Source organism: Gigantopelta aegis, chromosome 4 (assembly GCF_016097555.1).
Source record: "Gigantopelta aegis isolate Gae_Host chromosome 4, Gae_host_genome, whole genome shotgun sequence".
NCBI classification, from domain to species: domain Eukaryota; kingdom Metazoa; phylum Mollusca; class Gastropoda; order Neomphalida; family Peltospiridae; genus Gigantopelta; species Gigantopelta aegis.
The window spans coordinates 22,040,696-22,112,784 of NC_054702.1; the positions used below are offsets into that span (position 1 = coordinate 22,040,696).

General features: G+C 37.6%; 3 protein-coding genes across 4 annotated transcripts in view; 2 read left to right on the top strand and 1 right to left on the bottom strand.

Annotated features, from left to right (window-relative positions):
• The window catches only part of LOC121369752 (small nuclear ribonucleoprotein E), an 18,469-nt gene extending 10,667 nt beyond the window's left edge, over positions 1–7,802 (top strand). Inside the window, exons 2-5 of the mRNA XM_041494809.1 lie at positions 5,689–5,715; positions 6,172–6,234; positions 6,674–6,752; positions 7,326–7,802. Of these exons, the coding sequence (XP_041350743.1) occupies positions 5,689–5,715; positions 6,172–6,234; positions 6,674–6,752; positions 7,326–7,414 (258 nt within the window). The 3' untranslated portion in view covers positions 7,415–7,802. The remainder of the gene's footprint in view (positions 1–5,688; positions 5,716–6,171; positions 6,235–6,673; positions 6,753–7,325) is intronic.
• A 19,565-nt stretch (positions 7,803–27,367) lies between these two features.
• On the bottom strand, positions 27,368–36,177 carry LOC121371973 (ADP-ribose glycohydrolase OARD1-like). 2 transcript variants are annotated; one of them, XM_041498205.1, is made up of 4 exons: positions 36,081–36,177; positions 34,001–34,062; positions 29,881–30,025; positions 27,368–28,691 (listed from the first exon to the last, which is right to left on the bottom strand). In XM_041498205.1, exons 2-4 carry the CDS (start codon positions 34,013–34,015, stop codon positions 28,417–28,419), a joined length of 435 nt encoding a protein of 144 aa, XP_041354139.1. In that variant the 5' UTR covers positions 34,016–34,062; positions 36,081–36,177; the 3' UTR covers positions 27,368–28,416. The 2 variants fall into 2 exon arrangements, with proteins under 2 accessions (XP_041354139.1, XP_041354138.1); XM_041498204.1 differs by having other exon boundaries at positions 27,369–28,691; positions 29,881–30,034.
• A 3,108-nt stretch (positions 36,178–39,285) lies between these two features.
• Positions 39,286–49,748, top strand: LOC121370355. Its single transcript, XM_041495518.1, has 5 exons — positions 39,286–39,420; positions 45,616–45,771; positions 46,455–46,551; positions 47,700–47,885; positions 49,222–49,748. The coding sequence occupies exons 1-5, from the start codon at positions 39,391–39,393 to the stop codon at positions 49,710–49,712; spliced, it is 960 nt and encodes a 319-aa protein (XP_041351452.1). The 5' UTR covers positions 39,286–39,390; the 3' UTR covers positions 49,713–49,748.
• Positions 49,749–72,089: the final 22,341 nt, after the last annotated feature.

Sequence of the window (72,089 nt, forward strand, 5' to 3'; positions counted from 1 at the left end):
ATAATCACCTAAACGCATTAAAAAAAGAAAAAAGAAAAAATGCGCTAATTCAATACCACAATTTTTTTTTTTAAATTTACAAAATATATAATCACATTTTATTTACAAAAATGTTCAAAATATATAAGTAAAAAGTGTGACATGTTAATGCAACAGATTTTTTTTTTACATGTATAGCCCTTCCTACAGGGAATGTGTTTTTTTGTTTTTTTTAAATACTATGAAATTTACTAAAAATCATTTATTTCACACAATTGCACACAGAAATAGGTTTTGTTGTGTTATTTCCAAAACACTTTTACTTTTCTTCTTAAACCAAACTGAATTTATTTACAAAATAGGAGGATGTGACGACGGACTAAGGCCTATGTTAAGTCAAATGTGCTACCGATAAGTAATCACCGATTCCTTACAAATCTGTTTTCATATTCACACCAACATGTTAAATGTCTGTCTGTTTTATTTACACTCCTACATCTTCACAGATATGAACTGTTGAGTACAGAGGTAGCAATGCCCAGGCTAAATGAAAATGACCGCCTTCGCGCAAATGGTATGATCCAGGCTGGTATGCTAAATCGCGCTGTTGCTACGCAATTTGGTGTCCACATAAACACTATTCAGGTTTTGTAGAGACGTTTTCAACAATGTGGTAATGTCAGAGACCGACCACGTGCAGGTCGTCCACGCGTGACGTCACGACAGCAGGACAATCATATCCGACTCGTGCACCTCAGGAATCTCTTCCAAACGGCAAGTCTGACAGCGCAGACCATTCCTGGATTGCGTGCCATCAGCCCCAGAATTGTACGAAATCGATTACGTGAACGGCGTGTCCGGATGTCCGTCCAGTTTTGCTAAGACGCCGTCGTGTAGCACGTCTGGCTTGGTGTAGAAGACACTTGCGCTTTAATCGCCGAGACTGGGCGGGTATCCTCTTTACGGACGAGTCCAGGTTTCACTTGGACAGCAGCGACGGCCGTTCAAGAGTCTATCGTCGTGTTGGAGAAAGTTTTAGTGACGCCTGTGTTGTGGAGCGACGTGCATTTGGCGGAGGCAGTGTCATGGTTTGGGGTGGCATCACGTCAACTGGACGAACACCTATTGTGGTCATCGATGGCAATTTAAACGCCGTACGCTACCGTGACGACATTATCCAGGCTCACGTCATCCCATTTGTGCAAGGACAGCAACGTCACATCACACTTCAGCAAGACAACGCTAGACCTCACATCGCCCGGGTGGTAGGGGATTTTCTAGCGCAGCTGAATACCAATGTGTTGCAGTGGCCTGCAGTCTTGCACCAATCGAGCACGTCTTTGATGAGGTACTATGTCGTGTACGTGCGCTGCCTAACGAGCCGGTGACGTTGGCAGCGCTGGGTCAGATGTTAGACCTGATCTGGAACGGCATTCCCCAGGCATTCTTCAACAATTTGGTAGGCTCTATGAGGCGACGGTACCAGGCCTGCTTCGACGCTAACGGTGGCCATACGCGCTATTAACTTTGTGAACTGGTTTTTGACCCCCGTGTCTTTCATCCCCAATACCTTTGCAAGCATTGGCCCACATACTGTTTTTTAACCTCGTCTACGGGAAATATTAAAACTTTTGACTTGCTGTCTATCATCATAATATGATGTGTATTGCCAAAGGCTGCTCAGGTTTTCGGCATTTTCGATATTTTCGATTTGCACGGACAGAAGTCCCGTAAGTAATGATATTCTCTAGTGCTCCCATTAACTCTCATACAAATAACGGTTTGTTTTCACCCAGTCCCGTAGTCGTCATGGTAGCCACCATGTGCATTATTATAATGTTGAACGATAGAATAAAAACTTATTCAAGTTGTCTTTACAATAAAGCTTACACTTTGTGGTACATTCATGAAACCGTGTTTGTGTGTTTCGGTGCGAGTGAACAAGTTTATGCAGGGACATGGGTTGGTTAAGACTTGTGCGATAATTTCAAGGGGAGTAAAGTCGTGCTGTATACACTCCTTGCTCACGATATCGCGGGTTCCACGATATGGCGGCATTTACATGTTTATTATTAGAAATGTGATGACAGACAACACATTGTTTTGCCCGTTAACAAATTTGAAGAAATGTCAAAATTGTGGGCATGTATTCATAGTTTTACTGTTTGAAGTTTGATTTTACTGACACCTCTCATGCTTATGAATAGCCCCAGTACTTACAATACACGCATACAGTTCTGCTCTGACATCCATCGGACTTTCGTCTTGTTGTTGACAATCAAAATGAGGCTATATGCGGTCACAGTTGTTTCACTCGATACATATTGATTATATAACTGTTGAATATTACTAATATGGCTTGGTAGTATTTTTAAATGGCCACACTCTTGCAGAAGAATAATACTTATTATTACTGACTTTTCCATTGGAAAATGTAAATGTTTTACTGCAATTGAAAAACGAAAAGTTTTAAGTTGACTTTTCATCGTTATTGTGTTGAAGTTTGTTTACTAGACGTATAGCAAAAATTGCAACCTAAGTATATTTACCTTCATATGTTTAAGTACATTTCTTTATTTCTTCCAAATAGTTAAATACCGCGATATTGTGGTACCCCAGTATACTACAAATAGCGTTATAGAACAAAACTTTAGAAGAATAGGCCTATACTTCATATAACTGGAATTAAAAATGTAATTACAGATAAATTACAAATAGAGAAATAGATACTCTATAAAAACTGTTCACATAAAGAGTTGATGAAAACCGGGCACCTTGGCAAAAATGTCTAGAAAATTAAACTTCGCCTTAATAGTTAAAAATAACTCCAATATAAGACACATACTTGTTTTTTTTGTTTTTTGTAACCTAAAAACCAATAACGTTTGTTTTCTATATTTGGAAATATGGATTTTTCTTTTCTTCTTTTCTCTCTATCTGTTTAAATTCTCTTTTATTATATATTTATTCTGTCATTAATTTTTTGCTCCAAATTTGACTTTCAATTAACTAGTAATTTTATTGAATGCACTTTATATTTATGTATCTATTGTAAGATAATGATTTCAGGGCCCCAACCTGACATTATCAATATATAAATACCTGGGGCAATAAATATATTTAAAATTTTTAAAAAATAGCATTGCCCCACCCCTTCGTTACATATCAGATATGTAGAACTTTATTCATACATTATTACAATCTTAATTTTGAGTTTAAGTTAATTAGGAATAAATTTATATTATGAAATAAATATTAACTTAATAATTTTTTATTATAGGGTTATTATTGCTACAGGGTTCTATTTCTAAAATTTGACTTGACAACCATGTCTTGGACATTGGGAATTTTAGCGTCGTTTTACCAAAGATTGGAAATTTTCAGTTTCACTTCAAAAACATCTTATTGAGCTAAGTTAGAATTTTAAAAGTAATGCTATATATGTACTTGTGTTTATTCAAATAAATGTATCTACTGTGCATTACAAAACTTTATTGTGGAGGGAAAGTTTGTCAAGTGAATGAGATTTACTTTAAATTCACATTGGGAATTTTTTTACTCCAAAATTGTGAATAAAAAACGACATGGCCTCTCAAGAATGGTGGGTAATGGTGCCCATTATCGGAGTCTAGAAATATAGGTGATAAAACGCTGTACGAATGAACATTTTATATTTTGAATATTTTAATGTATCACATATTTAATTATTTATTAATATCATAAAGTTAACAGTGGTTTAATTTTATTTGTTGTGTTTTTATTTCATTAGTGTTTAAAAATTGGGCAAGTGAAGTTTGATCTATGGCCAGTGAATTTTCAAATCCAAATTTTTTTTAATTCTGGAAGGCCTGAGAGTGTCAACATTACACAACAACATGTATTTAATCTCTTCACAACAGAAACTGGCATGAGTATTAACATTTGTTGGTTGATTTTGATAATAAATTGAACAAGGTAAAACATTATTTCATCAAATCAATGCGCATGTGCAGAAACCATTTCCCATTAATAGGCAGGTTCGCATGTACTCGAGGATACAGTCTGACTAAATAAGTCGAGATCTTGACGTCTGTTGTATGATTTCGTTTTTGAAATTGGATTAGGTCCAAAATATACGGTGACTTGGGACTTCTCACTACTGCCCATAACTCAGCAAAGAAAACGCTCTTTTCACTGGCAAGATTACGGTGTGCATTGATCAAAGTTAAACCCATCTTTAATTTTCATATTATTTTAGTTTATTCAGGGCTTGAAATAAGCAGAGGTGCAGAAATGGAAAATATTTAAGTAGCCGGCCAGACCAGAACCAACTAAACTTTATTAGCCCTCCAGAATTTCTACTAGTCCGCCAGTCTATAGAACAATATATTATTAAAGGGACATTCCTGAGTTTGCTGCAATGTTTAAGATGTTGTCGACTAATGGAGACATTTTAACGATTGTAATTACATATCAAATATATGTTTCTGCATAATATATTAGTGGCTGTATATTAAATGTGTTTCTGATCGTTCTAATATTTGTACTATGTTAAATTTTATTTTATTTTCTAAAATATATTTTTTCGTACGTACGAAATTATTTGAAGACAAAATCCAGTTTGGGCTTCTTACAAATATTTATTAAGACGACCAGAAACCCATTAAATATACATACACTGATATTCTAAACAAGAAAATATATTTAATATGTAAGTTTAATCGAAGAAATATTTTATTAGTCGGAAAAATCTTACAATGTAGCAAAGTCAGGAATGTCCCTTTAACAATATAATATACAGTGTCTTCACTTCAAATTTTATATATTAGAGAGATATATTGACAACATCACATGGCAAACCAAATTCTAATGTTTACTCTCATTTGGCGAGCGGGCGAGTACTTTGCTGCATAAGACATGAACAAGCGTTTGTTAATGTTACAGTGTTCAAACATGCCGAGGATGGGGGTCTATGTTTGTTGGGTAAAAATATATAATACTAATAATTTAGGCCTAAATAAATAAAAAAGAAAAGACGATTAGTCCTAATTCTATTTAGTTGCTGCTGTGTATCATGGTGTAGGGGTGGCAACTTGAACATTTACATTGGTTTCTCTCAGAATGGCATATGCAGCACATTTGTGGTATCTCTTGGGAATTTTAAAACAAGTTCTATAGACTGGCAGAGATCTGTGTTTTCAAAGATATTTTGTGCAATATTAGTTTGTTTACCATTGCTGTATATATACATGTTAGCCCAAGTACTTGACTGTAAGAGAACATTACAGACATTTGGACAGTTATACGCTCTTTTTACCGTTAGAGAATAATGTATATCAAAACTGCGGTCTATGCATACCAAACTAGTCAAAGATTCCCACACTAATACAACAAATGATGGTTTAAATATAAAATGGATTCTTCAGGTGGTGTGGCATATATATTTATGTTACTACCTAAAATGTAATTATGTATATTAACGTACACAAACATTATTTCGTCATATATTGTATTAAGTGCCGAAATGTCTGGGACTGATCATGCACTGGGGCTGAAACATTCTCTTACAATTTAAAATGCAAATAAAGCATATTATTTGCTAGTTACTCAACATCTTGAAAACATGCCATTTATGTGGAACTGGTACATCTTTTGTTATACTTTTATGCGTAAGTTACAATGTAAATCATCCAAATATATTTGGTTTTTTATCCTTAACATTTGTTTCAGAACTTGATTTTTAGATACTTGCAAAATGTAAGTAAAGTTTATATGCATGATATTTACATATTGATGATTTATCTTTTAATAAATGTACATAAAAAAAATCAAATATACATGAATTTACAGGAATCATGTATGCTTGGTTAAATGTTATTTTATCTTTATGAATATTTGTCATAAAATAAAAAATTTGTTAATTTATTTCTTATATTTATGTGTTAACTATTTCATTAATATAAAATTTTATATTAAATTTAATTATGAATTTAAGTTTTATGGATATTATTAATATACATGTGTACATATAATTACTTGTTATACAATCTATATAATTGAACCTTTGTAATTGTATATTGGATGTATTATTTTTTGCTAACAGGTTTATTTCTTGAACACCTCTAGTTACAATACAGGTACAAAATGTCATGTATACATGGGTGCACAGGGAACTTATTTTTAACATGGTGTATTTTTCCTATGTACTTTCAGAGATCCAGGATCTCTGTATGGCTTTATGAACAAGTTAATCTCAGGATAGAAGGATGCATTGTTGTGAGTTTGTTCAAGGATTATTATTTTTAATACTGTCATTTTGTTGATTTGATCTGCATCTTAGAGTTTTAAAACATCAACGACATCACAAGTCGGGGTGGGGGGGTATAATCTTCAGTGGATAGGGCCCAATCACTAGTGGTGGGGCACAAGCCAGATTTTTTTACTTTATTTATATAGCAGGCACTTGACAAATTTGCTAATTGTGAATTTTAAAGAAATTTTAAAGAAATTTTTATTTTTATTTGGTGAATAAATTTAATGTAATAATTGTTATTTTATTTCTGTAAATAACTGAGTTTTTAAAGTTTAAATAGATGATTATGTTGTGTATCTACACCAGCCATTTTAGTTTTATCAGTTACTGCCATGTTTGAGTGTATATCATGAGCATCTGTATATGCATATATTCTACATATATCGTAATTACATATTTCAGGGTTTTGACGAATACATGAATCTTGTTTTGGATGACGCAGAGGAAGTTCACATGAAAACAGGCAACAGGAAAACACTGAGTGAGTAAAACTTGCAGTCTTAAATAGTACATCATTTTACAGTAATACTGTACTGTATTTTGTACACATGTACTGCATCAGGTCTTGCCAACTATTATACAATAGAATAAGGAATCGTATTGGTTGCATTTAATAACATTGTGTGTTGCTTTTCACAAGAGATAGCCTGTGTGGCGGCAAGGGTTTTCTCTCATTTCTCTCTTACTCCCATTCCCCCCTCTCTCTCTCTCTCTCTCTCTCTCTCTCTCTCTCTCTCTCTCTCTCTCTCTCTCTCTCTCTCTCTCTCTCTCTCTCTCTCTCTCTCTCTCTCACTCACACACCATCCCTCCCCTCCCCACTCCCCACCAGTTCCACGACTGGTATATTAAAGATTGTTGTATGTGCTGTCCTGCCTTGAAGAAGTGACAAAATAATGCATGTTAGACAATCAAATGGTAATATTTTTCTTTCCTTCAATATCAAACTGGTTTCAAAAAAATTCAGATAATGCTAAAAGTTAACAACTGCTCTCTCTCTCTCTTTTTTCCCCCCTTTAATAACAAACTTGGATGTGTGTGGGTTTTTCTTTTTCAGATCGGATAATGCTAAAAGGAGACAACATCACTTTGATCCAGCAGGTACAAACCCCGGAGGAGCAGACAACCGGTACTACTACAACGTGATTACTGACTTAATTCTAGACAGGAAAACAAACTGAAAACAATCATCACTGTCACTGACACGAGTACAGCTCACTGTACGGACAACTTATTTTGTATCTGTTTCGTAGGACCTGGTGCTTAATAACATCCATTAAAATGTTAACCGTTTAATAAATCGTGTATTTGGTTGATCTACACGGCATTGAAGTAATTTTGTTTTAACCTGTGGAAATGATGAACATGTTTATTTGGGAATTGATATTCTACAGGATAAAAGCTTGAGTTTTATTTTGTCTTTAGGGTTTTTTTTAAATTCATCATCAAATGCATTACTCATCTTTCATGCTACAAATTTGTGTCATTTGTGTGTACTTGTTGAATAAAAACAAGACAAAATACATTTGTTAAAGCTTTTGTCTTGAGCCTAGTTTTGTTCTCGTTGCAAGTAGCTAGTTAATTATTCTTCAATGTGTATTGTTAAAGGGCCGTTATCAAAGTTTTATACTTCCAAAAAATATTTATTAAGTTTTTGTGTGAAATGTAAAGATTATACTATGAATTACATGCCCATAAAAATTACATTAGAATAATTTCATTTACATTAAAAAATATATATATATTATTGCAATTTACAATCAGGTTTACTAACAGATTAAAGGCATACTGTCACAGACCACTGACCTGTTTCATGGCCTAACAAAGTATTACTTAAAAATATATATATTTGATTTGTCCCTAAACGTACTTTATTCAACCATCTACGTAACTACCATACTCCACTTATTAATGATATTTTGTAAAAATAATTGAATTATGGCAATGGTCCATAATTCAAAAACTAATGTTGCTGAGAGGGTTGACATGTATTTTACTCCATCTTGATGTAGTTAAAGTGATGCAATAGTTAGATTTGGTCTGTAAAAATTAATGTAAGTTTTATTTATTATTCATTAAAACAGAAATAAGGTCCTTAAATCTGTGACAGTATGCCTTTAACAAGTGCAAGGGGTCAGTTGCGCACACACCCGCCCCCCCGAAAAAATCCGGAAAGCAGTATAGAAACTTAAAGAAAAATTCTCTTCTTAACTGTTTAAGGAGTTTTAGACTATTAACTACTCAGTTGTGGCCCCCCCCCCCCCCCCCCCCCCAAACAAAAAATCCTAGCTACGGCCCTGCTATATATATTTTTAATAAGGATTCTTGAGAAAACCAGTCAATGTACCCATTGGAAAAATGTCATGGAATGTACAATCCTGTTTTGGGATGCTGCATATAAAATAGGGGTCAGTTGCACACACACCCGCCCCCCGAAAAAATCCGGAAAGCAGTATAGAAACTTAAAGAAAATTCTCTTCTTAACTGTTTAAGGAGTTTTAGACTATTAACTACTCAGTTGGCCCCCTCCCCCCCCAAACAAAAAATCCTAGCTACGGCCCTGCTATATATATTTTTAATAAGGATTCTTGAGAAAACCAGTCAATGTACCCATTGGAAAAATGTCATGGAATGTACAATCCTGTTTTGGGATGCTGCATATAAAATATCCTTTGCTGCTAATTGGAAAAAGTAGCCCATTGCCTGGCGGCAGTGTTTCCTCTCAATATCTGTGTGGTCATTAACCATATGTCCGATGTCATATAACTAATTAAAATGTGTTGAGTGCATTGTTAAATAAAAAATTCCTTCCTTCACGAGGGAACCTCCATGGTAAAATTACAATTTTGATAGTTTGACTTATTTATGTGAAGATTATATGTATGAAAAATCTGTGTAAAAATAGGGGAAATGTGACACTAGCAACTTTGAGAATGCACCTTGGATAAACTGTTACACACGTCAGTCTTCATTTTCCATTACCTTTTTTTCTCCTTTGTCTTTATGTAGTATCAAACATTTCACATATTGAAGAAACTCATTTCAACATTTGGTAAATAAATATGTTTTATATGTAATTGTGTATATTGTTTTAACATTTATATACACCTTGATCCAGTGGTAGATATTGTGTATTTCAGAGAAAGTGCCCACACAATTAGGTTAGGTAGTCTTTCTTTTCTTTTTGTCCTATATATTTAGCTTTTTTTTCCCCTTTACTTTTCTAGGTTTTTTTTTTTTTAATCTAATACCCCTACGAGTCCAGATGACATGTTTTGTATGCACTCCTTTATTTTTTTTCACATACCATATTGATTTTAAAAAATACACTGAAAGAAAATTTTAGTACAAAGTTTTTTCTAGGTAGTGTTGGCTTCTTGGAAACATGCAATTTGTTTTAGGGCCTTTGGTGTGTTTTTTTGTTGTTGGTATCAGTAAATGTCGGGTCATCTGATGACCAATGATTTGTTTGCACATATAGTCGGTATGCAGTTACATATCTTTAGCTGTCATCAGCATACTAATAAAAAGCTTGATTCTCTTGCAATACATTTCCAAGTATTAACATATGTTAACGAGCATTCTGAAAGTACTGCTAAAGCAATCCATGTGCACTACATGATAAAGCTATATATAAAAATTTAATCACAATATCTCCAGGCTTTGCACACAAAAGGGGGCTGGACTTGGGCCCAGTGCTAAAGTGTTTGCTTTATGCACAGTTGGTCTGGGATCGATCCCCGTCGGTGAACCAATTGGGCTATTTCTCACTCCATCCAGTGCACCACGACATATACCAAAGGCCATGGTATGTGTTATCCTGTCTGGTATGGTGCATATAAAAGATCCCTTGCTACTAATGGAAAAAATGTAGAGGGTTTCCTTTCTAAGACTCAAAATTACCAAATGTTTGACATCCAATAGCCGATTAATAAATCAATGTGCTCTAGTGGTGTCGATAAACAGAACAACATTTTTGCACACTTAAAAAACAGTCCAGAAAATAAATGTTCATATCTCCTAAGTTCAAGGGCCATAACTGAAAAATGGGTAAATCACCACGAAAGTCAAAACTCTTTGGGCCGATTTCATATTTCTAGGTTATCAGTGAGTTTTGGAAACATATGGTTTAAACCTAGGTTAAACCCTGGGTCATGTTTACTGTGCATTTCATATATCTGGTTTAAGACTGGGTTACAATTGTATTGCATGTTTAAACCTGCCCTTGAGGTGGTTTTTCGCTGGGTTTGCTCAATGTAACTTTTCTTCATGGATAATTTCGGCAGCAAAATTGTGCTTTACGTCAGTATTGCAGAGCCATGAAATGTTAACGTATTTTAGATCTCATTTGAAGCCACTACAGAAGCGAATACAGGGTGGGGGTAGGGGGGTTCAAACCCCCCTCCCCCTTTAGACAAGATGCTCTTTTGCTCTTTTTTTGTTTTAGCACGACTGTATAATTAGATTCACCCCTTCACCATGTTCGAGGCGAACGAATAACAAAGCGCCTGAGATATATAGAGGATAATAAATAAGATGCCAGTTACTATCAAATTTATGTCCCGAGTCAAATATTTTGTTGTCGCGAGCTTTAGCGAGTGACAAATGAAAAGTATTTCACTCGGAACATACATTTGATAACAACTGGTACCGAGTTTGCTATTCTATTTATTACCCCAGCTATGTTTTCTCTAAACTCCTTTATTTTAGACGCATATGCACGTACATGTAGGCTACAGAAACAATGTAAACCACTTTACACACTCTTGTGGATTTTGCTATAACTTTGCATTTTAATCATGTTCACAGATAAGTTTCAAAAACAAAAGTTATTGTTATTCTGCTAAAAATATAAATAAATATATGCGTTAAAATGACATTTTGTTATAAATTTAACATTAAAACAGTCGTGAACACAAACTGATCAAAGTACATGACGTCATTTTGTGTGTTTGCCAAATCGTGATGATGTTATATTTAGTACCGACAAAGTCATTAGTTTATATAAGCGTCAAATCATCCAGTAATATTGTACTTAACACCACTGCAGAATATTTCTTATTGGGAAAATATTTTCCCTGTTATGAGTGGTCACTGGGGTAATAAATATAGTTATTTACTAAATTAGTAAAAATAAGCATTTTCTTCATGATGTATGAACTGCATGAAAACGGGAAGTACTAGCATTGGAAGTTGATTGGTTACCACCGGTATCAAAGCAATAAACGTCTATCATAGACTGCAGTCTTATAATGACATACTTTCGTGTTTGTCTCGTCTTAATAAAGGGGGAACAAGGCGGTATAGGCCCACAGTTTTGAAAATTTGACCATATGTTATCTCGGTTCCCTAATCCCCCATCTCGAACGCAAATGCTAATAATATACCGGTAACGAGTTTTAACTACAAAGAGATGAAGTGTAAGCTATTCATCGCTTATGTCCCTTTCCAAATCTGTGGGTAACCCACGCAAAAAGTGTGGTTTTGTAAACACGGGTAAAACACACACATGTGAAATGAACCACGGGTGTATGTCTTGGTCAAGTTTAACCGGCCTCGATGTCGTCGTGGTAGGCCATCGGTCTATAGGCTGGTAGGTACTGGGTTCGGATCCCAGTCGAGGCATGGGATTTTTAATTCAGATACCGATTCCAAACCTTGAGTGAGTGCTCCGCAAGGCTCAATGGGTAGGTGTAAACCACTTGCACCGACCGTGATCCATAACTGGGTCAACAAAGGCCATGGTTTGTGCTATCCTGCCTCTGGGAAGCGCAAATTAAAGATCCCTTGCTGCTAATCGGAAAGAGTAGCCCATGTAGTGGTGACAGCGGGTTTCCTCTCAAAATCTGTGTGGTCCTTAACCATATGCCTAACCGTAAATAAAATGTGTTGAGTGCGTCGTTAAATAAAATATTTCTTTCTTTCTTTGGTCAAATTTATCAGCGTTTTACGTAAACTAGTGTTAAACCTAGGTTTTGATATAACCCGGTGTTTCGAAACCCAGACATGAAATCGGCCCAACTGTAACTATATGATAAAACTACACAAAATGTCAGCTCGATATCTCAAGATATTGTTTTAAAAAAACAGGAAAACTTTGTGGGACAGACTGATGAACAAACGGAAGGACGGAGACGAAACCTATAGTCCTCTCCGGTTGAACAAAACGTAACTTAAATACAAAAGGAAAGGGAAAGAATTGTTAAAGAAACAACAAAAAAGATTATATTTTTATGTGTAAATAAAACAACAAAACGACCATTATGAAGATGATGGTCTACTTGACATGGAGTTTGAAATTATTCAGTAACAAAATAAGTTTTTAAAATGAAAAAAAGAAAAAAAAAAAGAAAGAAAGATAAATGGACCATGAATAAGCAATTTCAAGCTTCATGAACAGGCGACATTTTTTACTATAGGTAACTTTTATTTATACTCTGACCACTATTTTTGCAACAACAAAAAAAAGAATCTTTTTGTTGTTTACAAAATTTTGCTTTTCTTTTTATGTCAAGTCAAAACTGGACCTTTTTGGCATAACGAAAGTATAGAAAAGTTGCTTTGTTCAACGACACCACTTGACCACGTTCATTCATCACAGGAGGGCGGGAAGTAGCCCAGTGGTAAAGCGTTCGCTTGATGCGCAGTCGGTCTAGGGTCGATCCCCGTCGGTGGACCCACTGGGCTATTTCTCGTTCCAGCCAGTACTCCACAACTGGTGTAACAAAGGCCGTGGTATGTACCATCCTGACTATGGGATGGTGCATATAAAAAATCCCTTGCTGCTAATCGGAAAGAGTAGCCCATGAAGTGGCGACAGCGGGTTTCCTCTCTCAATATCTGTGTGATCCTTAACCGTAAATAAAATGTGTTGCGTGTGTCGTTAAATAAAACAGTTCTTTCATTATACTTATAGGCTACTAGATGTTAAATATTTGCTAATTGCGATACACAATTTTCAGTGGAAATCATCTACATATATTTGCAATGATACGATCAAAACCGTATTGCAATATGTATTGCGATATAGCTGATATTATTTAAATATAATATTTTAATGAACTTCATAAGTTTCAGTTTGTAGATTCAGTGCTGTTACAATATCCCCCAACTGTACTGAATATACGTTTAGACAGGCACGGCGGAAAGACGTAGACATGTGAGGGGGAGCTGACTGAGATCGAGGGCACAAAACAAAGTTTCTAGGGGGTTCGAGGGTATGCTCCCCCGTGAAATTTTAAAAACTAGATGTCCAGAAATGCCATTTCTTGCATCCTACAAGTAAAATTCATCTCTGCCTTACTATACCAATAATATGTTTTATTCATCTCCCCCTCCTGCTCCGCCGTTCCTGTTAGATGGTAACAGGGATAGGGGAAAATAAAATAGTCAAAGAGAAAGGAATAATAATAAAACATAAAATGTATGTATGTATAAACTAACATTTGAAAGGTGATATTTGCCAATAAGGGTAAAAACAAATCATGATGGCGTTTGTGTATATATATTTTTTTTATCTTGAATCATGACAGCGGAACAATAAACATTAAAACATAAAAGAAAACAAAAAGACGTTTGATCACATCGGCGAAAAAAAAAAAAAAATTGTGTACATTTAACATAATGGAATAAATAAAAAAGCAATTAAAGGTATGAATTTTAACTCTCATATATGTAGCCTATATAAGTACGAGTATTCAGCACCGACAGTGTGTACAGAAAATTAATAATAGATGACACCGTTGGGGAATTTGATGGCTTGAGCTATCACTTTGTCAGACAGACAGACAGGCAAATATTTTAATAAAGTCTCACCTTATGTACAAACTCGCTGATTGGGTGAATTTGACCTCTACTGACTCTAAAGTCTGAACCACATTGTTACTCTACTTTTTTCTTTCTTTTTTTTTGAAGGAAGGAAGGAAGGAAGGAAGGAAACAATTACTCTACTACCATTAATAATTAACGGTAAATTTCCCCCACGTTTTATCCAGAAAGAAATCGTGAAAACTCAATTACAATGACAAAGATTCTACATACCAGATGGCTTCGACTTATATCGACTTCGATAAGATCTCCTGGGACAAAAAGCATCGTTGCTGCCATGGCATGCCATAATTAATAAAATGCTAGGTTCTTTGTTTGTCTAACTATTTCCCGTCAAATAAGATACAAGGAAACAATAACGTGTAAATATCGAGATATGCAAAAACGCGGTTCTTATCGGTATACCGGTTTATCGTTGCAGTCCTAGTAGTAAGAGGCCTTTTATATATAATTATCTACAGACAGGACAGTACATTTCACAGTCTTTGAGTCTTTGTCTATGCTTCAAATGTGTGTGTGGGGCGGGGGGGGGGGGGGGGGGGGGGGGGTGCGTCCACAACATGATTTGATGCTACGACCCAAGCACATACACGTGCCCTCTACTGTGCTCAGCCAGTGTACAATTTTGATGTTGCTGCGTCATTGTTTGTTCACAAGGTCGCATGAAAAAAGGTAAAGTTTGTTTTATTTAACGACACCACTAGAGCACATTGATGTTTTATCTTATCATCGGCTATTGGACGTCAAACATATGGTCATTCTGTCACTGGTTTTTTTTAGAGGAAACCCGCTGTCGCCACATAGACTACTCTTTTACGACAGGCAGCAAGGGATCTTTTATTTGCGCTTCCCACAGGCATCCATAAAAAAAATAGATACAAATATTTTCATTTTAATTTAAAAGTTATATTACTGCACAATGCAATAAGTGCATGGCCGACGGGTTAACGCATGATTGAGAATGGACGTTTAATATAGGCCTACCGATGTTGCTGCCTTGTTGTTTCGCGTAGATACATTTATCCTGGTGATAATAAGACATCTCCAATCCAATAAATACAGATTTGGTTACATTTGGCCAAACGAAAGTTATTTTCGTGCTTATATCCAATTAAGGTTCAAGCATGCTGTCTTGGGCACACTTCAGCTATCTGGACTGTCTGTCAAAGACTGGAATTGTGGTTAGTTGTTGGCGTTTAGCAAAAAGAGAAGTTGCTGTAGAGGTCTTACACCTACCCACAGAGTCGTTAAACTCACTCTTGGTGGGAGCCGGTACCGAGAGGAGAACGCATTTACCTACCACTACACCACCGAGGCCGGTCTGTCCTCTTAGGTTTGCAAAAGGTCTTTAATAGCGTATTGAAACTATAGTGTAAAGTGAATGTCAAATACAATCCTTATTTATCAGAGACGTAGGAAGATGCCAGCTACGGTTGGTGGGGAGTAAATGAAGAGTCTAATGTACATAATATTTACTTGGAAAACATGTCCTCACCCCCCCCCCCACCTCCAGGGCCGTAGCTAGCGGATGGGGGGAGGTAAGGGGGCAATTGCCCCCACCCCCCCAAAAAACCCCCAAACAATCCGGAAAAAATTATAGAAACTTAAAGAAAATTCTCTTCTTAACCGTTTAAGGAGTTTTAGACTATTAACTACTCAGTTGCCCCCCCCCCCCCACCCCAACAAAAAAAAAAAAAAAAAAAAAAAAAAAAAAAATAAAAAAAAAAAAAAAACCTTTTGTTATCCCTAAAGCACTTGTCTTAGTATAACAGTAACTGTTATTCCTCGATAAAAGGTAAAAGATGTCTTATGACCCGGTCCGACACCTTTCGATATGAATGGCATATAGGCTTCCGCAGTTCACTGGAATTAATTTATGGCACACTCCTGTCGACCCTTTGAATAAATAACAAAGCCAATTATTAAGCAGTGATGGTCGATCTCTTCATTAAACAGCTTCGGCCAATTTACCCTGTCGTCTCCATGCCGATGCAGTTGTTTACAAAGCGGTTGTTATAGACGCTACTTTACTATCCACATGTGCCAGAGAAAATGGACTTCTTCGCGCACATGAAGGATAAAATCCACTTTTGGTATTTTCAGTGGACGTTAATAAGCTGTCTATATGTGATGGAGCCGACGGAAAAGGATGGTTATAAATATCCTTTTTATAAAATGTATTTTAATTTATTTTTAAAAATTTGATTGTGTTCATAAAACGCTTCGAGAACGGACGAGTCGTGGATCAGTTGTTCATGCCTGCAAAGGAATGCCTAATCGTGCGTATTCAGATATAAAATGTTTTTATATTTTATTATTACTGTGATATAGTTTAATATCAATTTAGAAACATGAAATATACAATTTTTAAAAAGTTTTTAATGAAAGTATCCCTAGCTATTATAAGCAGTGCAAAACCATATTATTTTTGGCAATAACAGCTTTTTACCGTTAGATTTCACATTACCTCAAATTTATTGCTTAAATATCGATTTTAGCAAATTCTAGTTTTGAAAGCATTTTATGCGAAACACAAAAACTACACATTTGCTAAGGTCAGCGACTTGAATGGTGTTATCTAACTTTAATTTATCGACTCTTTTTTAACTTATAAAAAGGTATCAAATGTTTGTGTGCGTATGTTATTATAATGGGGTTTTATTAACGAGAAAACATTAAACTAAGTATAGAAATTGAAGTATTCATTCAGTTTACCACTACAACAGTTCTAAAAATTATCACTTTGGGAATCCATTCATTAACACTCACCAGAGACAGAAGAAGGTACACAATTTTACTTTGTATGACATTAAATTTGAACGGGAAAAAAAAAACATTCAAAGTACAATATTAATTTATGTCAATAAGGTATACATGTATATAAGCATAAATTGGTATTCAAAGTCGGGGAATTCAACATCCATAAACTATTCAACTTTATTAGGCCCATTATAATTAATAACCAGCTTGTCACAAAACAAAAAAGTTCGAAAAACCATCGATGATCATACTTATGTAACTTGCCATCACAAAAAATAAATTTGGAGAGAAAGCGAGTTTGTCATCTGGTATCCATGTTTGCTTCTATCATGCCATCACAAAAAATACATTTGGAGGGAAAGCGAGTTTTTCATTTGGTATCCATGTTTGCTTCTATCATTTATGTTACCTTGTATACAATAGGAGCGTGGTTCTCACTTTGTAGCCTATGCTTATCGGGACCTTTCATTCAAGTTACTATAACTGGGAGGAAAGATTTTTCTTTTTTGCTTTCATTCTGTATCCTTGTTTGCATCTTGCATAATCATAATGTAGGTCGTCTAAACACTGACTTAGGCGCTTCATGTCTTCGCTCATCCGCTGCGTCTTGTAAATTAGTTTTAATTTATAGCCCACGCAAGTCTTTCTCCCCGTTTGTAAATAAATGATGACCGCTTGCAGCTAGGAAGCAGACTGTCGCTGGATTAGCATGGTTTCGTGCTCACGCTCTCAGAATATGGATTTTTATGTTGGTCATTTGGAAAATGTCGATCATCTATCTACCCAGCAACAATCACTTTGAAGCATTCACCAGACTTTTAGTTTTGTTGATGAAAACGTAGGTAATCACAATATTCGTAAAAGAAAACAAAATGCTATTTTTTTGTATCAACATTAGTTGTAATTTTTGTCCCCGCCCCAAACAAACACAACCTAAATCTATCCCAACCGCGCTCACCTTTTTACCGAGAAAAGTAGGCATAAAGGCAAAGTAACGTGTTAAAGCAATCAGTGACGTAACGAGATGGGGTGTGGCACGGGGACCATGCCCTCCCCCAATCAAACATTTTTTTACTGTATTAAATTTTATAAAATCATACATACATACGCACACGCACACGCACACGCACGCACACACACACACACACACACACACATATACATAGTGTGGGTTGTCCAACCCTCAGTGGGTTGCGCCTCCCCCCATATAAAATCCTGGCTACGCCAGTGAAAGCAATTAATCTTGGTCACTTTTCACGACATACCATTGATATTGTTACTAGAGATATCATACAGACCCGGACTAAATATTTAAGCATTAATATATCACCGCTAACTGGTAATATAGACGGGTATCCCATATTCGGAAATCAAAACTAAATATTAAAATATTGCATTCGCCGATCGATTGTTCATGAAGTAAATTAATAATTAAGACATATTACACTGATGTGGCAGAAATAGTCCAATGTACAGATTATGTGTAATAGGATCATGATTTGGGTTTAATGTGCTTATATTGAAACATAGTTCAAGCAAGCCAGTCGTGGGTTCTGGCTAAATGTTTAATCATTATTATTATTTAATTTACACATTCTATTTTGGCAGCTTGGCTTTTGAAAAAGGATATTTAGTCTGAATCATACATCATCATTTAATGTAAAGAAACATTTTGTGGATGTTAAGATGGGATTTTAACAGCCTATCGTGAAATAATTATTTCAGTAAAATATTTTGTTAAAAAAAAGAGATATATATTAGGGATATATCATGGGTTTGGTGAATTTTAAAAACAAAAACAGAAGCAGATATAGAACCTGCATTGCGACTCCTCTCCAACTACAGTGGCAAAGCGCTCACTTGATGCGCGGTCGGTTTGCGATCGATCCCCGTCAGTGGGCCAATTGGGCTATTTCTCGCTCCAGCCAGTACACCACGACTGGTACATCAAAGACCGTGGTATGTGCTATCCTGTCTATGGGATGGTGCATATAAAAGATCCCTTGCTGTTAATCGAAAAAAGAGTAGCCCATGAAGTGGCGACAGCGGGTTTCCTCCCTCAATATCTTAACAATATGTCAGACGCCATATAACCATAAATAAAATGTGTTGAGTGTTTCGTTAAATAAACCATTTCCTTACTTTCTCTCCAACTACACTAAGACATTTGTTTGTTTTTTGTAATTTGGCAAATGTGCTTAAATAAAATAAAACATGATCAGATACTGGATATAATTGTTGCATCATTTGTCAGTGTAAGTAATAGATTTTCAGTACAAAATAAAATGCGCAACTGTCACGTCATTTAATGTAGGTTAGGGTTAAGGTACAACGCAGAAGTACCCAACTGCTATACCTCTTTTGTTTTCGTATATATGGAAGCCTATGTGTGATGGTACGGGAAGACGCTCCGATTATATAATATATATAATTTTTATATATTATACCATGATATGAACATCTGAATTTGTTTTTGTTTTTCGTTTTGTTATAAAATGTACATTTTCCTTAACACTGTTACATGCAATATCTGTGGCAGTCTTCACGCTGTTGCTAATCGCAAGTCTGACGTACTTGCCTGGAACTCTGGTCATGGTAGCGACGTCCATAAAGTCTGGAATCTAGACCACCATCAGTATCGCGGACATCTCCACGTAGCACCAGCTCGTGGCTTTGTTTCCAGAAGATGTTAATTCAAGGGATACTCCAACGAATCTGCTCTATGATATCATTGCTCAGGTTTCTAGATTATTGGACCAGTCTTTGTCAAGGACAGACTAGAATATGTGAACAGAACGATAGTATTTCACAACAGATTGCTTGTAATTAACATGTGAATATAATATGTTGTCTTCACCATCACCTTTCCCCCAAATCGTCAGCCAACCAGATTATGTAATGGCAAGGCATATGCGTTAAAATCTGGAAGATCATGGGCAAAGCGTGGCCAAAAGGATTGACAGTTTAAACCTCTTCATAATCGACATTGCTTTAGTTATGATAAAATTGAGTAAATAATACTTATGTTAAAATACTATATAATTGTATTATTAAAAAAACTCTATTTTAGCTGTAAGGAGCAGACTATTGTCACAAAAAAACCCCCAACAAACTAAACGTTGTGTTAGCATCTCTGAAGCAAAATGAAGACTACCAATGCTTAAACGGTGAACTGTGCAATTCCTCATCGAATCATCGAAGGTAAAATTACAGCCAAACAGTTTCATAATAAAACAATCATTCTTATTTTAACAATAGTTGGAATTTTACTTCTTCTCATGTCCATCAATAAATACAGGACCAAGGACATGATCACTTTGTAGAATGATGCAAACACCTAAATAAATTCATACACGACGAATACATTAATCCATGGCTATGCTTGATCTCAATTTCGCCACATTGCATTTAACCAATATATGCAAACACGTACTGGAAATATTACAATTTCTAATCTTTCAGAAATATACTTTACAATGTCAGCATCGTTCTGTCCATGGGACCATCCATAAAATACGCATACACTGAGGGGGAGGGGGAGTACAGGTAGGGGAGGGGGTTCGCTGACAGAGTACATACGCCAAGCTCTTAACTGAATCCAAGAGTGAAAGAATTATGTACGCCCGTACATGGGGAAGAATGTAATGATCAAACGTACAAAATGTTTACTTGAGGGGAGGAGGGTTGAAAAACATATTTTATGGGTGGCCCAACCCATCACCCAAACGTAATACAAATTATCCTAGAACTTTAAACGCAAGACCTTCACGATTTTGTTTTATTTTGTAATCCTTTTTCAAATATATAAATTTACCAGAACCGAAAATAGAATGCTCCTCTAACGTAAAACGACTGAGTGGTGCTACTTACATATTTTGTATACATATATTTGTACAGACATGGGTTTGTAATAGATAAACATTGATATTGTTTCACAATATTTGTTTTGTTTTTTGTTTGTTTATATGTCACCAATTACAGTTCACATAAGCATTTCGGAGCCGACGTGGATGTGAGACAAACCCGTCACTATTCATGAGCTGATCTAAGAATTGGTGTGTGTGTGGGGGGGGGGGGGGGGCACTAAGGGTAAAAGGACATATGGACCAACTCGTGAAAATTTGTTTCTAAAAGAAAAAGAAAAAAAGAAAGAAAGAAAGAGCGAGCATTAGCGATTCAACATGCAGTATGCTATTCCCAATAACGCATTTCCGGTAACCGCAAAGGACGTTTATGTGTACTGGTCTCAGGTGCGTCCCATGGGGCCCGGCTTCCCCCACTTTTGGTAAAACAATATATATTACAGAATACACACAAAAAAATGCAAAATTATCCCGTCTACCTGTCAATAATCTTTAAATTCTATTTTCAAAAACAACAACGGGTTTTGGGTCCCCTCTATGAAAAAATCTGGGTTCCGCGCCTGTGTCCACAAACAAGATAGTGCATACCACCACTTTCGATATACAGGTGAGAACTCCTCGTTAGTATATATTCTGCTGTCAAGTATGTGTTGCAACTGTACTAGAATATGAACTAACCATGCACTTCACTTTCTTACACACCCATTGGTGAAAACATCATTCGTTATTTTTGATAACACATACTTGTTTACACATGTACGTGTTTTAACAATTTCAACACAAATGACTGGCTGCTTCTAGGTGATGACCAGGTCACCAATGCCATACATTCAATAAAAAAACCCCCAGCACGATCGAAATAGATTACACTGTAATGTATAGTTAACCTGACAATCATTTGTCTGCGACGCGTAAGTGCAAGGACTGCAAATAACGTTTAATTTTAAAATATGTTAAAATTTGCTTAAAACCTTGTTTTTGAGGATATGTAAGAAATAGAATAATATATTGGTGTCCGTTAGATACCATTTATCTTACAACTCGTTGTATAAAAACTTATCAAACTCGCTTTCGCTCGTTAGATACATTTTAAAACAACCCGTTGTAAGATAAATGGTATCTAACAGCCACTCATGTATTATTCTCGATTTCTCACACACCCGTTGGTAAGAACATCATTCGTTATGTTTGATAACACATATACAGAATTCTATTTCTTACATATCTTCAGAAGACAGTTTTAAAATAAATTTAATCCAAGTAAAACATGTAAAACCCTAGCGCTTACAGTTAAATTGTGCGTCAAAGACAAGTCAATTTCAGGTTAACATGTACGTCATAGAGTGGTCGATTCAACTGTGCTTTTATTTTCTATTGGATGGTATGGCATTGGTAACCTGGTCGTTACCTAGGAGTAGCCAGTCTATGTCTTTAAAATGTTATCGCACGTATGCGAGCCAACGATACATTCGACAATAGGCCGTCGATGGTGTTATGAAATAGGCATGCCGCTAACCTTATTGAACTGGAAAATGTGGCCTCTGCACATGTGTGTGTGTGTGTGTGTGTGTGTGTGTGTGTGCTAAGTATTACCTTTTATTATATAACATTTAGTGAAATATCTTAAAATATCAGTGAAATAAAAATGTTATCAGTCACTCAGTGACAATAACACATTTTATAGTGAAATTTTTCACCATTTCACTCTAAAATGTGTTATCGTCACTGTAGAAAGTGTTATCTTCACTGTAAGAATGCCGGAACTATTTCGCTGCTGGCATTTTAAAAATAAAGGTAAATTGCCAAAAGTTATATAATAAATAGAAAATGTCATGTTTTTTGTCAAGTATGATTTATATCTCATCGAGTGACGTTTGCAATCATATTTCACGAGTTGCGCTGTGATTGCAAACGTCACAAGATGAGGTATAAATCATATTTGACAAAAAACATGACATATCCTCTATTTATTACATACCTATTCAATCTTACTATAATGATAAAGACATATTGAAACCGTGTGATAAAATTATTTTGTATAAGCAACATATGTGCAATATGAACCGGAACTTTTAAATGGGGAATTCTATTTTTCTTTTTACTGCAGTTAGCGCCTTTTATTTACTGACATCATATCTGATTTACAAATGACGTCACATCGTATTTGAAACATTAGGCTACACAAGGCTGCCGCAGAGTAAGATTCTTAACGTTAAGTAAATCCATGAAAGGAGTTGTGATCATAGATTTAACAAACAAACATAAAAGAACGTATGTAATAAATACAGAACTTCACATACGTTGTTTTCGCTACTCATTTAGTGCACTCGTTTATTTTGCGCGGTATCGTGCTATATATTCTTGCGCAAAATAAACTCGTTAAAAAATTGTAAAAAACCCCCAACGTTTAAAGTATGCACGGTAATTAATGTAACCAATCTGAATTGCAACAAAAATTACATGAAAACCCCCAACCAATTGAATCTGAAAGATAAACATTAATCCTGCAATAAAACAAAAATCATATCTCGGCACAAGGCAGTGCCAAAGGGTTGGGTGCTTTGACAATATTCTGACTGCTACTACAAATCAGTGTCATGCTTTTGGTCTTTATGTAGATTGCCACTCCCCAGGAAGATACATTTTTCTTTATCTGCCTTCAGGAGGACTGCCAGTCACAACACTTAAACGATAGCATTTCGTTCATCTTGGAGGTCACCATGGATTAGTTGGCCTGGCATCGCCAAAGCCAGCGTGTGTCCTAATGACCTATTTTGAATACTTCAGGTTACTATCCCTTAATAGTATCAGAATTATACCAGGTCATGTGGGATAACGTTTGCTTTGATTCGATCTACTAACGAAGATAAGGATCATTAGCCAGGAAGATCCCAGTCAATTGGAAACAAACCATCACTTGATGGCCACAAACCAAAGGTGATCCTAATAACTGTTTACACCAATATGCCCGTGATTATACAACTTTTATATTCTAGATTCAAAACTTTAATAACATCTTAAGACTTTAACAACATCTTATAGTCTAGTGGTTTAGCTGTCAAAAAGGCCATGTTTGTGCACTTTTGGAAACAAGCAGCAAATTTGGCACACTGACGGATATCATTATAATCATTCATTTCTGCTATAGAAACACTTTGTCAACATCCCGTTTTCTGATGGCGCCACCTGTTGGTTCACCAGACACATATCTTCATCTAAACAGCCATAACTATAGATCTAATTTAAAATTTTACATTCTTATTTCAGATTTACATTCTTAGAACCATCCCAGTTATAGAAAACATCTGTGGGAATGATTTTGTAACTCAAATGTTATGCGTTTTGACATTTATTTTGATTATAGGCATGGACTTAGCACTCTGGCTAAGGATCAACATCTACCGATAATAAATAGACATGATGTGCACTATGTACAGCAGAGGTTAGAGAAAGGAACGAGGCCTATCACAGATCCCTTGGTGAAACAAAAACTGCCGCTTTTCAGCAGACCTCAGATTAAGATGGCCTCTAAGGCTAAACTGCAAGCATCAGCTTTATAAGTTGACCATGTTCTTTTGTCGCGTTTGTATGTATCATGTCAAACTAGAGCGGTCAACCGTGATGACTTTTTCATGTACGAAAATCATCCGTATCCACCAAATCTGTCCAACCATGGGAAGCTACGTTCATGCACCAAGTCCGATCTGGTTCCTTGCCTAGAACTTAGACGGAGCTGCAGTAGTTCATTCCCTTGAACCAAGGACAGCCAAAACATTTGATGCATATGCTTCTAGTCTTTTTGCTACATATCGACAGACAGCTACAGACTGCATCACGCGTTGATTTGGTTTGGGACAAGTACATATCAGAGAGCCTGAAAGCATTGACCAGAAAAAAGAGAGGGAACGGAATCAGAAGAGTTAGCGGAACATCGAACATCCCAACAGATTGGAAGAAGTTCCTTTGTGTAGAAGACAACAAAGTGGAACTATTCAACTTTTTAACACATGCTGTGATAGACAGATTCCCGGCAGAAAAGTTAATGTACACCACTGATGGAGAAAATGTTCTGTGTTCACAACCAGATTATGATTGTGAATATATCAGCCCATGCAATCATGAGGAGGCCGACACAAGGGCGTTCATTCATGCATCCGATGCTGTGAAGAAGGGAAGCCAAAAAAACCTCATTAGAACAGCGGATACTGACATCCTCGTTTTAGCTGTCGCATACACGGAACAACTTCATGTCAATGAATTACAGGTGACATTTGGTACAGGGAAATCCTTTCGTCATCTTCCTGCTCATGAAATGGCGAAAGCACTAGGATCACCTAGAGCAGCAGCACTACCGGCATTTCATGCAATTACAGGATGTGACACTGTATCTGCCTTTGCAGGGAGAGGAAAGAAAACTGCATGGGCTGTTTGGAACGTGTATCCTGACGCAACCGAGTCATTTAGGGAGAAATCAGTGTGTGCAACTGCTCTTAGTGAGCAAGGACTTAATCTGATCGAGAGATTTGCCATTCTTCTGTATGATCGCACAAGTGAACTGACAGACATCAATGCAGTCAGACAAGAACTTTAAAAAACCCAAGAAGGTAGATTCAAGCATGAGAACCTGCCTCCCACATGGGCAGCGCTGAGTGAGCATATTAGAAGAGCAACATACCAAAGTGGACACGTTTGGGGACAAGTGTTGGCTCCACAAATGAAACAACCCAATCCTGCAGAGTGGGGATGGATGAAATGTGACGATGAGCGGCAGCCTAACTGGACAGTTCTACCTGAAGCTTCTAAAAGGTGCCGAGAGTTGATCAAATGTGGCTGCAAGAAAGTATGTACCCCTACCAGTCGTTGTGGTTGCTCTCGTGTCAAGTTATCGTGTACCACATTGTGTTCATGTATGTGCATGGAAACGCCATAGACAATTCTTGGCATAGTATGTGACGTTAAGTGGTGGAAGCAGTGAATGTGTTTGAATATATTCAACTGTATTTTCAACAGAGATATTAGGCAACCAAAGTCATCGGAAGTGGCATAATTGACGATTTCGGCAACTAACTCATAAAGCGGTTGCACCACAATTCTTGGCGGGAAAAAGTTCAAATTTCGAATTTGTTCAAAATCATTCTCTTTAAAATACTGACAGATAAGCAGCTTTCTGGAAGAAAATCATTTGAAATAGTCACCTCATACATTTACGGTGATTTTAAAAAGCATAATATAAAAAGGCAACACCCCCCCCCCCCCCCGCCCAATTTAACTGACTTACATGGGAAACAGGTGGCGCCACCTATTCCCAGGGGTCCTGTCGAAGTGTTTCTATAGCTACAATTAATCACACCAATGATATATATGTGTGTGAGTGTAAATTTTCATGCTTGTTTCCAAAAATGCACAAACACTGACCTAAGCCATTAGACTATTAAGACTGTTTAACATCATAGCAACAACTACAAAATACAAATGTCTGATGTCATTAAAGATTTAAGCACGGGCCTAGAAAATGTGTTTGAAGTTGCTTGTAACATTTAGTAACAATATGTGCCTAACACACTATGCAGACTTTCAATCAACACGATTATCAAAGATATACTACAAGAAGGAAATGCTGATCCACTACCAGAGGCGAATCTAAAGGGGGGGGGGGGGGGGTAGTGGCCCGCCCCCTAAATTTTGCGACAGTTATAATTTTATTATATATTAATTTTCATTTTTTTACGATCCCCTCCAGACCTCCCCCGAAGTTCCATTGGCATTCCACCTCATGTCATTGCCCCCCCCCCCCCACAAACGAATTTTCTGGATCCGCCACTGACTACCCTAGTTCCACACAAAAATTGTTACTGTAAATTTAGAAGCACCCCACAATTTGATACACAGATACTCAGTGCTAGCTGTGGCACTTGCCAAATTCAACACAATTGGTGAATTTCATTTTACTTTGGTGAAATATTTTAATGCAATAAATTAATATTTTGTAAGAAATAACTGAGTTTCTGACAACTTTCTGCAATTTTTGAAGTTTAATAGATAATTTAGAGACATTTTCTGCTCACCCAGAGCTAGCCCTGATACTAATTGAAATAAAATTATATGAATAAATTATAAACCATTACATAAACAAACTTTATGACAAGTCCTGTCACACATCTCTGTAACTGGTGTCATGATATCATTCAGTTATCTACTTAAAGTGAACGAACTTCGAAGAGATGCCATTTGGTTTAGTTCTACCTCTATGAGGAACAGTGTACTACTACCGTATATGTACCCCCTATCCCACCACCAATGTTAATTTGGATTTGATAAATGGTACTTCTTTCATTGAGTTTTAACACAACAGGATGTGGAGGAATGGGGTCCAGGAGATATAGATTCAAATTACCAATTGGATTTTTAGTTTTCACTGATCAATTTTAAAATTTTGCATGTTTTACAAATGGTAAAAAGTTAAAGTCTGTTTTGTTAATGACACCACTAGAGGTCATTGAATTATTAATCATCAGCTACTGGATGTCAAGCATTTAGTAATTGTGACATATACTTTTAGAGGAAACCTACTACATTTTTCAATTTGTAGCAAGGGATCTTTTACATGCACCATCCCACTGACAGGATAGCATATACCACAGCTTTTGATATATCAGTCGTGATGCACTTTTACCAATGTTAAAAAACAAGCAGTATCATATTACAAAATGAAAACCCCCCAAAACCAGATCAACCCCAAACAAAACAAACAAAAACACTCAATGAAAAAAGTACTTTGTACATTAAACAGTTAATATCGTGTTATATCAAACAATGTTTTACTTTTGACAAATATGTAAAAAAAAAAAAAAAAAAATAATGTGTTTGTAACTGATCCCCAAATAACGAAAATAATGTGAATCAATCCTTGATCACAGTCCTGTGTAGTTATGGTTACACATACATTATGACCATCACATACAAACTGTAAACTGTACATGCACTGGCTACACATAGGACGAATAATGAAGTAGGTTGTTAGAACATACCAATGTTAAAAATATGCAGTATTAATACAAAATGAAATACAGAAACCCCACTCAAAAATCCAACAAAAATACAAAAAGGTACATGTACTTTGTACATTAGTTATTTTCACGTTCCATCAAACAAGGAATTTTACTTGTGTAAAGAAATGTAAAAAACCGAAGAAAAGATAAATATGTCTAAAACTGGTCCCTAAATAATATAAGGAATGTGAACTGGTCCTTCTTCAGTCCTGTGTAGCAATGGTCATGCAAACCACCATCATTTACAAACTGTACACTGTTACATGCACAATGATGTCTATATGTGAAAGCCTGAGGAATGTAAATCGGTTCTTCACAGTCCTGCATAATCATGGTTCCATAAACACCCATCATTTATAACTGTCCAGAGTTACATCGATGTCTGTATCTGAGAAAGCCTAAGGAATGTAAATCAGATCTTCACCAAAGTCCTACAGGTGTCATAAACTTTACATAAACGATCATCATTTACAAACAAAGTTCTTCTTCACAGTCCTGCATAATCACGGTTATCTACATTCTCAATAACCATCACTTACAAACTGTATAGTTACATTGACGTCTGCATTTGAGAAAACCTAAGGAATGTGAATCATGCAACTCTTCATCAAAAGTCCTGTGTCATAAAGGTTACACAAACGACCATCATTTACAAACTGTACACAGATACACTGACATCTGTATCTGAGAAGACCTCACAAATGATCTCCGCCACCTTGGCCCACTGTAGTCTGTCAAGTCCGCAGCCAATAAGTGGCATACACACTGACTTCACGTCGTGGGCCACGCAGTGTTCTTTCATGGCCACAAGACTCGATCTCATTGTGTCGTATGTGGGCTTGTCCGAGTATTTCTTCTTGGTGATCAGATAGTACACGTACCGCTGTCCACGCTTCAGAACCGCCACACTGCCTACTGATTTACCTACAAAACAAATCTTAATACAGTCGAATCCACTTAATTGCATATCAGTTTATAGTATAAATAGGTTATTTGCATAGCATATAGGTTTATAGAATAAATCATTTATTTGCATAGCAGAGCTTCACTGCATTCGCCATTCTAACCTTCGCAGGATAAAGCCGATATCTTAAGACAGCAACCAGTTATTCCCTATATATCGGTTATCTACAAGATTACTGTCTGCATATATAAGGAAGGATGGAAATGTTTTATTTAGTGATGCACTCAAAACATTTTATTTATGGTTATATGGTTAAGGACCACACAGATACTGAGAGAGAAAACCCGCTGTCGCCACTTCATGGGCTACTCTTTGTGATTAGCAGCAAGGGATCTTTTATATAGACCATCCCACAGACAGGATAGTACATACCATGGTCTTTGTTTCACCAGTTGTGGAGCACTGGCTGGAACACCCTGCTATAAAGACCAATATTTAAAAGACCAAAATATTTCCTTACTATTTTACAGTAAAATTACTCCAGTATTAAGACCACTCCACTATTATAGAATGTGACAAGTAAAGTCAGACTCAATGGTCGTTTTCAGTGCATTTAGACACCACAAATGTGACCACAGCATTTACCTGTCATGTCACACAAGCAACAAGCAATAGATAACGTGGTGATATCTTGCCTAGTTGTCTTCCCTGTGATGTTAAAATTAACTGCATGTGTTGCTCATGCAAGTAATTAAATCGAATCTAGGGGAAAAAGTCACAGGTTAAAAAAAAATCATGGAAAAATAAACTCAGGGAAAAATAAATTCAGGAAAAAATATCACAACTTTTAAAATATATTAAGCAATAGCCGATGTGTATTTTTGTGCTGTGGTGTCGTTAAACATTCATTCGTATTAAGCAGATGCTATTCTTAAACCATCAACACTGACAAACACTCCAGTGATGAAATGTTTGATCAGTGTTTGATTTGTTTGTGACTTTTCCCACCCTGTCTTCTTTTCCCATGAAATTTCACCAGTGACTTTTTTCCTAGATTCATTTTATTATAGCTTTAGCTGGCAATATCAATTATTGTTATTATAATTGAGCTATGTATGATCCATCACAAACCTATCTCCTATGACGAGCTTACTGTGGAAAAGACACTTTATAAAGGTTTGTATGTCTAGATAAAAACTAATGACAAACCTTGGTTTTTGAGTTCCTGTATTCCTCCGAACTTGTTTTTAAAGATGACAGCGATACCTTTCCCCATTCTAATGTCCTCACTGATACAGTGAGCCAGGGCTGATGTTTCTGGACATTTAAACAGATCTCCTTTCACCTCATGAAGCTGAAAACCCTGAACAAGAAGAAATATTTAATGGCTTTCAAGATGTTGATGTGTATAAAGTTGTCTTTAAAAACAGTTAAAACAAGAACAGGCATTGGATTTGGAGGCGTGTGTGTGTAGGATTCTGCCAGTCTTAAATTTTTAAAAATACAGATAGTTTTTAATTTCATCTCATAATCTTATGCTTTCAACCCAAAATCTGGGATTCATTGAAGCACAAAATCGTCCTAAATTTGCAGCCTAAGAAGAATTATTCAGTGGATATTACATGGCACAAACAGACTGCAATTTCAAAACATTTTTGCTACTGCAAAATTAAATGCTCACCCATGGCAATTTTGTGTCTGCCAACAGCAACAAACTACCATTGGTAAAGCCACTGACCAATGGCAATTTATACTGCAGCTACGGTTATTGCCATCAGTACCTTCACTGTTTGAGCCCTGTATTAATGAGCTGATATTATTGGTACAGTTATAACTGAAGATAGATCTTCAACAAATATTTAAATATTGGCCTCAGTGCCCATAAATTTTTTTTATTGCATGGGGGGTGGGGAGGGGAGGATGGATACTTTTCACCCTCTGCCATGGGATCTTCTATAACTGTCTGATTAGAAATGGTTAGTTGATCTGGAATTGTGTTTAACATCAGGGCCATACCTAAAGTGGGGCAGGACAACCAATAAAAATATCAACAAGTTCTCTTTGTAAGCCTCTAAGAATTGAAAATTGGTGAAACACATATATGGATTAAGTAAAAATAAATTCAGGTAACCTAATTCCATTCTGCATAACCTGTTTAACAGACCTCACTATTTAAGAGGATGGAAGGAAGGAAATGTTTTATTTAACGACACACTCAACACATTTTATTTACGGTTATATGGCATCAGACATATGGTTAAGGACCACACAGATATTGAGAGAGGAAACCCGCTGTCGCCACTTCATGAGCTACTCTTTTTCGATTAGCAGCAAGGGATCTTTTATATGCACCATCCCAAAGATAGCAGGGCTTCTAGATTATGGTAGCCCCACTCCCATGACTAGTGATATTCAATGTTGGGCTAGTAAATGTTGCAGTTAAGTTTATTTTATAAATATGAATATCTTGACCCCACCCCAAACACCAATGTTAGTGTTTTTAAGCTCTATCTCCCTCATTAGGTGACATATCTGATTATTACTATTATTTAGTAAAATTGTATTAACTTATTTAGTAGGGCTAGTGAATTTTTAATTGTGGCTAGTACATTTTTAAAATCACTGATCCCGTTGCTAGTGGATTACAAATTTTTTGTAGAAGCCCTGCACAGGATAGTACATACCATGGCCTTTGTTACACCAGTTGTGGAGCACTGGCTGGAACGAGAAATAGCCCAATGGGCCAACTGATGGGAATCGATTGTTTATAGGGAATTATCACTCTCACTTCCCATAACTGTCCTGAGATTGGTTCAAGGAGAGTAAATTGTAGCTCCCCTTACCATGTGTATTTATATGGTATCAATATACAGTGGACTCTGTCTAAACCGGATTTTGTGTAATCCGGATCTCTGCATAAACCGGTCCATTTCTAAAGTCCCATCCAGCTACTGTTTATCTCTTAGATATAAATCTCTGCCTAATCCGTACTCTGTCTACTCCGGACTCTGGATCAAAAATCAAGAACGAAAGAACCGTTCATGCATTAATTACCTCTGTCTACACCGGATTGGATTTGACTGAACGACGGGCTGCTTAATTATTTGAACAAATGATCGTCAATTGCCAAGTAATCAGGACGCCAAATACAAAATGTAATCGCACACGTGTGAAGTTTACTCTTATTGCGGTAGGTCGTTAGATTAATCGGATTAATATTAGTGTGTGTGTTGATACCTAACTGATTACACAGTTATGAATTCGGCGAGTTATACTTGTCAACCTAACGCATGTATAAATAGGTGCGAATCGCTTGTATATTTTGTGTAAATTGATATAAGCACGTTAATTCCCGACATCTGACCTGACAGTCATTTGTGGGCATACATACATACATACATACTGTATATTTTGTGTTATCTTATTTCATTTATAATGGCGGAACGACCCCAAAAACGGCAACGTATCGAAATTTCGTTAGAAACTAAAGTCAAATTAATACAAGAATTTGATTCAAATTCGCAGTCAAAACATGGGATCAAATGTCATTATCGATCATTCAAGAACCATAACTCTGGGTGAAACTCTGTCTAAACCGGTCCTCTATGTAAACCGGACTATTTCGACGGTACGAAGTGAGTCCGGTTTAGACAGAGTCCACTGTACAATAAAGAACACTTATAACGAACATGCTTAGAATTAACTACTGAATAGAATGAACTGATTGTAAAGTCCCAATTTATCTCCCTTTACATTAATAACCAACTTATGAAAATGTGTACAACGATCTACTACTATAACGAACTAACTATCATGGTCCCTTCCGGTTCGTTGTAAGTGTTTTATTGTATCTTAAATGGCTCCCCATAAAATAAGTTAGGGAACCAATTAATCAGTCCACTCAGTGCTTTTAATATCAGGTTCTGATTTCATAATGTCCATGGAAATGATGTCCTTAATGTAATGTTTTCAAGAATGAAAAATAGGTTATGCATAATAATATTTGCATGAGTAATGCACTAACGAAACAATCATTATTTTTATTATTTATTTCTTGTTCCAGCCAGTGCACCATGACTGGTATATCAAAGGCAGTGGTATGTGCTATTCTGTCTGTGGGATGGTATATATAAAAGATCCCTTGCTACTAGTTGAAAACTGTAGTGGGTTTCCTCTCTATGACTGTCAAAATGACCATATGTTTGCAGGGCTCGAACTTAACGACGGCACTGACGGCAATTGCTGTCATTGAGATATACATTGCCGTAGGTAGAGAGCATCACCGACGGCACTTTTGTGCCATCAGTAAAACTCCCCAACAGTGGCAAAGTGTATACACCTGGTGTACATTAACTGCCAATATTCAACACTTACTCGTTTGAATGTCTATATACAACAAAATAACCTTTCAATTTGCTGCAAATGCCACTTTAAAAAATATATTGCCGTCGGGTGGCCGTTTCAGGCATGGCAATTATTTAAAAAATTGCCATGGGAGACAAATTCTTAAGTTCGAGCCCTGTGTTTGACATCCAATAGCTGATGATTAATAAAAAAAATCAATGTGCTCTAGTGGTATCGTTAAACAAAACAAACTATTTTTTTCTTTTTTCAGAGGCCTGCTTTGTAGTGTAAATGTGTCCATTTTGTGTAACTGGAGATGACCCTATTATAATACTGTAACCCAATTTATTTTACTACTAATGTTATTTCAGACTAGATATGCCCTGAAGATACTGGACTTACATCCTGGTTATAGAGGGGTAGGACATAGCTCAGTGGTATAGTGCTCACCTGATCTAGGATCGATTCCCGTTGATGGACCCATTGGGCTATTTCTCGTTCCAGCCACTGCTCCACAACTGGTGTAACAAAGGCTGTGGTATGTATTATCCTATCTGTGGAATGGTGCATATAGAAGATCCCTTGCTGCTAATTGAAAAGAATAGCCCATGATGTGGCAACAGCAGGTTTCCTCTCTCAATGTCTGTGTGGTTCTTAACCATATGTCCGATGCCATATAACCGTAAATAAAATGTGTTGAGTGCATCGTTAAATAAAACATTTCCTTCCTTCCATCATGGTTATAGAAGATGGAATGAATAAATGAATTAATAATTGAATGAATGAATGAATGAATGAATGAATAAATGAATGAATGAATGAATGCATGAATGAATAAATGAATGAATGATTGAATGAATGAATGCATGAATGAATGAATGAATGAATGCATGAATGAATGCATGCATGAATGAATGCATAAATGAATGAATGCATGAATGAATGAATGAAATGAATGAATAATTAGGAGATGGAATATACAAACCCCAGCTTCTGCCATCCTGATATCTTCCGACAGACCTCTATAATACTTGACTGTATGTGATTCTGTTAAAAATAATAACGTGATATATTAAACACTCATTTATTATATAGGCCCTAATCTTTTATATTCACATATCTATTTTCTTTCTCCCCAATTCTCATCATTAAAATTTCTCCAATTTGAAATGGTATGTGAGAAAAAAAGAGAGAATCAACTGATAGTTTCAACTTTGTAATAAATAACATTATATAACCAGGATTGTTTGTTGTTTTTTGTGTGAATTTATCATTGTATAATGGTCACAAATTGATAAATTCACAAAAATAATAAATATTTTTTATAATTACAAACAACACTTCTATTTACAATAGTTAAAAATAAACAAAAATAAGGTTTTAACATCCTTTCACTGACCTGTTTTTATGCAATGACATCCCGTCTGACGTAATGACGTCATCTTCTGAGGTTTATCGAAGGATAACATTAAGTTTTTATGTGATATCGTCCAATCAGAATAAAGTAAATATTAAAACAGCGGGAAGTTTGTAATTATATTTATCCTATAACTTACCCACACATTTCGATAATAATGTTTTGCTGTCAATCATGGGTTATTTGTTTACAGCGAACAAGACTTGTATACCTGAGCGTAACGTTTGGATGATATTTAGTTAAGTACATGACATCAAACTACATTTGTGCTAATTGCAATGACGTCATATTACCAGTGAGGCGACTTCAGAACTTTGATCATTCATTGAATATTGAATTAAAATGTTATTTTAGAAGTGTTATAGGATAAATAAAATTCGCTACTCATGTTTTTTAATATGTAAAATATCAACCTCGTCTTTTTAATCGGTATTTGTTGAGGCAGCTAGAGCCTCTGTATATTAAACCTACAATCTCACCTACTCATGTTACGCTATTTATACCTTGCCCTCGTCTCACATTTATGGGAATAGGAATGTGCACCTTCAAGACTATCATTTTGTGAAACGGCAAATTGACAGCTTTTAAAGGAACATTCCTGAATTTGCTGCAATTTTTAAGACGTTATCGACTAACAGAGACGTTTTAACAAGTGTAATTATATATCAAATATATATTTCTGCATAAAATATTAGTGGCTGTATATTAAACATGTTTCTGATCGTTCTAATATTTGTACCAGGTTAAATATAATTTTATTTCTAAAAATATGTCTTTTTCGTACGTACGAAATTATTTGAAGACAAAATCCCGTTTGGGCTTCTTACAAATATTAAAATGACCAGAAACACATTGAATATACAGACACTGATATTCTAAACAAGAAAATATATTTAATATGTAAGTTTAATCGCAGAAATATTGTATTAGTCGGAAACATCTTACAATGTAGCAAACTCAGGAATATCCCTTTAACACTAAGTACGCTCTAGCTCTATCATCACATGAAATAAACAGGAACGACTACAGGACAATCAAGCTACAAATTATGGTATAATATTATAATTTAAAATGTTTTATTATTACCCCACACACATATATACAAACACACATGTGACGGGACGTAGCCCAGTGGTAAAGTGCTCGCTTTATGCGTGGGGTCGATACCAGTCATTGGGCCCATTGGGCTATTTCAGCCAGTACACCACGTCTGGTATATCAAAGGCTGTGGTATGTGCTGTCTTGTCTGTGAGATGGCGCATATTAAAGATCCCTTGCTACTAATGGAAAAAATGTAGCGGGTTTTCTTTCTAAGCCTGTATGTCAAAATTACGAAATGTTTGACCTCCAACAGCCGATGATTAATATATCAATGTGCACACACGCACGCACACACACACACACACACACACACACATACACACACACCGTTAGTACAAAGTAACAGCTACCAGGTATGTATGTATGGGCTTGATCATTTGCAACAATTATCTTTGAAGGTTCCTTTCACAGTCGGTGCACAAAACCATTGCAACATGAGTCCAAAGTTTTAGAACTCCAGTTCAAATGGAGCCGGGAACGATTATTAAAATAAAATTAATTATGACAGTCATACAGAGACCTATATTTGAACCATTTTAACACTTACAACAAATGTTGATAAAAACTGCGTTTCTTGATTGTTAGTCTATCGCACACGTCTTGTTTCACAAGATGTTGACAATCTCAACCTGACCACAGAAAACTAGAGTTACCTCTCTTGGGTCAGTTTGTACATGACGTTTGTCTTGTCCGTTTACACAGATAAAGTTTTTGTTTAACGACACCACTAGAGCACATTGATTTATTTAAAAAATCGGCTATTGGATGTCAGACATTTCGTAATTTTTGACACGCAGTCTTCAGAGGAAACCCGCTGCATTTTCTCATTAGCAAGGGATCTTGTATATGCATTTCCCCACAGAAGGGAAAGAAAGAAATGTTTTATTTAACGACGCACTCAACACATTTTATTTACGGTTATATGGCGTCAGACATATGGTTAAGGATCACACAGATATTGAAATAGGAAACCTGTTGTCGCCACTTCATGGGCTACTCTTTTCGATTAGCAGCAAGGGATCTTTTATATGCACCATCCCACAGACAGGGTAGTACATACCACGACCTTTGCTATACCATTCGTCGTGCACTGGCTAGAACGAGAAATAGCCCAATGGGCCCACAGACGGGAATCGATCCTAAACCGACCGCGCATCAAGCGAACACTTTACCACTGGGCTACGCCATCCCCCCCCCCCCCCCCCACCCCTAGACACGACTGCACATACCTACAGCTACAACGGCCTTTGATATACCAGTTGTAGGGCACTGATTGGGACGCGATAAATACATTCATTTTATTATAGGATTGCTATTTTTGTTCTCCATTCAGAACTTGCTGCAGTTAATCCTAAAGTTCAGTAACATTTTCCCGTGACATAAATATTGTTAAATCATCTACATAATCCCTGTTTTACAATGTTCAACGAATAAAAGGGCATCTTTTGTGTATATTAGAAAAGCAGTAGCGGATCCAGAAAATCCATTGGGGGGGGGGGGCCCAATGACATGAGGTGGAAGGTCAGGGGACCTTTGGGGGAGGTTTGGAGGGGGATCGTAAAAAAAACAAAAAACAAATTATAACTATCGCAAAATTTGGGGGGGGGGGCAGGCCCATGGAGCTCCCCTAGTTCCGTCTCTGAAAAGGCTAGATATTCTAGTATTGATCCCCATGAAACACCATGAATAATGGGATGAAGCATTTATGTTGCGATTCCAATAGTGGTGTGTTGCATTCTGTTACTTAAATATGACTAGAACAAATCAAGATAATGTCCTTTGCAGTCTAAAATTTTGAGTCAGAATTGCATGGTCAAAACCACCAAAAGCTTTTTTAAAATCAAGAAATATAACTCTCTTTAGATTTAATTCGTTCATTTTATATAGCCATTTATCAGTTATATAAAGTATTGCAGTTTGGTATGAGTGCATTGGTCTAAACTCTCATTGGGAAGAATGCAAGAAGTCAAATGTTGTTAAGTAATAACATAGTTGTTTGGAGATATATTTTAATAAGTTTACACAGTGTTCAAAATACAGATATTGGCCTATAATATTTAGCTTCATATCTGTTCCATCAGAATTGAATACTGGGGTAACTTTGGCAATTTTAAAACATTGTGGATATAATAATTATGCCACTGTATAAAAGAAGTGTCTTTCTATTCAAAAGTGTTTAACTTAGCCTAAAATAAAGAGCAAGAAGTATAAATAAATAAATAAATAAATAAACAACAAACAAAATAAAATACTACAAAACAAAACATTTTAAACAAACATGAATTAATAAATGAATGGATGAATGAATGAACTGATTAATTTATGAATGAATGAATGAATGAATGAATGAATGAATGAATGAATAAATAAATAAATAAATAAATAAATGTCAATGTAGTGTCTTCTCTAGCTAGACGAACAGGGCACGTCCTAATACTGTCTGGGGTCAACGGACCCTTTCACCTCACAGCTAGCTGTGTACGGCTCTGAAACCAACCCAACTGTTTAGTTTGCACGCATATTATATATTGTTAGTTGCACATTTATGCATTGAGCAAAGATTACCTATATAAACAAGCAACTAGATATAACTGTCACTTGTGCATTCTAAATGAGTGTGACCAAAAGAAGCCTAACAAAACTGCTTACATGCATTCAAATAAAGCCTATTCCCCCTCCCATCCAATGTACCGCGACTGGTATATCAAAGGCCGTGGCATGTGCTATTTTGTCTGTGGGATGGTGCATATAAAAGATCCCTTGCTACTAATGAAAATATGTAGCGGGTTTCATTTCTACGAAATTACCAAATGTTTGACATCCAATAGCCGACGATTAATAAATCAATGTGCTCTAGTGGTGTCGTTAAACAAAATGAACTTTAAGAAACGTTTTTTTCTTTCAAATAAAGCTTACATGAAAATATCATTTCATTTCCAGCTGATTTTCGTGCTTATATCCAAATAATGTTCAAGCAAGCTGTCTTGGACAGTGTGGGCACACACCTCAGCTATTTGGGCTGTTTTTCCGAGACAAAAAGTAGGTATTTAGTTGTTAGTGGTTAGTGAGAGAAAAGTCGGTGTAGTGGTATACCCACTGAGTCATTAAAACTCGCTCTGGGTGGCAGCCGGCGCACCGAGTACCCAGTACCTGTCAACCTTATGCCCGATGCTTCAACCACGACACCACAGAGGCCAATCGTGGACATATATAACAAAGACTCACACACGCTCAATTGAAACCGGAAATGGATTAGCAATGTTGTTAACATAATTTATTTACATTTATGATAATTTGTTGTGTTAATCATTACTGACACTGGGTCTATACGTTAATTCGACGTGGATACATAAGGAAGTTCATTTTATTACACTAAAATATCACACATTATAAATACACAGAACGTTACAATAGTTAGTATGATCTTATGATGAAGTGGATGTCTACTTTTTTTTAAATATGGCATTCTTCTACTGTTTCTACGCAATAACATTTTGTTTCTGTAACAATCTATTTCAAAATAATTTATTGTGATTAATGCATTACAAGCGACTTTTGACGTCAGCGAATTAATTTCAAATCCTTCGCAGAACTAGCTATGACTTCCTTCGTGCACCCAACGCAGTTTCACTGATTTTATTGTCGTCTGCGAAAGAAGTCGAATGGCTGTCACAGATACCAAGTAATAAACTCCACTGGGGGCCTCGAGATGTGTGAAATTTCCTGTTTGTTTGGCCAATACCAGAAGCAAATAGGGTTTATTGCCTTTACCTGCCGTCACGACTGAATAGAAGATACAGATTTTACTTCAGTCCCAAGAAGAACTATATATTTTTTGTCCATCAGCGATCGAGACAATGAAACCGAGTGTCATTCTAGTGTACCTGGTACGTTAACACTTTATCTTCTATTATTCCGTTTTAACTATTTAAAATCTGTGAATGTAAAAATATATAATAGTTGAAAATGTTATTTTATGTTCGTCTTATATATTCCCTTTCCTCCCTTTCTCCATCCATTCATCCATTCATTTATATTCCCATCAATCCATCAATATATCTGTCTGTCTGTCTGTCTGTGTGTCTGTGTGTGTGTGTGTCTGTCTGTCTATGTATCTCTCTATCTGTCGGGGCGGGACGTGGTCCAGTGGTAAAGCGCTCGCTTGATGCGCGCTCGGTTTGGGATCGATCCCCGTCGGTGGGCCCATTGGGCTATTTCTCGTTCCAGCTAGGGCACCACGACTGGTATATCAAAGACCGTAGTATGTGCTATCCTGTCTGTGGGATGGTGCATATAAAAGAACCCTTGCTGTATTAGGAAAAATGTAACGGGTTTCCTTTGATGACTTCATGTCTGAACGACCAAATGTTTGACATCCAATAGCTAATGCTTAATTAATCAATGTGCTCCAGTGGTGCCGTTAAACAAAACAAACAATCCATCTGTCTGTCTGTTTACCTATCTGAATCAGTCTATTTTTTAACTTGTAACAGCTTCATATCCATATCATTTTATTTATGAAATGTATATGTATACACTTTCTTTGATGCTCCTACAAGATAACATTAAAAATATAACTAGATATACTCAAATAATAAAAATATAACTAGATATACTCAAATAATAAAAAATATAACTAGATATACTCAAATAATAAAAAATATAACTAGATATACTCAAATAATAAAAATATAACTAGATATACTCAAATAATAAAAATATAACTAGATATACTCAAATAATAAAAAATATAACTAGATATACTCAAATAATAAAAAATATAACTAGATATACTCAAATAATAAAAAATATAACTAGATATACTCAAATAATAAAAATATAACTAGATATACTCAAATAATAAAAGGAAGGAAGGAAAATGTTTTATTTATCGACGCACTCAACACATTTTCCTCTCGGGTTTCCTCTCAAAATCTGTGTGGTCCTTAACCACATGTCTGACGTCATATAAACGTAAATAAAATGTGTTGAGTGCGTCGTTAAATAAAACATTTCTTTCTTTCTTTCTTCTTTATGATGATATTCGAGTACAACATTTTTTAAAAGCAAAAGCTACAGTAATAAACTTTAATAACATTTTAGATAAAGAAACAAAATTTGTGTTACTTTTATAGTTTTAGGCCATCCGGATATTCTTAACATTACAGCCAAAAGTTGTCATCTTAGTTTTCAAAGATTGTTTTAAATATTTATAGGCACGTACATAATTTATGTTTTAAAAATATTTTCTTGTAAATCATTTTTGCTGTTGTTGAATATTTCAAATAATATTTTGTTGGCTTGTATACTTTTATTGCTGTATTATTGTATTATTATTGTTGAACTCTTAATTTTAATCTTTACACAAGGTAAGAATGTGTCTGTCTGTCTACATAATTATTCTAAATTAACTTGATCTGCGAAGTGAAAAGAGCATTCAGAAAGGAAACGGAGAGACAGTTGAACGTGTAGCTAATTAAAATATGACATTTCAAGATAAATATAGCTATACACCTCAATTTTCGAACACAGTGAAATTAAAGGTCGTGGTAGGTGATTTCCTGCCTGTTGGGAAAATGCATATAAAAGATATCTTGTTGCTAATGGAAACAACTATAGCGAGTTTTTTTTTTATGAAGGCTATGTGTCACTATTACCATATGTTTGACATCCAATAGTTGATGATTAATCAATGTGCTCCAGTGGTGTCGTTAAATAAAGAAACTTTATTTTACTTTCTATTTGAAATTAGTTTTACTATGTACTTTTTGCCTTAATAACCAATATCAGTGTAGTCGGATTAAATCCATCAATGCTCAAAATTCATTGTGTGGAGTAAAAAGCAAGCTTTGCTTCTCAAAGATTAATCTAGATGCAATTCCTAGACACTGAAAACCAGTCTAAGAAATTAGTCTCGAAACTCAACTCTTTATTAGACTTAAAATGAAACTTTGTTTCAACTAAAATTTATATTTATATTATCACTCCTGTTCAGTTCTGAATTTATTTAGAATACTGTCAAAAGTAAGATGGAAAACAAAAGCTTCTTGTGATAATGATTATCATCGAGCATATTGAGGCATTTTGAGTGCTATTTTCTGTCAACACCCTATCAATTCTGAGCCTTGTCCGGTTAGAAACTATTTGTTATAAATACATTTTACTGCATGTATTGCATAATTTATCACGTTCTACGCTCTCTAAAAGCAGCGAAATGTGGTAACTTACAAATTTTAGTGCATTTTGAGGGGCATTAGCTGCCTGACCCTATCAATTCTGAGCCTTGTCCGGTTAGAAAATATTTATTATAAATACATTTTATAGCAGGTATTGCATAAGTTCTACACTCTAAAAACAGCGAAACGAGAAAAGTAATAAAATTAGTGTAGGCTAGCGTTGCTCACCGAAGCTAAGTTAACGAGAAAGAAGACAAATTTAGACCCGGGCTTACATTCCTTGACGTCTGGTTTTATTCATGTTTCCCGGCAATTTGGACTTAACTCGCACCGACACAGTGCGACACCAGATCGGAGTAAATCCTCCCAGATGACTCCAGCGGATCGCCACTGGGTTATAGACCCGACGAAAGGCTGTATCTGTTTAGGTCTCACGAGCCCCCAACTCAGTAATGCTGAGAACCATGCATAAATATACATTAATATCATACTGGAGTCCATTGAAAACGAACCAGCCAATTTGCAGCTGTTGTTGTTATTGCGTGTGTGAGGTTACTACGTGTATTAAACACACAATAACCCTAACTCTTGTATATAATATTTGGGTTATTTATAACCAGAATTCATCCAGGTGTATAAAATCAGTTAAATGTATGAATTTGTTTTTCTCATATCATTTTTACAAAAGCAAATCTAACTGGTGCGTTTTTTTTGAAGTTCAGTTTATTTTAACGAAATACAAATTACAAAGTACACGTTTTGGGTTATTTATTGCCTACCAGAATACATTCAGTTATATTAAGTCAGTTAAACGTTTCTTATCACATTTTTTCACAACTTGTAATCTCACTTGTGCGTTTTTAAAGGAGTTTAGTATACTAATGTTCATCACTTGCAGCTTTCAATAAAGTTAAAACAGAACGAGAAGCAACATATAACAAATATAGTTTAATATCAGTTGACAGACGTCGCACCCGTCACTTAACATTACCGTATTACTTGTGATAAAACAGCTTCTTGTATAGAATTCACATTTGATAAATGTAGAGCCTGCTTTTCAGAAACGAAGATGTTTAAGCGTTTAAAATATACTCGCGGGAAAACGTTCTTGTACGTGTATTGCACAAAAGAACATGTCAAACGATAATGGACAAAAAATCTAATCGTTTTGAAGGAATTATTTACTGGTCATTCGTAAAAATTCTGAAACAATTTGCACAATTATAATTTGTGTCAAATCTCAAAGATTTAGAAACTTTGCAGTTGGTTTTATACCATTTTATTTGGTGCACATGAACTTTTTTCCGAGAGTATATAATTATGTAGTTGCATGCGTGTAAGACAAAAACAGACTTTGAATATACAGCCCTGAATATTCAATTCCTGTTCCTGCTAATTTTAGTGATAAAGGGCCGAAAGTTTAGGATACTGTCCGTATTCTGAAGTTGGTCTGTTTCATGAGGCCCAACTCGATACACATTTCAGCTGTACTGTAGGCACTGATATATTTAAGGGGCGGGACGTAGCCCAGTGGTAAAGCGCTCGCTGGTGCGCGGTCGGTTTGGGATCGATCCCCATCGGTGGGCACATTGGGTTATTTCTAGTTCCAGCCAGTGCACCACGACTGGTATGTGCTATCCTGTCTGTGTGATGGTGCATATAAAAGATCCCTTGCTACCAATGGAAAAATTTAGAGGGTTTCATTTCTAAGACTATATGTTAAAATGACAAAATGTCTGACATCCAATAGCCGATGATTAATAAATCAATGTACTCTAGTAGCGCCGCCCCTTAAAAAAATATATTACGATGACAGCAAACTAAGTACACTCTCTTTATTTAAATATACATTTCTTCAGCAGAAGTTCTAGCATAAAATATAGCTGTCATTATGTTAATAAAAGTTACACCCACTATTTTCTATATCTATAGATCCAGAACCGATTTGACGTTAACAGAAAATCTTTAATTTTGGCGACAAGTTCAAAGGAAATGTCAAATTTAGACACTTGTTAATTATCTGTTATAAATATGTGTTTAAAACAATATTCGTCACAGTTTCACACTGGGATAGGCTACTAAAACCAGTAATATATTTAGTTTTCTTAGGCTATTACTTTAATTTTGTGAACTTAAAAAAGAAGAAGCAAATTTGGTTACTTCCAAAGCCAAAACAATGGCTTTTTTGTTATAAAACACAGAAATTTTATGTGGTTTATATAGATCAATTAAAAATAGTACAGCAATTTCTATTAAATGACCATGCATATCATTATATTTTAATTATAAGGTATAATTTTTATGAAGGGGTCTACAATGTTTTCCGGCGAAAAGATCCCATACCAGACATCTGTTCTTATTGTACTTGAATATGTTGTATCCCTAACAATGATGAATGAAATACTTAGCAAGTACGTGTGTGTCAAAGATACATATGTAAAGTTTAAAATTGTCAATAAATAATTGTCGATAGATATACATATGTATTTTAATAATAAAACTATTATAAGCCTCTTTTGAACTGGCATGCGAATTGTAAAATATATTTGTTTATTATTTTGTTTAGTATGCATCTTCACTGACCATAAACCAGTAATAACACATTCAATACGGAAAATCATAAAACACTTGACGTCAGGTTAATAACCTATTTATGATGCTATAAAATTGAAATATTCACCATCAAAATGCACAAGAAGTCATTTGCCAGTGAAATTTATCAGGCTTTTTTCTTGTTTTTTTCTGCTATTTTTGATTTATCTAGCCGCGACAAATGTCTATGACGTGTGGTCTTCAAGGCCACACTATGTTTATTTCTAACAACACCGTATGCAATCCACTCCAGTTTCATGTGGATTTGTACAATTTAATAAATAGATTGTAGATTGCAGTGAGGTTGTACTTCCGGTAGCTAAGACCGATATCACGATAAGTCACCTTGTGTGCATTTCATGACTTATTTCTGATATCTATAATAATCTATCTACTCCAGCCAGTGCACCACGACTGGTATATCAAAGGCCGTGGTATGTGCTATCCTGTCTGTGGGAAAATGCATATAAAAGATTCCTTGCTGCATTAAAAACAGAAAATTAGCGGGTTTCCTCTGATGACTATATGTCAAAATTATCATATGTTTGACATCCAATAGCCGATGATTAATCAATCAATGTGCTCTAGTGGTGTCGTTAAACAAACTATAATAATCTAACAATAAGAAGTAAAGAAAAGTGTGTTTCTACCCATTCCTACAAAGAAACAAATGGCTGACCCTAATTTGTTTGTTAAATGTTTCTGTGGTTTTTTTTATTTAGAAAACAAAATACGTCATTGAAATTAGTAAAAATGAAGTAAAAACAAAAGCCGACCTAATTGGTTTCAGCATGTTTGATAAAGTTACAATAGAGTGAAAATGAAACACCAGCATTACCAGGATTACCAAAAAACCACTTCAGGTGAATGGAAATGTATATTCTAAATAATAAAATGTAAGTAAAGTGCACTTTTATTTGTGACAAAATGGGTTTAATAGCGAAAAACAACGGCGTAATGGTTAACAACTAGAGCGTGTCCCTTTAAAACACGAAATATCCTTAAACAGACTAGAACTCGAATTAATAAACCGCTACTTCTAAGACGCACGTGCGATTTTAAAAATATAAAAAATGCCATTTTTAGTACTACAAACACCAGGATGACCAGAACCACCCCGGTTCTAAACAATAAAATATAAATAATGTTTGATTTCAGTTATCATAAACGGTTCTAATAGTGAAACATATGCCGTAGTGTTTAAAAACTAGGGTCAGTCCCTTTAAATGATTAACGTACATGAAGACTTTCGCTAATCAGAATTGTCGAATATTTAATGTATCAACATATTCAATGCATGCCACTGTTTTGCAGACGATCCTTGTTTGTCATGCTGACAGTTTTGGCGTACTGCGAGGCTTTCCAGGCTTTTCTATTGGCATGAGACAACGAGGATTTGGATTTCAATTTCGTCCGTTCCTTTTCCAACGACCACACCAGAACAGAGGACGCTGCGAGGATCCGTGCAAGGTAACTTCATTACAAGAACTGTTGAAATACTCATGGGTGGAAACAGAGGAGGTGTAGGGAGTGTGCACCCCCGTTTTGACAGGCTATATATCACTATTGTCAAAATGTAGACGTGCAATGCTTAGCTCATTAAAAAATTCGCGCTTCTCTTCTTATTTTCTTCAAATTCCTTCATTCATCCCTGACAATAATTCTACAAATAATGTCAGGGATTTGGAGTCTAAATCAGTAATCTGTGGCAGTTTTGTAGTGCAGTGAAAAAATGATTTGCAAGAACGATGCGAGGGCGATCCGATCTCTTCTCTTGACTTTACGATTGTCCAGTTGCTAATCTGAGCTCACTTACAACTCGGTTCTCGTCGTATACAACTCCCACGACTGATTAGTTGTTAATCTGAGCGCACCCATCATAAGTCAGAAGTTGGGAAAATTACAACGCAACCGTCGAGTTGGCCAACTTCATCGTGACAGTTGATAGTCGGACTCTAGCATTAGAGATCTTAAGACAACGTAGATTGCGGGGTTGCTTGGTTGAAGTCGAGGTCCATAAATCTGCAGTATGAAGAAGTGTTATTTTCAGTTTAAATGTGTCATTGTTTGTCTAACTGGAGAAGACCTTACTAGTATGCTACTAGGCTCTAGTTCCTTGTTTCTACTGCAGCTTATTGTTTGTTTTACTTCAGAACATGGAAGCAGCGTGTGAAAGCCAAGGCAAGATCTGTCGAATAGTTCAAGTGAACTGCTTCATACCGCCATGTGTTCCTGTGGCACAATGTGTGCGTAAGTAGATTAGTCAGATCAGATCAGATCAGTTCAGATCAGTCAGTCAGTCAGTCAGTCAGTCACCGAATACCACCCACCCACTCATTTGTTCACTCACTCGCTCACTCACTCAATCAATCAATTAATGACTCGCTAACACACTCACTCACTTCCTCACTCCTTCACTCACACACCCACCCAATTACTCACTCAGTGACTGAGTTAGTCAGTCAGCCCGGCCAGATAGTTTAATCTTTAAGAGTAGCTAATATGGCAGCAATGGGGTTCGTATCTCAACTGAAGGTAGGAAGGAAATGTTTTATTTAACGACGCACTCAACACATTGTATTTACGGTTATATGGCGTCGGACATATGGTTAAGGACCACACAGATAGTAAGGGAGAAAACCCGCTGTCGCCACTTCACGGGCTACTCTTTTTGATTAGCAGCAAGGGATCTTTTATATGCACCATCCCATAGACAGGATAGCACATACCACGGCCTTTTATGTACCTGTCGTGGTGCACTGGCTGGAGCGAGAAATAGCCCAATGAACCCACCGACGGGGATCGATCCCAAACCGACATCGCATCAACCGAGCGCTTTACCACTGGGCTTATCTCAACTGACCTCCTAACCATATATTAGATACCCAACAGTTAATGCGTGGCTTAAAATGTGTAGATTTAAAACAGTCTTTACCTTCATTTTGCCCTTATATTCCTTTATAGTTTTCGTTTTACTTTCTCTCATGACAACTCATGACAACTCATGACACTCATCCGACAAACATCCTGTACAAAAAGAAATATGAAAAAGTTCCACCCACAACAAAACTAATGATAAAATTAAACAAACAATCAAGAATCAAAACAAAAACAAAAACAAAACAAAGCAAAACCACCACTACCCCCCCCCCCCCCCAACAAATAAAATAACCACCACCACCATCACCACCAACACCACCACCACCAACACAAACATAACATAAAAGTAACAAATACATTTGAGAAATCCCAAATCCCAATTCCTAAACAAATACATAATTCCTAAAATTATTTTAAAAATAATTTAATGAAATTTTTACTGTCTACAGTATAACGCAGCATGATTTCATAGTTTATTTATCGATATCCAAATAAAACTTGGTCTCTTACTATTTCAGGTAACCCAGTTCGGGTGGATTCGTTCAACCCTTGTCGATACAATGGGCCTGTTCTGAGCACGTCATATCGCGAGTATGCCAGTTGTCATTTCCTGGGGTTGAGCTGCCCGACTGGTACTCGGTGTGTACCCTACAACGGAGGATCAAAATGTTGTTACGCACCAGCGGGATGCAAAGCCGCTGCAGGTACTAAACTGCAGATCAGTATATTTATTGCCATTTATCCTGTCGGTGAACTTGGCAAATAGAGAACAAAAGAGGAGGATACAGAAATAATATTAAAAAACCCGATAAAATATAAACAACTTCGTTTCCATTACTGCTAATGGTAAAATGAAGCGGGTCAGAATTACTAAATGTTTGAGATCCAATAGCCGATGATTAATAAATCAATGTTCTCTAGTGGTGTCAATAAATATTTTACTTTTTGGACTTTATATGTCAAAAGGGCGAGACATAGCCCAGTGGTAAAGCGTTCGCTTGATGCGCGGTCGGTTTGGGATCGATCCCCGTCAGTGGGCCCATTGGGCTATTTCTCGCTCCAGCCAGTGCACCACGACTGGTACATCAAAGGCCGTGGTATGTGCTATCCTGTCTATGGGATAGTGCATATAAAAGATCCCTTGCTGCTAATCGAAAAGAGTAGCCCATGAAGTGGCGACAGCGGGGTTCCTCCCTCAATATCTGTGTGGTCCTTAACCATGTTCGATGCCATATAACCGTAAATAAAATGTGTTGAGTGCGCCGTTAAATAAACCATTTCCTTTTCTTATATGTCAGAATTATGAAATATACGACATCCAATGGCCGATGATAGTTGTGTCGTTAACCAACACAAATGTTTTCCTTTATATGTCACAATTATCAAATGTTTGACATCCAATATCCGTGATAAATAAATCAAAATGCTCTAGTGGTGTCGTTAAACAAAACAAACGTTTAATTTTATATACTAGAATGATCAATGTTTGACATCCAATAGCCGTGATAAATAAATCAAAATGCTCTAGTGGTGTCGTTAAACATCAAATAGCCGATGACTATTCAGTCAATATTCTCAAGTATTGTAGTTAAATGTTTCACTTTTTTTACTTTTGGCCGATGACTAATAAATAAATGCGCTCTAGTTGTGTCGTTAACCAATACAAATGTTTTCCTTTATATATCAGAATTATCAAATGTTTGACATCCAATAGTCGTTGACTAATTAATCAATGTGCTCTAGTGGTATTGTTAAGCAAAACAGACTTTTTAACTCTATATGTCAGAATTATCAACCGTTTGACATCCGATAACCGATTACTAACATATCGATGTGCTCTAGTGGTATTGTTAAACAAACCAAACTTTTAACTTTATATGTCAGAATTATCAAATGTTTGACATCCAATAGCCGATGACTAATACATCAATGTGCTCTAGTGGTGTCGTTAAAGAAAACAAAATTTTAACTTTCTTGTGCTGGAGTGTCGTTAAACATTCATTCATTCATTCATTCATTCATTCATTTAACTTGTTTCAGAAGCGGCTCCAGCTAAACCAGTCGTCCTTCCTCCAACATCCAATCGCTTCTGCCCGGCGCCAAACCTGCTGACCTGCAGACGACAAAACTGTCAGCGTGAACAGGACTGTCCTGTCGGCTACTTCTGCTGCACCACAAGCTGTGGCACAAGGTCCTGTTCTCTTTCCCCTAGACTCCGCCGTCCCAGCAATGATTTGGCCGCAATGTTCAGAGAAAAGCCTCGAGGAATCCCGGCAGGTCCTCCCGTATCCGTGGGATCCCGCTTTGGCTTAAAGTCTTCACTGTTCGCAGGACCACGAGGAGGAGGGTTTAGTCTTCCAGGATTGCACTCCATTGACAGAGGGACGTGTCCTCCCATGATGTCCATCAAGACCTGTCGTTCAGATATGTGCCAGACGGACGCGGACTGTTATCTGGGGAAGTGCTGCATTTCAAGATGCGGAAAACGCGTGTGCACGGCTGGGAAAGGACGGATTTCTTTCTTTGGCTGAGTGGATGATCGATAGTAAATAATGTATATATTTGTACTGCTGATGTTTGTGTTTTGTATTTTAATGTTCCCCCCTCTCCCACATAAATGGTTTACCGATTTTTATTATTAATCTAGTTTCTGATCCCAGAGATGGTGATGTTGCTCAGTATGAGCAATGCAATCAAATCCAATCAAATGTTCCAGTTATTGTTTCTAAACTATACTGACGTCCAACAGAAAACTTTACAAGGCTTGACATTGTATTACAGAAAAGCAACAGACGGTACGGTATGGTGGAATATGAAAGTATTATGAAATTCAACATTTAGTCTGGACTGGACTGGACTGATTATTTAACGTACACATTCAGAACAAGCTGTTGTAGCGTACGCCTGTCTTGGGCACAGGTACCGGCCACTGCTGGTTTCTCTGCCCAGGACAGGAAAGGTTGGGGGGGGGGGGGGGGGGGGGGTGAGGAGGGATCGCCTGCAAGGGAGCACCAGCAGCCCGACCGTGGTCGGTAACAGGCGGGGGGGGGGGGGGTTGGGGGGGGGGGTGTGTTATGGAATTTAGGATTTAAGCTAAAGAGAAATGGTGCGAATTTTTGATGAAGGAAATTAGGCGCAATTTGGAACGGTCGATCTGACAAAAAGAGGTTTGGGAGCTACGAATATCTTTGGATATTAGTAGGCCGAGAGTAGCTCAGTAATTAGACCTATCAACATTTAAACGTGACAATGCACTTTATGATACATGCAAAGTGTGTGCAAGGTGGTTTCTAAAATTGTTGTTTTCGAGTGTGCAAATGCGAATAATTTGTACATGCTCATATACCACTAGAGTTTCGAGCATGTCCGTCCCGGGGCCTGTCTCTGGATAGCCAGGGGGTTGTCCCGGGACAGAAAAAAATTAAGCGGACAATTTTTTAATTTACATCCAAAAATTAAATAGACGGCCTTGGTATACCACGTGACCGTTATCATTTTGGTTCGGTTTGTTTTCTCGTGCACGGTTCGCGCAATCAACATCCGATTTGTTGTCGTTTGCTTGTTGTTCATTTGTGAGGTTTTCTTCACAGTTCGTGAACATTTTTATTAACAATAAAGTTCAGACAAGTAAGTATCTCAATACAAAACATTACAAACCATTAAAACCATTAAGTCTTACGATATCTGGAGAGGACAGAACAGTTAGAACATGCCCAGGAGAGGTGAAAGGAACGCACCCCAAGTCTGTGTGCACTCTGGAAAATTTGTCATGACATAGGCATTTCTGTGCTTCGAGCGATATCTACCGGTGACATCAGAATACTAACTTTCAAAATTATTTCCAGTTATTGGGTCACGGAGATTCCAATGGTATTTATCGATATAAAACCTACCTTTTCACTCTATTTTATAAAAACGTGATCTAAGTGTGTTACAGTTTTGTAGATTAACCAAAATTATAATTAATTTTCGTGGGCTGAAATTAGGGCGTGCGACTTTAAGGCCGTTAGGGTGCACAGCTTGTAGGGACAAGATGGGTTGCATCCCGTCATGAAAACCCCCAGATTGACAGTCAATAGACGTTGAAGGTGTAGTGCTGTACTGAAATACAGATCTTGAGAAGCCGGATCCGTCTGAACGAGAGAGAGAATCAGACTATGGTATAGTCCAGTCGTCGTGGGTTGGTATAGTGGTGCGGACGGGCCCAACTCCGGGGGATACGAGATGGTATCACAATAAAACAAAGTAAAGTCTAGAAAAGAGTAGTAGGGGCCGACCCCGCTTCCTATTTCTTCTTAGAGTGGGGAGGTCAATCTTCCAGTGCTGCTAGGACAGGCTCGGACATGTAGAGACTAAACGCGAACAACCGTGGCGTTCTGCAGAATGGCCGTCATACGAGTCACGAAAAGAAACAAGACAACATAGTCAGACGGAGAAATGATGTGGAGGCAAGGAATCTCGCTAAAAAAGAATCCAACCTGGTGTTGCAGACTGTCGAAACGAGAAGCGTTCCAGCGTCAGTCAGTTCCAATTGCCGCATACATCCCAGTAGAAGACTTCACTTCGCTGACAAAAACAACGAAGTCAAGGATCCTCAAGTCGAGCCGCGAAAGCACGTGTAGTGTACACAAGCGAAACAAACACGTCTTACCGCGTCGAGCTCCAGACTGGGAATGCTGTTTTCGAGTAGCAAAATTTCTGCCCGAATTAAACAAAAGTGCTCGAATCTGGATTACAACATTTATTCATATAGCATTACTGCCAGACAGCTATATAGGAGTTGTAAACGAATCGCCACGCATTTTTTATTTTTTTTTACATGGATTACAACTAGAGCTGGGCGGTATTGAAATTTGAAGTTCGGTGTTGATATCGGTACTTTTGGGTTGATTTACCTCGGTATCGGTACGGCAGGCCCGTACGCAGAAATGTATTTGGGGGAGGTGGGGGGGGGGGGTGCGTAACTGCGAAAACTTCATACAGTTCACATCGCCGGACTATTTTTATTTTTTTAACACATCCACGGACGGACCTCGGCAGACTATGGGTGGTGCGTACGCACCCCTCGCATCCCCACCTGCGTACAGGCCTGTACGGTATTCGGTATTGACACAATACCGATCGCTATTTTCGGTATACTCGGCTTTAAAAACATGCCTGTGTTATGGCTCACCCGCTAATTTCATCTAAATACAATTAATTTCTATACACAAGGCTCTCGTCTGATTTATACCAACCCATTTTGCGTTCGTCAGATATATTATTTGTGTTTTCCGGTATTTTGAAATTTGCTCGGTACGGTAAATCGCCCAGCTCTAATTACAACTAATATTGTGGGTAGAATGATGGAAATACATGTACATTGTAAAAAAGTGTTCAGGCCAGCTCATTTTGCCCGAATTGTTCGTTTTTGCCCGAATTTGAGGATTATCTCCAGGACTGGGGGTGGGTGGGTGCTTTTGCTCCCCTCCTTGACCCCCCCCCCCCCCCCCCCCCCCCGTACGCTTATGAACATATGTCCTGTACAGACAATCCAGATAGCTGAAGTGTGTTTCCTGGACACCGTTCTGAAAAGAACAAAAGTCACATTAAACTGAGTCATGAGAAAAAGACCATGTACAATATTAAGGGAACACATGGTATTTGAGGCCAAATTAATTCACTATTAACCTAGTTATTTAGAATACTGAGATGTAATGTGAGAGTTAATGTTCGTAGTATTGGATTGACTGCCAGTAGGGGCGGGTTGTAGCCCAGTGGTAAAGCGCTCGCCTGATGCGCGGCCGGTCCAGGATCGATCCCCGTCGGTGGACCCATTGGGCTATTTCTCGTTCCAGCCAATGCTCCACGACTAGTATATCAAAGGCCATAATATGTGCTGTCCTGTCTGTGGGAAAATGCATATAAAAGATCCCTTGCTGCATAAAGAAAAAAATGTAGCGGGTTTTCTCTCATAACTACGTGTCAGAATTACCAAATGTTTGACATCCAATAGCCGATGATTAATTAGTCAGTGTGCTCCAGTGGTATCGTTAAACAAAACAAACTTCTTTTTTTACTGCCAGTAACACGGACAACTTCTGACACTATGAATTCATGGTTTTGTTTACAATCAATGTTTGCTCTTACTATTTCTGTGTTCCCTTATGTCTTTTCATCAATACAGTGTATGGTGAATATAATGGTTGTTTCGACATTTGGTCGAAATAGAGATATAGGAAACCTGATGCTGGAGCTGAAGCCACTATTCTGAAAAGCAGTAAGAGATCTTCTATATACACGTCCCTATAGACAGGCAAATACACGCCACGGTCATTGGTGTACCAATCGTTGGACATTAGTTAAGATGAGGGGAAACTCAAGTCTTTTGAGGGTAATCGATTCAGCCCCAAACATAAGGAAAAGTTAAAGTTTGTTTTGTTTAACGACACCACTAAAGCACATTGATTTATTAACCATCGGCTACTGGATGTCAAACATTTAGTAATTTTGACATATGGTCTTAGAGAGGAAACCCGCTATATTTTTCATTAGTAGCAAGGGATCTTTTATATGCACCATCTCATAGACAGGATGACTCATACCACTACCTTAGATGACCAGTTGTGGTGCACTGGCTGGAGCGAGAAATAGCCCAATGGGCCCACAGATGGTAATCGACCCCTGACCGATCGCGCATCAGGCGACCGCTTTACCACTGGGCTACGTCCTGCCCATTCCTTCAGAGAGATACAACATAGTACTTCTGTGGATACAACATAGTACTTCTGTGGATACAACATAGTACTTCTGTGGATACAACAAGCGGTACGTAATACCACCAAATCAAATTCCACATATGACAAAGAGTACCTATCTGGCCCAAGCAGAAACATGTCTCCTTTTGTGTACATCTTTGAAACAAGATAATATAGTGATACTGATTCAAATAACATGAATGTTGTAACCATAAAAAACAACACTTGGTGACAAGTCAGGTCACACATTTCACCAATGCCAAGCTTGGAAATACTGAAAACTCTAATTAAACTTGGGAACACTTTAAATGTTTATCAGTCAGAAAATATTTAGTACCGTACCCTGCTACTAGAAAGTAGGGTGGGGTTTTTTGTATCAAAAAGTTCTGGATTGTGGCGTACTAAGGATGTGTACAGTACCGCCAACCGCCCCGCCCCCCCCCCCAAAAAAAAAAAAAAAAAAAAAAAAATAATAATTAAAAAAAAAAAAAATAACACAACCTCCCCCCCAAAAAAGCCCACCCCCCCCCAAAAAAAAAAACCCCCAAAAAACCAACAACAACAAACAAACAAAAAACCCAACAAAAAACAAAAAAAAACCAAACAAGCAAAAATTAACAACAAAAAACCAACAGTCACACACAAAACAACAAAACAAACCAGCCCCTAAAAACTCATCTACCCTTCACATTTACCAACCATACCTACCATGGTACCACTCTCCTGTATCTCGCCATATTAGGGCAAGATCTTGCTCAGTTGGTAGAGCGCTAGCATGAACTGCTTAGACCGTACGATCGAATCCCCTTTGACCCATTAGTGTGGTAGATTATGTCATAAATTTAGCTTCCGTAGGATTTGAATGCCCAAATTGAGATAGGGGTGGATTCTGGCTTGGTTTTTTGTAAAGAATTCAAAAATGGACGGTAACAAATTTTCTGACCCCATTAAAGGGGTCAAATGACCCCAAAATGACCTTGACCTTTTTTTGATTGCTGTGAAACATATTTGTGCACATCTCAACAACATATTCCATTATTTCATTGCCTTTTGCGAATGGCAATTCTTTTAGGATATGGTTCAAGGTCATATGAGGTCAAGGTCACCAAAAAAGGTAAAGGTCAAATCACAAATACGAGATTTTTATAGTGAAAACAAGATATTTGAGTTTTAGCAAGTCATATTAAAGTACATACTAGTACATGTAACTACTACACACACAGTTAGTGTTTTAGATCATCAGGGTCAAGGTCATGCACTTAGGTCAAGGTCAACTTGATAAACTAATGTATTTCTGCATTCTTTCAGAGCTTTTACACTTGCAGAATGACTTTAGCGGCGAGCAGAACCATTTTCTAACCCCTTAGTTTTCTATTTTCAGGAAGGTAACATGGAAAAATATTATCTTCATGTGTTTCTCTTTCGTCAAGGTCAATCATGGTTCTTGAAATCAGCAGTCTCTTCTTTATTTTTCAGGCCATGGTTCATCATAAGCATGCGCTGTTGTCATCAGTATAGATTGTATAAAGTAGATGGCAGAAAGCTTGTAGATAGCAAATCGAAATCAACATGGCAGATGACATTTCAGCTAGATGTGTCATATGCAACGAGGGAGAGACTCTGGTCGCTTTGTGACTAATCCTAGCCTTGATATGATCACATCAATCAAGGACTATGCCGTAAAACGAGCTGAACTGGGTGAACCTGAACTAAAGCCTCTAGCTGATTACATGACAAACTTAACTGAACGTGAACTTAATCTGGTTCGGTATCATTCAAACTGTAAAAAAAACTGTTGTTAACAAACTGCTTACTGAAAGAGCAGCAAAACGGTCATGTTCCCCGGTTGACATGACAGCTCCGCGTAAAGTTGGACGTCCGTCAACCTCTGGTGATCGAAGTCGGCTTCGTAGAGCAAGCAGTTCAAAACCAAAGGAAAAAATGTGTGTCTTTTCACCATGTTCGTATGAAGGTAAGGAAGAGCTTCACATGGTAACAACTGATAACAGAGGACAAACACTTCTCGACATAAAGCAGAAAACAACTGACGACCACGTCAGAACGTGTTTATCCAGTCTTCATGAACCCAGGGATGCTCACGCTCAAGAAAAGTGGTATCATTCAAGTTGCATTCAAGATGCCCTGCGGTCACTTCCGGTTGTAAGCACAGCTCAGTCTGATTTTGATGTCAGACAGCGCATATCAGATATTCAGCTAATCATGTACGTGGAATCTTGCCTTTCTGAGAATGGGACCATCAGTATGACTGACGTAAACAATGTGTATGTAGGTATATTGCATGAAAACAAAATGGAGAGAGCTGAAAACCAGAGGAAACATTTAAAGTCTCTTATAAGACAGCATATACCAAATGCTAAGTTTGTTCAGCCACCACGTCGTAATGAAAGTGAAAATATAGTGTCGTCTGAACTAGTTGGCAAAGCTGTCGATGATTTCATTCAGCAGGATGCTAAATCGACTATAGATGGACTTGTCAAACTGTCTCGTACCTTGCGCAGAGAACTTCTCGAATATAGGGACAAATGGAAATTCAACGGAAAGCTGGACAATTTCAATAATCCGCCTCTTCTCCACTTTCTGCTCAAACAGGTTCTTTTTGGCCCTCATTAAAAACATGTAACTGGTAGACTAAATGTTGACTGTAAAAGAACAGTTGATATTCTATGGCAGGTCATACTACAGAATGTCAAGACAGACCGTCAGGTGAGGCACAAGCCAAAGGGTGATACTGGTTTTCGGCAAAGGTCTGAAACGCCTGTTTCGATAGGCCTCCCACTGTCGCTACATAGTAAGGTTCGTGATAAAAGTCTGGTAAACTTGATATCCGATATGTATTTGGGCAGTTCATATGATAGTGTAAAGAGTTGCATGTGGGGTCATAGAGAGGATGAAGGAGACAGGAGGCTATGTTCTTCCAAGTTTCGTGAAGAAAGATAAATCTATTTACTTCGCTATTGATAACATAGACTTTTTGGAAGACACAGCATATGGATAAAACACACTGCATGGGACTCTAGTTGTGATCAACCAAGAGGATGGTGAGGGGGAAACTATCAATGACACACTTCAAATTCCTGAGAAGTCGTGACCAGCCTCAATTGATGTTATCTACCGTGAAGAGCCAACCATTGTACCAAAACCAGTCAAATTTGAAGTGTACGACATTGAAGATGGCACGGATTTACTGTTGGATTATGAACAAAAGGACCGCGCATGGGCTCTGGCGAACTACCTTGGTAATAAAAGATTGCAGCAACCTAGACAACACAACTCATCTGAGGATGGAGCAGACGAAGAAACTCAAATGCTTTCGGAAGTTGAGGACCTGATTCTAGTAGACGAACCAACTACAAGTTCCAGGCCAACGAAGTAGCATTCTGGAGGTATCTCAAGAACCTATGAAATCGCGAAAAACTGGGAAGGAAGACGTTTTGCCAACATGGGCAGCTACCAATTCAGTTCTGAAATGTAGTGAAGGGATTGAAATTAAGAGGACTAACAGTTCACCAATTGCTCCCATATTCAAGCAATCTCCAACTGATTATGCAACTCTGTATACTGCTCTCTTGCTCACTCGGGAAGTATCAGCCGTTGTCGTTGGCCCAGAAAGGAAGACTGTAATCACACTTGATCTTGACCTCTATGAACGTGCACTCAAGATACAGCAGTCAACAGGCAATGATAACTGGGTTCTACGAGCTGGCGAATTGCATATAACTATGGCTGCTTTACACGCACTAGCAAAATACACTGAGGGCAGTGGTCTTGACACAGTAGCTATTGAGACATCAATATACTCTCCTGCAGCTTTGCGAGCTATCTTCACTGGAAAGGCATTCAAAAGAGGAGTAGAATACCACATAATGAATGCGTTGGCTTGCTTTTACATGAGATTTGATACTATCCTTGGCAAATCTCCTCCTGGTCCTCTGATATTCCAATGTGAAGAGCTCAGAAAGAGCCTGCATGGTCAGGATCCGAAGTTTGTGGAACATTTTGACGCTGTTCGAAACCATTACAATCAGATGGAGATGTCCACCCCTGGTGCCGGAGAACTTGCTACTTTCTTGGATAGCTACACGACACAAGTTGAAGTACTTCTTCACCTCATCCGAGCAAGTCGTCAGAACGATTGGGAAGGTTTCCTTGCTGCGTTGAATGAGCAAATCAAGTACTTCATGGCGCATGATTTGTTCAATAAGGTTGAGACTAGCACATGTAAATCAATATGGCACAAAAGCACATACAGTTGATTTGACATGAAACCAACTTGCTGTCGATTGCCGGTATGTCTTTCCGGTATGCCAATGGCTGAAATCAGGCTCTTGAATGACGGCCAGGGTGATCAAGGTACACTGAGTATTCTTATATCATCCAGTTAGTATATTCAAAATATGTTGCAACTGCCTGGATGATGTCAAGTTCAATATTTGACTTGCTTCCGCTAACTTAAAGGAAGATAACGTAGGCCTATCAGATATGTACGATAAGCACATGTGACCTTGACCTTTGAGTGTGACCTTCAGCACTGATGAGCTTAAAATTAGTTTAATTATATTGCCTGATGTTAATACTGTAAGGGCACTCACTTATATCATCAAAATCATTGCATTACATAACATGATTTGCCACTATCTGTAGCAGAATTGTCAGAAAAAGGTCAAGGTCATTAAAAGGTCATATGACCCCTTTAAAATGATGGGAAAATTTGTTACCATCCATTTTCATGATTATCATATCCAAATAAAACAAAATCCACCCTTATCTCAATTTGGGCATTTAAATCCTACGGAATGACATAACCAACCACACTACATTGCCAGTCTCCTGCGACTGGTATGTATGTCTACGGTGAAAGTTCATATAGAAAGATCCCTCGCTGCTAATGGAACAATATTACTGAAGGTTAATTAATATAATCTAGCGGTGTCTCAAACTATCTCGCTATAGTGTCATTATTTGCCTCATATTTGGTATCTGCTGGTTTTTTATCTGTCTGTCAATTTAACATTTCGCCCACAACCCTGACACCTAGGCACATACCCTGCTGGCAACCTTTACACCCAGGTCTATAGGGCCTACCACTATTTCTGGACTGTCATCCGACCAGATAACAACAAAAGATCAGTAAAATATGTCTCATATTAAAATCCCGAACTTTACCACTAATTGTGGACTGCCAACTGACCAGTTAACAAAAGAAGGAAGGAAGGAAGGAAGGAAATGTTTTATTTAACGATGCACTCAACACAGTTAACAACAGAAGATACAAAATCTACAGACAGGACAACACATACCACAACCTTTGATACGTCGATCTTATAGATTAAAATAAAACCGGCTACTAGATGTAAATCAATCTTGGGACCCCCTCACGTCTCATAAGACTCTTCCACTAAGTTTCTTTTAATCACACGTCTGCTACATTAAACATCCATGTCTCACCGTCGAATCCTTTCCGCAGCGCATCAGTCTGTGTACCTTCCACTAATTAACGCTCCCTCGTTTGCCGAAGGTCATGGCAAGGGCACCACGAGTTGCTTCTTCAGACTTCACCAATCAGTTAGCGCAGACGAGAAACCCGTCTTCAAGCCCACTTAGATAAGTGAACCTTACTTGCGGCTCTCACTAACGTCCAATTATGACGATCCCTATCAGAAAAATCGGCTTTCACTCCCCGCCAGACGAACCACTCCATTCCTACACTGTCACGGAACTATACAGGAAGAAGTGCTGCGTCAAATTACAGTTGCAGACTTAACCCCGTGCTTCTCACGCTGAAATGAATTTAAAATGTGGAAATGAGGAGTGGGAATATGGTATATGCTTAAATTCACGTTCGGTGATGAAGTAGGTGTTTCATAGCAGATAGTAAATTATTGCATTTCCTGTTATGCTCCTGCAACGTTTTCATCAAAAGTCAGATTCCGAGGATGTAGAATCGTCCAAACTCGTTTCAGATTTCGACTAGATGGCGGGAATTGTGTCTAGTAATTTATAACAGTAAAACGTTTTTTCCAAGATATCTGTGTATGATACTCAACAAGTTAATATTTTTCAAAGATGGACAACGTATAAATAATTTTTCTCTAATGCGTTAGCGTTATTTCACTAAGGAGAATATCAAACAATGCGATGCCTCAATGTGAGTTTTGTTATTAGTAAAACTAAAATATCTGTCATTTTCTTCATACAATTATTTTGTACAATGTATTCTTCAAGAAAGCCAAGCTTTGTCTGAGATGTCAATATTATATCATACATGTCTCTTTGATGGGATCCGACGCCATATGACCGTAAATAAAATGTGTTGAGTGCGTCGTTAAATAAAACATTTCCTTTGATGAGAAACATTCAAAATGGATGGGTGAATAGAAATGTGGGTGGTTGAAAAGATAAATGGTTGGATTGAAATGCAAAGGGTGAATAACTGGGTGGATATATGAGCTGCATACATGCAGGCACGTACAGCACGCACACATGTATATTCACCCATCCACACATCCATCCATACATACATACATGTACATACATTCTTACATACATAGATACATTCTTACATACATAGATACATACATATATATATATACATTCATCCATCCACCCATCCATTCATCCACCCATCCATCGATCCATCCATCCATCCATCCATACATCCACCCATCCATCCATCCATCCATCCATCCATCCATACATCCACCCATCAATCCATCCATCCATCCATCCATCCATCCATCCATATATATACATCCATCCATCCATCCATACATCCATCCATCCATCCATACATCCATCCATACATCCATCCATCCATATATATACATCCATCCATCCATCCATACATACATACATCCATACATCCACCCGGGCGGGACGTAGCTCAGTGGTACAGTTCTCGCTCGATGCGCGGTCGGTGTGGGATCGATCCCAGTCGTGGCCCATTGGGCTATTTCTCGTTCCAGCCAGTGCACCACGACTGGTATATCAAAGGCCGTGGTATGTACCACCCTGTCTGTGGGATGGTGCATATAAAAGATCCCTTGCTGCTAATCGAAAAGAGTAGCCCATGAAGTGGCGATAGCGGGTTTCCTCTCTCAATATATGTATGGTCCTTAACCATATGTCTGACGCCATATAACTGTAAATAAAATGTGATGAGTGCGTCGTTAAATAAAACATTTCTTTCCATCCATCCACCCATACATAAATACATCCATTCATCCATCCATCCATCCATACATACATACAACGGCATGGGGCAATTTGTGAGGCCAGAAAGGATTTAATTATCCCCTGTTCCAGTGCGTTAATATCTATGTATGTAACAGTGAACCTCGACATACATACAATATATAGATATTCATACATCAACACATACATACATACATACATACATACATATACGTTTATTAAACAACTGGTTTATATCAATTTATATCAATTTCTTTCTTTCTTTCTTTCTTTCTTTCGTTCTTTCTTTCTTTCTTTCTAAATATGGTAATTCACAAAAAGCATTCAAAAGCAAGGCACCACATAACAGATCTAAATTTGAATATATTCTTAGATGTGGATACTCGTTTTGTCAGTGATGAGTGCAGGTTGGATAAGGTCAATTAAATTAGCGGGATATAGCCAATCGATTAGGCTATCACTACCAGGACGAGTTTCACTTAATATCCGATACATTAAACACGGAGACGTCTGAATACAAGCACATGAGTCAGCTCTGGATTCTATTATTAACTATTCTCCATACGTTTTAAAGGAGAGGAACTTTTTTTTATCGACGCCCACAATATTTAAAGCTGAAGTTTAGAGTATAATTGTATTCTTTAATAGTTTTGAATAGCTCATTCACATTAAGTTTCTTTCCGTCGCACGCCATTCTTCGGTGTCCTTCACGGTTAATTGATACATCATTTAGTAATATGGTTTAAAACAAATTGAAAAAGAAAACCAATAAATTCCTCCTCCACCACTACCCCCACCCCCGACCCCCCGAAAAAAAGAGAAGAAAAAAAAAGAGAAAAAGAGATCTGCAATAGTTTACAATGACTTTTGTTACGTTTGATACTTTGTAGTTCATTAAATGTATACTAAACTCCATTGGAAACGCACAAGTCAGATGTGCAGTTGTACAAATGACATGAGAAGAAAAACATAATACATTTAACTGATTTGTATAATTAGATGCATTCTGGTAGGCAATGAATAACCCACAAATTGTATTTTATAGCAACCTCAGGCATGCGATAGCAATAACAACTGAAAACTGGGTGGTGTGTTTTCATTGTAGTTCAGCATATTTTCACATATCACTGTTTAGCATGAAGATTGTTTTTGACGAAAAACACGAAAGAACCTCTCTGTCTATTTTGTTTTTACAAGAACACCGAAATAACACCTTTGGTATACCTGCCACAGGGCACTGGTTACGACCAGAAAAGAAAAAAAAAAAAGAAAAAAAAAAAAGAAAAAAAAAAAACAACGAAAAAAGCCCACACACAACAAAATACCCCCCCCCCCCCCAAAAAAAAAAACCCAATGAGTGCGCCGAGGAGGTTCGATCCTACGACCCATACACCTCAGGTGAGTGCTCTACCGACTGAGCTAAATACCGCCCTCACACTAGAAATCAAGGACCGGCCTAGGTGGTGTAGTGGTTAAGCCATCAGACTTAAAACTCGTAGGTAATGGGTTCGGCTCCCGGCACCAGCTACCACCCAGAGCGAGTTTAACGACTCACTAGGTAGGTGTAAGACCACTACACCCTCTTCTCTCTCACTAACCACTAAACCACTAATCGGCTGTCCTGGACAGACAGATCAGATAGTTGAGGTGTGTGTCTAGGACAGCGTGCTTGAACCACAGTTGGGCACGAAAATAACGATAAATGAAATAAAATATACTAGTCACATTATAAAATCCAATCTTCGGGGGGGGGGGGGGGGGGGAGCAGGGCACCAGCCTGAAACAAACATGGTGCACGTTAAAATCCAGTTTTATGTTAACACTTTTCTGATTAGAGAAACATTTCTTTGCAATCTGGTTTAGGATAACCATGTCACCAAAACGTAAACTGTGCATTCTGCATTGTGGCTAAGCCCTGGCATGACTGAGTGATGGCGTATCCATGAGACAAGTAGCAAGTGACTAATCATCCAATGGCTACAAGAGCGTTACGGTACCACTAACAGAGCGAATGAACTATCCCGCTCCAGATGCATTGTTCATGTGGCTTGTGACTAGTATATTTAGAAAGAAAGAAAGAAATGTTTTATTTAACGATGCACTCAACACATTTTATTTACGGTTATATGGCGTCAGACATATGGTTAAGGACCACACAGATTTTGAGAGGAAACCCGCTGTCGCCACTACATGGGCTACTCTTTCCGATTAGCAGCAAGGGATCTTTTATTTGCGCTTCCCACAGGCAGGATAACACAAACCATGGCCTTTGTTGAACCAGTTATGGATCACTGGTCAGTGCAAGTGGTTTACACCTACCCATTGAGCCTTGCGGGGCACTCACTCAGGGTTTGGAGTCGGTATCTGGATTAAAAATCCCATGCCTCGACTGGGATCCGAACCCAGTACCTACCAGCCTGTAGACCGATGGCCTAACCACGACGCCACCGAGGCCGGTCAGTATATTTAGAAGTCAAGTCTAACATATATATATTTGTACAATACTGGGGCGTGGCACCTTTGATAGTATTTACAATAGGTGCGCGATTTTTAAATGGGTCATCTATAGTACTGTGAGGTGCGATGGATCTTAGTATCGGTCGCTTTCCATTTACTTAGGATATCCCCCGACCCAACCAGTGCATCGAGAATGATAGGTACTGCCATGCAGCTGGGAAGGTACATACATATATTCCCACTCTCTCTCTCTCTCTCTCTCTCTCTCTCTCTCTCTCTCTCTCTCTCTCTCTCTCTCTCTCTCTCTCTCTCTAACTCTTTCTGTTACTCTCTCTCTCTCTCTGTCTCTCTGAGAAACTCTCTCTCACTTTGTCTTTCTACCACTCACTCTCTCTGTGTCTATATCTTTCTCCTCTAATTCTTTCTTTCTCCTCTTCTTTCTTCTTCTTCTCTCTCTATCTAACTCTTTCTGACTTTCTCTCTCTTTTTCTCTATGTGTATGTCTCTGTCTGTCTGTCTGTGTCTCTGTCTCTCTCTGTCTCTCTCTCTGTCTCTCTCTCTCTCTCTCTCTCTCTCTCTCTCTCTCTCTCTCTCTCTCTCTCTCTCTCTCTCTCTCTCTCTCTCTCTCTCTTTCTTCCAAGTATTGAAAAAAACATGTTACACACAAAATAGCCGTAGTTTAAAATGTACTGAGGCGCCATGAACAAGATACCCCTTTTCTTCTTTTTCTCTTCGTTGTGTACACGAAGGCAGTAAGGAAATGTTTTATTTAACGACGCAGTCAACACATTTTATTTACGGTTATATGGCGTCAGACATATGGTTAAGGACCACACAGATATTGAGAGAGGAAACCCGCTGTCGCCACTTCATGGGCTACTCTTTTCGATTAGCAGCGAGGGATATTTTATATGCACTATCCCACAGACAGGATAGTACATACCACGGCCTTTGTTAAACCAGTTGTGGAGCACTGGCTGAGACGGGAAATAGCCCAATGGGTCCACCGAAGGGGATTGATCCTAGACCGACCATGCATCAAGCGAACGCTTTACCACTGGGCTACGTCCTGTCCGGGCTATTTTCCGTTCCAACCAGTGGTCCACAACTCGTTCATCAAAGGCCGTAGTATGTGCTGTCCTGTCTGTGGCAAAGTGCATATAAAAGACCCCTTGCTGCTTATCGGAAAGAGTAGCCTATTTTGCAGCAGCGGGTTTCCTCTAAGAAATATGTTAAAGGCGTCGTTAAATAAAACAAACTTTACTTTACGTCCCGCCCCTTTATGTACACGAGTACACGATTTGACTCGTGCTATATGCCAGTTGACGCATTGTACCCCTTTGTACGAAACCCCAAACCACAGCCCGTTACCCTCTATTAAGTTAGTCGTGTAACGGCCTGAGTCAGTGTAACCTATAGAAAGTTGAGAGATGGGGCAATAAAAATGCTATTAACACACGACGTGGTGATTACTATCAGGCGAAGATGTACTGGGTTAATGGAAAGCAAAACACGTTTTGTTGATTCAAAAAGTTAACAAACACGAAAAATACAAACAGAAGAAAAAAATCATCGACAGAAATAACGCTGTTGTAGTAGGGTACTGGGTAAAAAATGTGGAGCCACAAAGAGATAGAGAGAAAGAGAAAGAGAGAGAGAGAAAGAGAGAGAGAGAGAGAGAGAGAGAGAGAGAGAGAGAGAGAGAGAGAGAGAGAGAGAGAGAGGGGGGGAGGGGGGGGGAGGGAGAGAATGAAGAGGGAGGGAGAAAAAGATATAGAGAGAAGATGCATGGTTGGTCTGGGATCGATCCCCGTCGGTGGTACATCTGGGCTATTTCTCGTTCCAGCCAGTGCACCACGACTGGCATATCAAAGACTGTGGTATTTGCTAACCTCTCTGTGGGATGGTACATATAATCGACCCCTCGCTACTAATGGAAAAATGTAGCGGGTTTCCTCTCTAAGACTATATGTCAAATTTATCAAATGTTTGACATCCAATAGCTGATGATAAATAAATCAATATACTCTAGTTGTGTCGTTAAACAAAACAAACTTTGACTAACAGAGGATTATTGTGACAAATGGTCTTGGCTGTGAGTGGAAACCACATTAGAGCACTGGGCTGAGGTGCTTGAGTCGTAGGATCGAACCACCTCGGTGGACACAAGTTTTGATGTGTTCCCGTCCCAACCAGTTTCCCGTCATTGATATATCACATGATGTGGTATGTACTGCCCTCTCTGTGGGAAAGTGCACATAAAAGATTCCTTGCTGCTCGTGGAAAAATGTAGCTGGTGAATTTATGTCAGAATTATTAAATGTTTGTTATCCAATAAATAAATCTGCTCTAGTGGTGTCGTCAAACAAAACAAAGCAAAAACTCTATCGACATACAGAACAACACATACGACATATTTTTTTTTTTTCCTTTGATTTTTTGTTTGTTTAGTGGTTGTTTTTTATTTTGTTTTTATTTTTATTTTCATTTTTATTTTTTTTATTTTTTTATTTTTTTATTTTTTATTTTTTTTACTTTTTTTTTTGGGGGTGGGGGGCGGGGTGTTGTGTTTTTGTTCTTTTGTTATGCCTAATGGGTCTTGCAGGAATAATTTAAAATGCTACATATGATCGAGATAATTTATCTGTCGAAACAGGTATTTTTCACACAAAAAATTACATGTACTTTGGAATACTGTATGCATCATATACTCTTTTTAATAGCTGCACAATAATAACAACAACAGCAACTACAGCAGCAACAAAACAAAACAAAAAAACTGCAACCCCCCCCCCCCCCCACGCCCACCTCCCCCCAACCCCCACCCCCACCCCCAAACACAACAAGATAAAATCTCCAAGAGTTCCCACAACAGCTTTTGGCTGTAATGTCTTTAACGATGCATTTTATTCAGATTCTGGCGGGCAGACATTTCTTTCCCCGGAACCCTAGTTAATTTAGCGATGTGCGGCAAATTGACCAATCGAATACACTTTACTTTCGACAGTCGACCAGATGTTTCAGAAGATAGCCGACTAGCGTTTTGTCACTTTTCACGTTTAAGAAAAGATTGAGAAATTGTGTGTGATTAATTGACTGATCACAGCAGAAAGAGTGTGGACTAGAGCGATAAGGGAATCCATTAATATCGTAAACAGCAACTGGCGATTTACAAGCTGGAAAATTGAAAGTCATTCTGTATTTATTGGTCCGGCGAGTCGCCAATCCTCGCACGCCGGTATCAAGACATAACAGGGAATTTAAGAGAAAGGTTTCCAGAGGTGCCCACTGTAAATACTTTTTAAAGGTACTTGTTCCGAAATTAAAGTGATGTATTAAAAACATTGTCTCTGTTATGGAAATACACACACACACACACACACACACACACACACACACACACACACACACACACACACACACACACACTGTGACGGTACATGCTCTTAATTTTGTTTCGCCTGTGGCGATTTTAATTGTGTTAGAGGGCCGTGTGCAGTTTCATTGCACGTAGCCCAGGTGGGCAACTTGTTACGTAATACTTCGCGTGATCGGGCATTCCAATATGCACTTAGTCCAGCTGTGGAGGCCATGTGGCGAGTAGTTACGTAATACCTCTGCGAGTGCGGTTTCAACGACCGTGATTTTGGCGACCAAGGCGTCAGTAAGTCTGACGATCAAAGAAATTATACCGACTCTGGGAGAGGTGGAATATCAGATGATAGGGGGAGGTACCGCCTTGTACCCCCAGGCGAATTTCTGATTTTATAATAAATAGCTAGTTTTTTTTAGAGTTATGACGAGAACGAACTAGGAAGGCTCCAGGGGATCACGGACGTCGTCCACTGAACGACCTATATTAGTTCAGACGGGACTTTGGTAATTATATATTTTCTGCTCTGTGTATAACCTTGATGTGATTGATGTGACTTTAAATATTTTAATACTGTATTATACCAATATTCTTTAGACAGTGTCTTCGGTCATCTGACGAAGTAAATCGTAGTCTTACTGTTCTATATTTTATACGAGTATTTGGTAATATAAAGCTTAGCCAGTCATCCTAGAAGACCTAGGTAAACTGTAGGTTATTGTCTTTATTGTGATAGGTACCAGTATTAATTCTGTGTTACAAGGTTACTGAATGAGTAGTTAGGGTTAATTAAAAATTAACCCGTTAGGAATAGAGTGGTAATTCCTTTATTAATTAACTTCTCCTAGAAGCGTTTCTCAATTATCACACGTGTGGGTGTTGTGTCACGGTGAAGTGATTCGCATATTGTGTAACTAGACACCTAGAGATTAACTAATTAAGTGATCAGTTCTGGGTTGTTATTATTGTTGTTATTAATTAACTACTACGGCTGTACATTTGTCAGCGTAGGTTAATACAGATTCCAAAGTGTATTGTGTTTTGTTGTGTTTCTAGTGAGCTAAACGTTCTATAATAATATATACTTTATATAAGATCGTATCTCTGATCATACCTAGACGAGCCATACTAGGGTTTAACCGCCTGTTACAGAGAGATCTAATAGATATACAGTTAGGAGAGATATTTTGATAATCGTGTTTTATTCAGTTACGGGTATTATAGAATCCCCGTGACACACACACACACACACACACACACACACACACACACACACACACACACGGACACACAAACACACAAACACACACCACACACCATACACCACACACACACCCTGTAGATAAAGGTACTTGTTCCGAAATAAACTGATGTATATAAATTGTGTCTGTTATGGAAATATGGATTGATATTAAATTTAATTTAATACAACTGTTGTGAAATAATAGCCCAGCAGAAATCATAACGTTGATGCGATTAAGACCGAAAAAAAGAAGAGTTGTTTTGTTGAACGACACCACTGGAGCACATTGATTAAATAATCATCGGCTATTGGATGTCAAACATTTGGTAATTCTGACTCGTAATCATCAGAGAAAACCCGCTACATTTTTTTTCTGATGTAGCAAGGGTTCTTTTATATGCACTTTCCCACAGACAGGAAAACACATACCATGGCCTTTGTCCAGTTGTGGTGCACTGGTTGGAACGAGAAAAACTCCAATCAGCTGAATTTGATTTTTAAACCACCGCACGCACACAAAGAAACCAACACCATCAAATATCCCCCAAAACAACAACCACCCCTACCGACCCCCCCCCCCCAAAAGCAACACAAACCACACAAACACAAACACCCCACAACAAACAAGCCCCCCCCCCCCCAAAAAAAAAAAAAAAAAAAAAAAAATACTACTACTGCACCCACATTAGATGCGCAGAAGTCAAAACTTTAAGCAAAAAAACCCCGTTAGAACTATAACACTGGCCTGTGTGGTGTAGTGGTTAAGCCATAGGACTTAAGGCTGGTAGGTAATGGGCTCGCATTCCGGTATCGGCTCCCACCCAAAGCGAGTTTAACGACTCACTGGGTAGGTGTAAGGCCACTACAGCTCTTACTAACCACTAACCCACTGTCCTGGACATACAGCCCAGATAGCTGAGATGTGTGTCCAGGACGGCGTGCTTGAACCTTAATTGGATATAAGCACGAAATGAATGAAAGAAGAACCATAACGTTTTAAGTTGACTTTTGACAAGACACAACGTTCTATGCTGCATCTTCTAAACGGAACATGGCGCCTTTAATATACGGTAGCGAGGTTTGTTTTTCTTTTTCTTTTCCCTTTCCTTTTGTTCATTAAGATGGCTTGATTAGAAACTGATGGTAAGTTTTGACAATAAAAGAAAGATCAAAAACTGTTTTATTGACTTTTCATCATGTTTGACTTTTATACTTCTGGTTATGAGATTGACACTGGCCATTTGTTAATGGAACGGGAGACCATCCAGGATGTGATGATGTTGGCAGGTCTGAGGGGAGGATATTGGACTCGCAGGGGGACCAATGTTGAGGAAAAGTAATGGGAAGTAACAAGACAGTATTAATTTAAAGGGAGAGGGCGTTAAACAAAATTTTGTGGCATGTGGAGCACAGAATTAAAATTTGATACTGATGATGTCTTGTTAGTTACAACGGACGCACAGAAGGTTGGGTGTTTCAAATGTGGTTTGTGTGGATATTTAAGGGTAGGATGGTGCGATTATATGGGATACGTAATATACATAACATATAAACACCAAATATAGTCTGTGTTCGGGACTGAATGCAAGAAAACAATGTTATAGTCTGGATCCTTTTCTTTTCTATGTATGATTCTGTATACTTAATGTACGTTTTTTTTTTGCCAATTACTTTTAAAGTAAAGTAAAGTTTGTTTTATTTAACGACGCCACTAGAGCACATTGATTTTTTATCTTATCATCGGCTATTGGACGTCAAACATATGGTCATTCTGACACTGTTTTTTTTTTAGAGGAAACCCGGTGTAGCCACATAGGCTACTCTTTTACGACAGGCAGCAAGGGATCTTTTATTTGCACTTCCTACAAGCAGGATAGCACAAACCATGGCCTTTGTTGAACCAGTTATGGATCACTGGTCGGTGCAAGTGGTTTACACCTACCCATTGAGCCTTACGGAGCACTCACTCGGGGTTTGGAGTCGGTATCTGGATTAAAAATCCCATGCCTCGACTAGGATCCGATCCCAGTACCTACCAACCTGTAGATCGATGGCCTAACCATGACGCCACCGAGGCCGGTATCCAATTACTTTTAAATACATATAGCTTTTTTACCCCAAGCTTTGTTATTGCAAGTTGTTTTTGTCTACATATGTGGGCCATTTTTCTTGTATCAATCTAATTAAAATTAGCTCCACTATTACATGTGGATCTAACAGCAGCCAGTTGGAGCTCACATCCACCAATCAAAACCTTACTTGCAGAATCATGCCAGTGATTTGAAAATAATTTGAAAGCATTCCGAATTATCCTGAGGGTATACGACATGTTTCATGTGAATTACGAATGCCTTATTTAGACCAGTAGAACTAATTTTAATCAGATTGCTAACAACACTGCGTAATCTCCAATGTCCAAATACCATTTCGTCTGTAAATAATAATTTAAATACTGACCAATCACACTTCGCCTTTTATAACGTTATTTGGGAGCATACAAATTCTAAAAATATCGGGCGAGTCTATTTTAGTGACCGCAGTACAGCGAACCATACCAATACGTACGGGATGGGTTATCAGTCTTCAATTTTACATTACAAATTATTTATTTATTAAAAAAAAAAAAAAAAAAAAAAATCAGTCTTCAGTTTTACATTATAAATTATTTATTTTATAAAAAAACCCCCATGTTTTAAGGCATTCATAATTCACACGAAACATGTCGTATACCCTCAGGATAATTCGGAATGTTTTCAAATTATTTTTAAATCACTGGCATGATTCTGCAAGTAAGGTTTTGATTGGTAGACATGAGCTCCAACTGGCTGCTGTTAGATCCACATGTAATAGTGGAGCTAATTTTAATTAGATTGTTCTTGTATGTGTTTTCTTTTTTTGTGTTATTTTTTGTTTAATTGTTGCTTGTTTGTTTTTTGTTATTTTGTTATTTTTATTGGAACACGTCATTTGACTCATTTATAATCATAGAATAAAGTTTTGCATGCGTCTGATTTTCATGTTGAGCACACACATTGCGCCAGCGCCACGCCAAAAACACCCCCAGCACACATAAAAAAGAGCCCTAATCTTAACATCGACAAATTAACCAAATAGGTGTCCAGCATATGGTTATTTCGATACATGGTACAGAGAAGAAACCCGCATCCCTCACACAGGCGACTCCTACCGAGAAGCATATTAATCCGGATACGTTTACTAAATTTGTTTTAAATTGAATTTACGTCTAAACCACCACACAAAGGATCACGACACGTCCCTGACGAACGTTACGATGAATAAGATCATTGTGTCAAAACATTCAAACCGGGTATCCTAACCCAGGGGTAAATGTCACCTGAGTAATACCTTAAAGTTTCCGCTAGACTAAATCAATTCACGATGCCGAAAATGTAAATAACATTTTCTAATAAAAGTGATATAAGCGGCGTAGCAACTCACCCAGGTAGTATAATAAAAAGCGTGACACTTTACATTTAATTTACCGGTATCCACGTAACTTTTAAGAAATTTAGACAATGTTTTTGTTTGCAGCTCTCATTTGTGCAGGCAATCACAGGTTCATTTTTTAAAAATTGTAAACTGTACTGACAGTAAAACACATGGAAGCAGTCAGGCTTGATGTTGTAAAAACATCCTTTTGACTCTGCATTGGCACTGCAGAGATACGTTTTTAAAAATATTAAAGGGCCCCCAACCCTGGCATTACCGTATTTCTTTTCTGGGGATAATAAACTTTGAAAAAAAAAGAAGTTAAAGTTTTGTCGTTAGGATTCAACCTCTAGTGTACACAGCATAACGAACAATACACTAAAATATCAATAATTTGTTTCGAATAGATAACAGTATTTTCATGAATTCTTTTTTT

Bases quoted from the DNA above. Each gene is read 5' to 3' on its own strand.
- LOC121371973 (XM_041498204.1), bottom strand. The intron at 28,692-29,880 runs GTTTGTCATTAG...TTTGTTTTGTAG, and splicing joins ACAGGAACTCAAAAACCAAG to GTAAATCAGTAGGCAGTGTG.
- LOC121370355 (XM_041495518.1), top strand. From the start codon at position 39,391: ATGAAACCGAGTGTCATTCTAGTGTACCTG. The intron at 45,772-46,454 runs GTAACTTCATTA...GTTTTACTTCAG, and splicing joins GCTGCGAGGATCCGTGCAAG to AACATGGAAGCAGCGTGTGA. The intron at 46,552-47,699 runs GTAAGTAGATTA...TTACTATTTCAG, and splicing joins TCCTGTGGCACAATGTGTGC to GTAACCCAGTTCGGGTGGAT.